This window comes from Babylonia areolata, chromosome 12 (assembly GCF_041734735.1).
Source record: "Babylonia areolata isolate BAREFJ2019XMU chromosome 12, ASM4173473v1, whole genome shotgun sequence".
NCBI classification, from domain to species: Eukaryota; Metazoa; Mollusca; class Gastropoda; order Neogastropoda; family Buccinidae; genus Babylonia; species Babylonia areolata.
This window is the reverse complement of record NC_134887.1, coordinates 30,144,707-30,212,277: the sequence shown is the minus strand read 5'-3', so window position 1 is coordinate 30,212,277 and position 67,571 is coordinate 30,144,707. Positions and strand designations below refer to the sequence as shown.

General features: G+C 41.2%; 3 protein-coding genes across 5 annotated transcripts in view; all 3 read right to left on the bottom strand.

Annotated features, from left to right (window-relative positions):
- LOC143288517 (rabphilin-3A-like) overlaps positions 1-2,195 on the bottom strand; it is an 87,400-nt gene extending 85,205 nt beyond the window's left edge. For both annotated transcript variants that reach the window (XM_076597099.1, XM_076597098.1), the window contains exon 1: positions 2,064-2,195. The gene's annotated coding sequence lies outside the window, so the exon portion shown is untranslated. The remainder of the gene's footprint in view (positions 1-2,063) is intronic.
- Positions 2,196-12,775: 10,580 nt separating this feature from the next.
- LOC143288141 (tetraspanin-13-like) lies at positions 12,776-33,948 on the bottom strand. 2 transcript variants are annotated; one of them, XM_076596436.1, is made up of 6 exons: positions 33,811-33,948; positions 32,599-32,766; positions 25,665-25,880; positions 24,187-24,354; positions 19,526-19,644; positions 12,819-12,968 (listed from the first exon to the last, which is right to left on the bottom strand). In XM_076596436.1, exons 1-5 carry the CDS (start codon positions 33,871-33,873, stop codon positions 19,573-19,575), a joined length of 687 nt encoding a protein of 228 aa, XP_076452551.1. In that variant the 5' UTR covers positions 33,874-33,948; the 3' UTR covers positions 12,819-12,968; positions 19,526-19,572. The 2 variants fall into 2 exon arrangements, with proteins under 2 accessions (XP_076452550.1, XP_076452551.1); XM_076596435.1 differs by lacking the exon at positions 19,526-19,644 and having other exon boundaries at positions 12,776-12,968.
- A 3,264-nt stretch (positions 33,949-37,212) lies between these two features.
- Positions 37,213-43,434, bottom strand: LOC143288516 (protein NCBP2AS2 homolog). The gene is made up of 4 exons (XM_076597096.1): positions 43,314-43,434; positions 42,470-42,503; positions 39,796-39,868; positions 37,213-38,313 (listed from the first exon to the last, which is right to left on the bottom strand). The coding sequence occupies exons 1-4, from the start codon at positions 43,334-43,336 to the stop codon at positions 38,150-38,152; spliced, it is 294 nt and encodes a 97-aa protein (XP_076453211.1). The 5' UTR covers positions 43,337-43,434; the 3' UTR covers positions 37,213-38,149.
- Between the last annotated feature and the right edge of the window lie 24,137 nt (positions 43,435-67,571).

Here is a 67,571-nt window from a genome sequence, read left to right as displayed (position 1 = left end):
ATCACAGCACCTTTTCCTTTTGCAGCTGAACAGCCCTTTTCACTCATGCTCTTCCTGTTCTGCAACTCACTTGTCAGTGGCTACTCAGAGCTGCCTTGTTTCATTGTGTCTCAAAACCTCACTTGTCAGTGGTTACTCTCTGCCTGGTTTCAGTATGTGTTGAGCCTCATTTTCCCTGGGAATGAAAGCTTTCCTTTCTTCCATAATCAGTGACATCATGGTATTGTTATTTGTTTTTCAGCCACTAGAGTAAGCATTTGTGAGAGGAAACGTGAGAGAGAAAGAGTCTGAGCATGCACACATGCACACATCCATGCATGCATGCATGCATGCATGTGTGTGTGTGTGTGTGTGTGTGTTCTTTCATTGGGCTTTCTTTCTCTTTGATATGCCAATAAACCAAGACAGTTTCTTGCCCAACTGTCAACAAATGGGGAAAATATCTCTCAATAGATCAATCTTCCCTACTACAGTATTAGCCATATACACAATGCTGCTGTTTGTGAAAAGCACTGTATTTTAGTCCTATGATTATGTAACTTAAAAGAACTTTATACTTTATCCACTATTTCCAAAACGGCAAAAAGCAATCAAATCAACTGAAAAACAAATACTACAAATAACAGTTAACAAAGTGAGGATGATTAATCCTAATCCTCTGTCTCTCAGCTGTTACATCTGTCACCAACCATAAACTATTGAAATCAAGTTCAAGTTCAGAACTGACCCCATCCCCACCCTACATTCCCTACCTGCAATATCCTCCATCCCTCTCTTTTTCTCACTTACTGTCACTCTCCCTCTCCCCTCTCTCTCACCCTCTCCAAGTACCCCCTCCCCTTCTTTTTCTCTCACTGGGCACAAGTTCCAGTTTATCAATAAGAGTCTGTCAAGACATAGCACTGTAATGTCTCTTGTGAAGCGCCCCTCAAAATGACAAGAACACACACAGCTATGATGCAAGACTCGATCAAAGCAAACATGTGAAGATGACGAAGAGGATGATGATGATGATGCCACTGAGAGAAAGACAATCACGATGTTGACAATGGTGATGAAGACAGTAACTTTTTTTTAAATGCAAATGAAACTTTCTTCTCCAACGTTTAGGGTACTACACACACACACACACACACACACACACACACGCACAAAATTAGATTTTTCTCTCTTTTCACAGACCCTGCTTCAGAGCATCCACACTCTAAGCACTCAATAACAACCATGCAAATGTCAAGGAATAATGGTAGCTGCAACAAGGTCGAAAATAATGTGGGGATGTACATGAGAAAGAGGAGGAAAAGGAAAGGAGAAAAACATCATATGTACCTTATGAGTGCATGTGTATGTGGGCAACACAAAGGGCAATGAATGGATTAAAGCCCACAAGTATCCACAATCATTACTATTTTTATCACGACCAGCTCCTCTTTTGAACCCTTGAAAGACTGAAGCATGCAGATCAAACTGGATTTAGGGTGATACTCTGGCTACTAGTTACTCATTCTATTCTAAATATTAAGCAACCTGACAATACATCATTTATATGGGTATACAATACATCTTTCTTTTTCTTTTTTTTCTTTTTTTTTTTTTTTTTTTTTTTTTGTTTTGTTTGTTTGTGTTTTTTTTGGTTTTGTTTTGTTTTGTTTTGCTACAAAGTATTATGCTTGTTCCACTCTTTCAATTATTATATGTGTCAACACACACACACACACACACACACACACACACTAGAGTGAAAAAAACCGGGGGGGGGGGGGGGGGGGGGCAACAAAGTGCGAAAAATCTAAACTGGTATTCACGCCACAGTCGGTTTGTAGGCATCTTCAGCCCTTCAGCCTTTTTCACGCGTAAAACTAGTACTATACATCTTGACGGTGTTGATGGGGGTTGGCGGAAAGCAAACAATCGATAGTGACATACAGAATGTACACACACCAGACCAGCCTCACGTTAACAAATTAACAATAACACACGCACGCACACAAATGTGACAGACGGACAAATAAAACTGCTCCACTTCACACGGTGAAAAAACAAACTCAATGTGTTTTACGTACCTTGAGTAAAACAGGCCTCCATAAACCATGGCTGTTAAATTCAATGTCACCAGATGTGTGAGATTGTCAGAAACACAGGCTCGTTGGCCCAGCCTCTATGTGTTGTCTGCTTTTTGCTTCCCATAATCCTTATCGGCAAGGGAGTCCATTGACAAGGGAAGTCACTTTGTGATGATGACGACGGGGGTTGATCTCTGTTCGAATCTTTTCCCAAACCGTTCGCAAAGAAAACTTGAGCACCTCAATATGACACTCCTTTGACCGGTTAAAATTAACCGTTGTGGATAAAGTATCATGCCCACCTCAGACTGAAAAAAGAAAGATTGCTCGCTGCTCTACTGTTTTAGCAACAGAGACTACTAACTTCAATCAGACACCTCTGATCATCAGCGTTTGTCGAACTGTGGTATGTTTCCTAGGCCTGACCAGCGTGTTGGGTTTGTGCTTTGATCAAGCATCTGCTCCCCACTTTCTCACTTCCACCATCACCCCTCCCCCCGGCCCATCTTGTCCCCAGTACCGTTTTTATCTTCAGCAGATGTGATGTGATGTACACGGGTCAATACGCACGCTTTCATGCCTTGAAACCGAAACTGGCGTTGGTCAAGTATTACGCAAACCCGTGTTCAGCAGCTTGAAATACATTTGTACAGAAATCCTTACTTTCAAGCATGTTACTCACACTGTTCAGAGGTTATTATCCATAGTAGAAAATATGTAATGGTATATAACTTATGTGGAGAGAACTCAAAACTTTTTTATTCAAGGATTAAGATTTTGGGCATGGCCCATTCTTCCAGCCTGTCCATGCTAATCTACATCAGTTACAACAGCACATATATATTTAATGAAAAGGGGAGAAAGAGAGAATTAAAAAAAAGAGAAAGTCCTGGAGAAAGAATATGATAAAGAACAGACACACACACACAGATTGACAGAAGGATGAGAGAGAAAGGGGAAGAGAAATGTGTCATCAGTATTGACAACTGGATGACTAAAGCCACATTGTTGTTATCATCAAATCCACCTACGACAGTTGTAATTAATACTTAAATGACAACTACCATCACCAATATCACTTATACAACAGCTATTAACACCATCATGCAGGAATGAAATGAAGAAATTCATGCATGCACACAAAATAGAGGAAAATGAAAGAAATCAAACAAGCAAACAAAACAAAGTGAATGAAAAGAAAATAGGACATAATAAGAACAAGACCAAAACAAGAACAAGGAGAAACAATAAAAACGGATCCAGTAAGTTAGATATATAAATGCCCTCATTGTTACTGCCAATGGTCGCTTCGATATCTGAGTCATTTATGGTGGGAAGGATTAAAGATATGTATGGAGATTTGACTTGAAAGTAGGTAGAGAACTGCTCGTTTGTATGTGTACAGGGAGTGAGTTCCATTGGGATGCACCTGAAAATGCAAAACTTGTTTCGAACATATCAATGCGGGTGCATGATAAAATGTACTTGTTCAAGCTGTATCGGCATGAGGCTCGGGTAAGCCAATATAGATATTGTGGTGCCAAGTTATTGTGCACTTTGTACACAAGTAAAGCTTTGTTGAATACTAACTGCTTTTGCAATGGAAAGGTGTTTAGCTTGTTTTTCAAAAGTTGACATTGAAGGATCTGGTAAAATTATTTTGGCTGCTCTCTTGTGTAGGGAATTTAGCTTTTTAAAATGAACATCTGCAGCTCAGCTCCAGACAAAGATGCGTAATTAATGTGAGAAAGACAGTGAGTATGGAAGAACATTTTATAAGCATCACTGTCTGTGTAAGGCTTGAGCTGATTAAGTAAAAAAAAAAGAAAAAAAAAAAAGACTGCAGGCAAACCTTTTGCAGACAGACATAATGTGTGATTGCCATTTCAGTTCATCATCTATTATGACTCCCAAGACATGGTGGTCGAGGACTTGTTCAATGGAGTTGTCATCAATATTCAAAGTGAGGACAAGTTGGGTTGTTTTTTTTATGCTTTTGTCTTCGTGCAAGTATCATACTCTTTTTTGGGCGATGAAGCGCCATAGAGTTGGATTTGCACCATTTAGAAACATCATTTATGCCTGTCTGAAGAAAATATTGAACAGAAGCAATGCTGACAGCATTGGAATGAAGGGAAGTGTCATTTGCAAAAAGATCACATGAGACTCTTGGGTCTGATATAGCCAAAGGAAGGTCATTGATGAATGTGCAGAATAGAAGTGGCCCAAGAACAGATCCTTGAGGAACTCCACTTTGAATTGCTTCAGTGGAAGAAGTGTTACCACTAGTATGTTGTGTTCTGTCTGTAAGGAAAGGAGAGAGAAAGGGAGGGCCAATATTTAACATAGCGAAAACATGGATGTGTGCTTTCTCTGTACATATTTTTTGGGGGTATGATTATGGATAATATTGCAACCTATATAATTTTTTTTCCTAATGTAAGTTTTCTGGCTATCCAGTTTTTCTCTCAGATTCTGTACCGATTGTGCACAACACACACACATACACACACACACACATGAGCGCATGCGCACACACACTAACACATTTATGCCAAAAAAGGTCAAATGGAATTCAAAAGATTGGTTTTATTGCACACAAAAAAATTTCCCATCAACTACAGAAATGATTATTTTTTTTGTTGTTAAAACAAATTTCTGTGTAAAATGAATGCAAAGTTGTCAATCTATGTAAAAGTATACCAAAAAAATAAAATAAAATAAATAATAATAAACCTTAAAAATTGTCTGTAATCAATGTAAGTGAGTCACGAATAAATTATATATGCACCATGATTTCATCTTCAGAGGGGAAAGTGGAAAGAGAGAAAGAGAGAGGAGTGTACACACACGTTTTGTTGAAATATTTTTTCATAGTCTATGTGTGTGTGTGTGTGTGTGTGTGTGTGTGTGAACATGCATGTATGTTTTGCTGTCATTATTTGTCATTGTCTGTGGGTCCTGCACATCAATGTTTCATGCCAATGATATCTGTAATACTTTCCTATTTCCTTTTATTTAATCACATCACATTTATTCCCTCTCTCTCCCCCTGAAACTGACAAACTGACCGTCCATGAATAAAATTATTTTCGTAACAGCTATGGGACTATAAACAATGAAACTGGCATCAAAATCTTCTGTTTATGTTCCTTTTCTTCATCAAAAAAAAAAAAAGAGAAACATAACAAACCCACTTTCAATGTCTTTAATTTTCATGTCTCATGGGGGGGGGGGGGGGGGGGCAGCCATTGTACATGGAATGTATAAGGATATGAGTACAACTCAAAACCATAAACAAAAAATGGCAACAGTAACATATTTCATGAGTAAAATGTACCCTCCATGTTCACTGAAACCACAAGCAATGTCTGGTCTAAATTAAAACAAGAAAACTAGTAAGGTCTGACTGACTGAAGCAATGTCACCATATCGATTCAGCAGAAACAAATTGTATTTCAGTGGACGTGCATGTGGTTCTGTGCTTGTGTGCATGTTTGTATTATATACACACTGTTTTTGTTGTTGTTTTTTTTAAGTCCTCTTTTCCTTGTTTTTCAGGCATGTTTCTGATAGTACTGACAGCGCATACAATCTGACTGCAAACAAAACGAAATGTGTGAGTGTGCTAACTCTGGAAAACACAATAAACCCTCCACCAACAAAACAAAGGTCTACAATAAATATTCTTTCAAAGAGAAAAAAAAAATCTTTCAATGACAAGACAGCATTCCAATCTGAAAAACTGATCACATTTATTCCCACAGTGACAGAACCAAATTTAATCAAAATAAAAACCGAAAATATACACAGCCAAAATGTAAACCATACATGTTGGAAAATCACAAATACACTGAAATGTAAACCAGACATCCTGAAAAATCAAAAGGATACTGATGAAAACAAGCTTCAAAATGATAAATCACTTGTGGTTATTAATGACACATTGTTAAAACATAACTGGTGATAATTCATTATGCTTTATTGAAACATACATCTTCATTTTTTTTTTTTTCAAAGAAGTAAACATGTACAACAATTTAGAATGGAGTACACAACTCATCCAAAAGGTGAAATGATTGTTTTCAACAAAACACAAGGTGATTCCTATTCAATGTTAATCTGTACATTTTTATAACACAAAGCATACTATTTGCGGTTAATAGTAAAAATGTACTGTCTGTAATTCAGAAACAAATTTCAACCAAAAACAGTGCATTATTAAAACAAGAAGTGTGAGCCCTCCTGACTTGAATTCAATATGTATATCAGTATCAGTCGCTCAAGGAGGCGTCACTGCATTCGGTCAAATCCATATACGCTACACCACATCTGCCAAGCAGATGCCTGACCAGCAGCGTAACCCAACGCGCTTAGTCAGGCCTCAAGAATAACAAAAAAATATAATAAATAATAATACTAATTTAAAAAATATATATACATATAAGTGGTGAAGTAATAGCCTGTCAGAAATGGCCGCCTTGCCAGAAATGTTTCAACAAAATGAATAAAACAGACTGAAGCAATTTAAACTGATAAAAATTAAAAAAATTGTCACGGCATGTTTTGCAGTCTGCAGATGGTAACAATAATGATAATAATGGTAAGATGAAGAAGAAGGGTTATAAAAATAAAAATAATTAGTACTATTACTACTAATAATACATTAAAACTAATAATGCTCTCCTCTAGTTTATTTAGAGCTCAAAGCGCCATGACATTTCAATGTGACAGAGCGCTGCAAGAACCCCACAGATTTTAATAAACTGTGTGCTGGAACTGGCAGTCTGTAGAGTAGTGTCTACGTGTATGTTTGTATATATATATATGTGTGTGTGTGGTTTTTGTATTCCTGACAAAAACAGCATCAGGGGTGTTGCAGGACTTACTGGCAAACACTTATCGTCTGCTACAGATGTGTACATGTTCTCTCTTCTTGTGAAGGGAGACAATGGACTGGTGACAGCTGACTAGTCAGTCAACCACATGATTATAATTGCTGCATACAGCAGTGCCTGTTGTTGCACGACCTCAAACATGTACAACACTGCTGTGTTCTCCAACAGCCACTTGTACCAGCTGTCCTGTCCAAAAGCAAGTATCACATCTTTTTCACTTACCCATGTTCAAAACCACTTTTATATTTATGCTTATTCAATGATGGCTGTTTGTGAGAAAAAAAATAATCAACTTACACATTTTGAACCTTCAAGCAACACCTAATAAAGGCCGTGGGGGCGGGCTGCTGCAAATGTCTCATCAATATTTATTACTCTTGTCAAGTCTACATCCTCCAGCACTTGTAGCTGATGAGAAAATGTTGTGAAATTCCTGACAGCACTATGATCTGTTCAACTGAAATTAAAGGGCTTTTCTCCCAATCATTTCCCCTGTTAGTTTCTGTACAAGTTAATGCATCTAAACATGCACGCTAACCACACAACAAAAGCACAATAGCAACATTTGCACCTCACTACAAATAACAAAACAGCTGCTCACAAACAGCTCAGATTGTAATGAAATAAAAACCCAGCAAATCAAGATATAAATGCAGCAATACAGTGTATGATACAGACATGAACTACACACTAAAACCATGTACCAAGGTGACAGTGAGAGCAACATTTTACCTGGCAGCAAGTTGAAAATAAAGGATGACAATCTTGAAAAAACACTAAAAGGAAACAGTGACTTCAGAGAAAGTCATATGAGCAAACAGTAGGTATCATTGTTAGCTAACACATGCTTCAAAGGAAAGTAAATGCCAGAAGATTATTTCTAGCTGATATATACATGTTTTAAATGAAAACAACTCTCAGATGATTATTATTACCTGATGCATACATGCTTTAAAGAAAAAAAAAGTGTCAGAAGAGCAAATACTGAATATTACAATGAACTGATACACACTTTAAGGGGGTGCGTCTATATGCAGCACAATAAATTACTGGTAATGCAAGTTTAATGTAAGTTACCACAACTTTGTCAGTCTTTCTTTGTCTCTCAACTGTGCAATCACAATACAAGCGAGAGGGTGAGGGGGGGAGAGAGAGAGAGAGACTTGAGACTTGAAGAGATTAAAAGCCTCCACTGAGGGAAAGAAACATGAGCACAGACAGGAGGAGAGAGAGACAGAGCACAGGAGAAAACAATAAGGCTGCTGTCCACACGCTGCCCAAAAGACAACGGACTGACTACAAGCAAAATGTCATGCCTCTACAAAAAACTCCTTTTCCTTTCACTTGTATGCTGTCCATTTGCGTTTACTTTTCTTTTTGTGATATTTCTCTTCACTGAGTTATAATGGACATCGCCCTCCTTCTCCTTTTTTCAACCCAATAAACACTCTTCAGAAACAAAGATGTACCAATTTATGAGTGAGAAAGCCTGTTTTCCTGTTGCTTTTCTTTGTTCTATGTTACTACCAACATCACAACACTGAAAGTTTGTGACACTGTCAGATTCGTTCAGTCAAGGTTTGCTTGTTTCCAGAGTATTTTTGAGTGGCACAAGATCTCTAACTTTGTCTGTACCTAACAAATGAGTGCATCTTGCTTTTCGTGAATTCTGTTTTTAATTCTGGGAGTGTGCCTTATATACCTCAGTGCCCTGTAGACCAAAAATTACAGGAGTCAATAAAATTGTCTGCATGTCAAATCAGTCTAAGGTTCTTGTTCAATGACACATTGTGAAACAATTACCGGTAATGAAGTCTTGCCTGTGACAGATGTTATAAAACTGATAAATCATGAGGAAATTCTCAAGAGCTATCAATGTTCTTGTCATATTTACATATGATAAAAACTATTTTAGCCAGGCCACACTCCTAACAGGACACTACAGCTTATTTCACAAAGAAAAAAGTTCAATGAGGGTAACGTTTTATTCTTTTGCCAAATACAAATGCAAGTTCTTTTTTAAGAAGCGTCCTTGTTAAAGTATACATAAAGTACATGCAGTACATGACAAAAAAGAACTTTTAGCAAAGAACCAGAACAGGAAATATAAAAAAAGCAAAGAACTATAATAGGAACTATCTCCTGACAACACATGTTTTTACATGAGTGTTTTAACTGACAGACCTGACCAATTTAATATGCATGATTTCAAAAAGGAATATTTCTGTCTTTTATTACAGTACTTGCCACAACTAATGAAAATCTTTCTTCTCCTTAGTCTGAAGTTTGCTGATTTGTTTACATGTTTGTAAGCCTGTATGTATATGCACACAAACACACATATATATTTATATCTTTGTTTTCCACTCACTTTCAACGGTCAATGGATTTTAACTGTTTTGCTGTTTTAAAAATCCACAGAGTTTATTCTATGAGTGGACAATGACTAGAACAAAATGCTAATGAAGACCATGCAGGTCTGACATAGGTGAGTATTACTCTGTTCCTGTCTTTTAATGCTTAAGATATATTCTTCAAAACCAAAACCCCTTGGATGGCAATTCTTTTCTATGTGGATTGTCTCAGCTGACTTTCCTTTTAAGCAAAAAAAAATGGTAAAGGCAGCGACACTGTTGTCTGGCACTGGCTGTCACATGGCTCCTGTGACGTTCTCTGTGATGTCTTCATTACACTCACATTCCATGTTCACAGCCAAAGTTAAGTTATGTGTTATCCAGGCAGTGAAAACTTCTGACTTTTTCCTCTGAATCATGGGAAGCCTTTTTGAGAAATTTCATTCCTTCCGTATCTATACAGCTCAAAACCAGTACCAATATAATTCCTCTCCTGCCTAGACAATTTTTCATGATAAAATAATAACAATAAAGATAAAAAGAAGTATCATCTAACACAAATGATATTCAAAACGACAGTAATAATAAAGGGAACAATTACCTATATATACATGGTTCAGTAATCCTTCATGTCTTCTTGAAAATCCACCCAAACTGATACAAGGAATGGAATGGCTTGATTTTCGACAATGAAAAAAAAAAGGACACAAAAAACATGAATAAATATAACCTGAGTCCAACCTGTAATATGAATACTGGTATGTCATGGACAATGATGATGAAAGCTTCACCCACACTATGTTCCAACAGTGCAAAGCAGTCCTGTACCATAGCCTCTTTTTCTTTAAACCACCTGATAAACCAAGTCATAAACAAAGCTCATGCGTGAGTGAGTGTGTGTGTGTGTGTGTGTGTGTGTGTGTGTGTGTGTGTGTGTGTGTGTGCATGCGCGCGTGTGCTGTTTGCCCCGACTAAAACTGAAAGGATTCACCAGTTGTCCATGTTGCTCTCTAAAGAAAATGTTAACAGCACATTAGTTACAGTACAACAAAGCAGATGAGTGTTCAAGAGTTTTCAAAACTTCATGCTCACTTCACTGGATAGACACAGCCCCATAGCATGCAGCCCTAACATTTAAAGGTGAAATTGTCTCATCTGTTGACAAACACTGCAAAATACAATAAATGATATTGTCTCGCCTGCTGACAAAAACTGTAAAATATAACAACTGAAATTGTCTACTCTCGTGACAAAGACTGTGAAATATGATAAATGAAATTGCCTCGTCTTAGTCTTACAAAGACTGAAAAAATATAATCAAGGATGTTGTCTCATCTGGTGACAAAGACAAAAATATAACAACAGCAAAATTACTAATCCAGCCAAAACCATCCCCAAACTTGGACTCGGTTCACAGATACTCAAAGAGATTCTTGATGAAATGAGGTGCTTTTCTTTCTTTCTTTTTTTTTTTAAAATTTATTTATTTATTTATTTATTTATTTTACTATACCTGCTGTGTGGGTGGGACCATAACAGCACAGGTAAGGTTCATTCACAACTGAATCAATGCAAGGCTGCACACCACATCCTTTTTTGTTCCCTATACTTCTTTTGTAAACAGTGTCTCAGCACTCTGTAGATCCCTTTCTCCAGCCGAGGTCACATCATTACCAACTGTAAAAGGAAGGTAAGCTGAGGATGTTTTGTTTTCATTTATTTCCCCACAACTGATGTGCACACTTTTAGACTCACATATAAATTACTGAAGATTTCAGAACTGAAATGCGAAGAGAAATCTGGCACTACTGTGACCCCAAGCACAGGCTATGCTCACTAGAATCAATAAATTCAGAATATAAAATAGAACAGCTATTATCAACAGAAGACAAACCCAAGACCCCGTCAGACACAGTAGCAATTTACAGCATGTAACCAAACTGTTGCTGACACAACTGGATCCGCTAAATCAGTTCTATCAAACCCATGCCTAAAACTCCTCCACAAGCCTGACTTAAATACATACAGTATTCCATATGCTTCTCCACAAACAGAACGTTCAGCTGCTGACACATTTTAAAAAGAAATATTCCAGTAACTCATACCTTTTGAACTTTTTGAGATCAAGACAACTTTTGGCAATGGAATTTCGTTTTTCTTTTTCTTGCCATCATATCAAACACTGAGGGCTATGCTCATTATAACTTGCCTTTTACTCATTTTCAGAAATCATACAAAACTGACAATTTACTGTTTCCAGAAACCAAAGACATACAATTTACAATGCCAAATTTGCATGCATCTGCAATGTAACCATCCTATGTCATCACCCAAATCCTTGATCATTTTTTTTCTGACAGCACATAAATGTATAACTTGGACTAATCTGAATCGTGAATAAATTTTTTTTAAAAATAAATTATATTTTTTTAAAAGCTGATTACATGGAGCTCTGTATCACAGGCTGAGCAATTCAGCAAAGCCTCCTTTTGATGCCCCATCCCCACCTGGTCCCATAATCCACGCTTCCCCTGCTACATGTCTACCTGTGGTCACCTGTCTCACTACACCCCCCACCCCACCCTTCCCCTCCTACATGTCTACCTGTGGTCACCTGTCTCACTACACCCCCCACCCCACCCCCACACTTCCCCTGCTACATGTCTACCTGTGGTCACCTGTCTCACTACACCCCCCACACCCCCCCACACTTCCCCTGCTACATGTCTACCTGTGGTCACCTGTCTCACTACACCCCCCACCCCACCCCAACACTTCCCCTGCTACATGTCTACCTGTGGTCACCTGTCTCACTACACCCCCCACCCCACCCCCACACTTCCCCTGCTACATGTCTACCTGTGGTCACCTGTCTCACTACACCCCCCCACCCCAACACTTCCCCTGCTACATGTCTACCTGTGGTCACCTGTCTCACTACACCCCCCACCCCCACACTTCCCCTGCTACATGTCTACCTGTGTTCACCTGTCTCACTACACCCCCCACCCCAACACTTCCCCTGCTACATGTCTACCTGTGGTCACCTGTCTCACTACACCCCCCACCCCAACACTTCCCCTGCTACATGTCTACCTGTGTTCACCTGTCTCACTACATAGCCCACCCCCACCCCAACACTTCCCCTTCTACACGTCTACCTGTGGTCACCTGTCTCACTACACCCCCCACCCCAACACTTCCCCTGCTACATGTCTACCTGTGTTCACCTGTGTCACTACACCCCCCACCCTCACCCCAACACTTCCCCTGCTACATGTCTACCTGTGGTCACCTGTCTCACTACACCCCCCCACACCCCACCCCAACACTTCCCCTGCTACATGTCCACCTGTGGTCACCTGTCTCACTACACCCCCCACCCCCACCCCAACACTTCCCCTGCTACATGTCTACCTGTGGTCACCTGTCTCACTACACCCCCCCACCCCCACCCCAACACTTCCCCTGCTACATGTCCACCTGTGGTCACCTGTCTCACTACACCCCCCCACCCCCACTGCTCCGCAGAGTGCCCTTGTCCTACAGTAATGGCGCTAACTAACGTCTGACTGCTGTTATAAAAAGGCGTTGGGGTTGGCCAGGGGGTCTTTCTGGTTCCTGTAGCGCATCGCCAGCCACACCCCAATGATCTGCAACACACACATGCACACGCACACACACACACACACACACACACACACACACACAGCACACACACACACATGCACACACACACACACCGCATGAGTAACACTATCAAAAAAATCAACACTGATTTGAAACACCCAGACTTTATGGGACTCTTCTATCTTTTGTGACTGAAAGCCCAACCAACCAATCAAGGCCCTATCAGAGATGAAATACTGTAAACATCAGTCCTGTAGAACCTGAAAAAAACCCCAAAACAAAGAAAAAACACCCCCAAAGTGAACAAAAATAACAACAATAAACTATATATATATATATATATATATATATATATATATATATATATATATATATATATAAAGGCATAAGTAGCAGTCACATTCATGCACATAAACCCAGGACAAGCCTCTGACATTAACCATTCTGTCAATTTTTCATCAGTGGATAAAAAAAAAGCACAAAACAAAACACACTATCCTGAACTTAAACATAGTAAATCATACAAATGTAATAAACAAAATTATATATGAAAAAAACAGGCACACAAAAACAAAACATCACCAACAGGCACCTCACAATTGCAAGGCGCAAAACAGAAAACAACATAGTGAGGGTGCTGAATCATCAGGTCCAGAAAAAGACAAGATACAAAAAATTTTTTTAAATAAATAAATAAAATCCTTAGCTTTCTGGGAAAAACAAACAAACAAACAAAAACAAAAAAATAGTGAGAGGACCAGCAAGGCAGAAAATAAAAAAATAAAAAAATAAAATAAAAAAGAAAGAAAGAAAAGGGAAAAGTCAGAAACAAAAGACTGCGATAGAAAAGAGAAAATTTCCAGCACAAAATTTCCAGAAGGTAGGGATACTATTTACTCTGACGACACCCTGGACATTCCCATGGGAAGACACAGGCACAAGCACGCCACATGTGCGTATACTACTGCTACAGCAAGAACAACAAGGATTCAATAGAGGAACAAGCATGCCAGTTGGGTGATGTTATTAGCAACACCAACAACGATCTGAAACAAACAGTTTGCCATACATGTGAACTTTGCTGTCAGCAACATCAACAACAATGTAGTTATGCAACAATGAAATCATAAACAAACGAACAAAAAAAAAAAAACCCAAACAAATGCTTTGATGACAATGACAATGCTGATGACAATTATTCTGAACTACAGTTACATATTTGTTATCAACGACATGTATTACCCGTATTATCCAGTGCTAAAGTCTCACACTGTCACAGACATTCACTACACATGTTCAGCCATTGCTAAAGTCTCACACAGTCACAGACATTCAAAACACATGTCTAACCATTGCTACAGTCTCACACTGTCACATACATTCGCTACACATGTCCAACCATTGCTACATGTCTGACACCATCACAGACATTCACTACACATGTCCAACCATTGCTACAGTCTCACACTGTCACAGACATTCACTACACATGTCCAACCATTGCTACAGTCTCACACTGTCACAGACATTCACTACACATGTCCAACCATTGCTACAGTCTGACACCATCACAGACATTCACTACATATGTCCAACCATTGCTACAGTCTCACACTGTCACAGACATTCACTACACACGTCCAACCATTGCTTACAGTCTCACACTGTCACAGTCGCACACATTCACTGCACATGTCCAACCATTGCTACAGTCTGACACCATCACATTCACTACACATGTCCAACCATTGCTACAGTCTCGCACTGTCACAGACATTCACTACACATGTCCAACCATTGCTACAGTCTGACACCATCACAGACATTCACTACACATGTCCAACGATTGCTACAGTCCTACACTGTCACAGACATTCACTACACATGTCCAACCATTGCTACAGTCTCACACTGTCACAGACATTCACTACACATGTCCAACCATTGCTACAGTCTCACACTGTCACAGACATTCACTACACATGTCCAACCATTGCTACAGTCCTACACTGTCACAGACATTCACTACACATGTCCAACCATTGCTACAGTCCTACACTGTCACAGACATTCACTACACATGTCCAACCATTGCTACAGTCCGACACCATCACAGACATTCACTACACATGTCCAACCATTGCTACAGTCTCACACAGTCACAGACATTCACTACACATGTCCAGCCATTGCTACAGTCTCACACAGTCACAGGCATTCACTACACATGTTCAACCATTGCTACGGTCTGACACTGTCACATACATTCGCTACACATGTCTAACCATTGCTACAGTCTCACACAGTCACAGACATTCACTACACATGTTCAGCCATTGCTACAGTCTCACACAGTCACAGACATTCACTACACATGTCTAACCATTGCTACAGTCTCACACTGTCACATACATTCGCTACACATGTCCAACCATTGCTACAAGTCTGACACCATCACAGACATTCACTACACATGTCCAACCATTGCTACAGTTTCGCACTGTCACAATCACTACACATGTCCAACCATTGCTACAGTCTCACACTGTCACAGACATTCACTACACATGTCCAACCATTGCTACAGTCCTACACTGTCACAGATATTCACTACACATGTCCAACCATTGCTACAGTCCTACACTGTCACAGACATTCACTACACATGTCCAACCATTGCTACAGTCTGACACAATCACAAACATTCACTACACATGTCCAACCATTGCTACAGTCTCACACCCTCACAGACATTCACTACACATGTCCAACCATTGCTACAGTCTCAAACAGTCACAGACATTCACTACACATGTTCAACCATTGCTACATTCTGACACCATCACAGACATTCACTACACATGTCCAACCACTTCTACAGTCTCGCACTGTCACAGACATTCACTACACATGTCCAACCATTGCTACAGTCTCACACAGTCACAGACATTCACTACACATGTTCAATCATTGCTACATTCTGACACCATCACATACATTCGCTACACATGTCCAACCACTTCTACAGTCTCACACAGTCACAGACATTCACTACACATGTCCAGCCATTGCTACAGTCTCACACAGTCACAGCCATTCACTACAAATGTCTAACCATTGCTACAGTCTCACACTGTCACATACATTCGCTACACATGTCCAACCATTGCTACAAGTCTGACACCATCAAAGACATTCACTACACATGTCCAACCATTGCTACAGTTTTGCACTGTCACAATCACTACACATGTCCAACCATTGCTACAGTCTCACACTGTCACAGACATTCACTGCACATGTCCAACCATTGCTACAGTCTCACATTGTCACATACATTCACTACACATGCCCAACCATTGCTGTAGTCTCACACTGTCACAGACATTCACTACGTATGTCCAACCACTGCTACTGTCTCACACTGTCACAGACATTCACTACACACGTCCAAGCATTGCTACAGTCTCACACTGTCATACACAGTCACAGACATTCACTACATATGTCCAACTATTGCTACAGTTTCACACCGTCACAGACATTCACTACGTATGTCCAACAATTGCAAGAATCTTAGCACCACACAAGTACACTGACTGTTGCACTTAGCACCACACAAGTGCGTTGTTGCATTTCGCACCACACAAGTACTTTGACTACAGCACTTAACACCACACAAGTACACTGACTGTTGCACTTAACACCACACAAGTACACTAACTGTTGCACTTCACATCACATAAGTACACTGATTGTTGCACTTAGCACCACACAAGTACACTGATTGTTGCACTTAGCACCACACAAGTACACTGACTGTTGCACTTAACACCACACAAGTACGCTGACTGTTGCACTTCGCATCACACATGTACACTGACAGGAAATGTGGACGAGCAGGGGTAAAATAATGGACTGAAGAAGAAGGAAAAAAGTGCCAAGGAAATACAGTCATTGCAGTACAATAGGGCATGGACTGGAAATCAGGAAAACAGACCCATCACCAAACATTAATAATTTTTTGTCCAACATTTATCTTAATTACGGAAAGAAAAAAGAAGATATCGAGCATAAACATCTTTTGACATAATGAAAAAACTATCACACCGAAAAATTAACCCTTTCGCTGCCAGGAAAATAAGATTGAAGTTAAGTCTATTTGCCAGGGTTTTTTCCAAAAAAAACAACAACAAAAACAGGTGTATGTTTTCAAAAAAATTCTGTGCTCTTTGTTATTGGAGAAAGACCCATCAAAGTATATATTTTCTGAAAGATAAATGAATAAAGAATACAAAACACATGATGTTTTCCCATTTTATATATTTTCAGTGACGTGCTGTTGTTTTGAAGTCAGTGTTTTGTTTTTTGTTACATTTTCAACTCGTTCAATACAAACATTAGTCAGGTAATTTGCACTAAATATATTTTCTGGACAAATGGATAATACCTGCACACACAAATTATACCAGAACAACCACAATAAAAAAAAAGAAAAAGAGACAGATGCACAATGCATTGTGACTTCTCTAAGTGGTAATATGGATGTGGGGCCACACCCCCTCGGTCTCCACCCCCACCCCCCTTCACCCCTCTCACACACGGTCATTTCATCCAGTTCTCATCAGATTGCGTTGGCTGAGTGCCAAGAAAATCACTCACACTGTGTCCTGCTAAAGATTCGGTCACATTCTGTCGGCTGCTACAACTGTAAAGTCGGCATCACTCACTGATAGTCGTATCATGGCCAGTCTCTTCATTGCTCCCTCGATTTTCTATCAAATCGTCCAATAGAAGTTCATCACTGTCTTCTTTGAATTTACACTAAAATTCTTTCTGAGCATCAGCTGAAGAAAGCAATCTTGGCTGATTTCATGGAACCACGATCGCATGTCTTGAGCATGAGGTTTGACATTTTGTTGAGCGAGCCAGGAGAGGAACCAGGCAAACAATGCAGCAGTAATCCAACCAAAACGTTCAAATAATGGACTGCCTCATGACGTAGATGGGGTTTCTAGCTGTGAATAGAATCGAAAAAGATTTCCCAAGCTAAAGCTACCAGTATTTTTGTCAATGAACTCAATGCAAACCAGGGAAAAGTCAGAATATTTTGATGATGAGTTATCTCGTCATTGTGGCAGCAAAGCGTACATCCTGGCGCTGACGACTTATCTCATCATATAGGCAGCCTAGGGGTTACTTAACAATAAATGTTACTTAATAATGGAACACCACAGCATCCTGTTGTGTGTTTTTTTTTGTTGTTTTTTCAAACTCACTTAAATGGAACAATATTAGTGCTCTTTAAAACAGCACTGCTGTGTTGCTGAGGCATTCAGGCCAAACACAGTAAAACAAAAAAAACAAGCACCACCTAGCTTAAAATTACTTCCCTTCACTCAGCACACATGGAAAAATTAATTTCCTTCTTTCAACAAAGCTAAGTCATCACGACTACAATCTTACATAAAAATAGTGACTTTTATACATTTTGTACGCACATTACATTAGTCATAACATTAGGCTGTGTTTATAAAAGAAAACAAAAAATCAAAACAATTTCTCACATCTTATTTCTGCATGATCTGCAATTAAAGTGGCTATTTTTCCCAATAATCATAACAAACGCATATATATTACCAACAATAAAAGAATGAAAAGAACAGAAAGAAAAAGAATAGGATCACAAAGAAAATGGCAGTAACACTGCAGCAATATGAAACAGCAAGCTTTTTCAACAATAACAAAAAAAGGTTACATGCTTTGCGGTGCATTCAAACATTCTTGTGGACAGCCTTTCATATAAATATGTACAGTGAAAAAACAACAACGTTTACACAAGAAAAGAAAGTGTTGGAATAAGATTTGAACATGTTTCTGTCAATAACTCCTTAATTTTTCTGTCCAGGCGTTTTATTGTGGACAGAAAGAATGCAAATATTCATATTTACACACGGTATGTGAGTAAGCGCGCTTCTGTGCGACTCACTGTGAGTGTGAGTGAATATTGTGCAAACATTAGTGATGTGTGTGTGTGTACATGCACACATGTGTGTATATGTTGCATGTGTGTATGTGAGTGTGTGTGTGTATCAATTTGTCTCTGTCTCTCTTTTTTTTTTTTTTTTTTTTTTTTTTTTTTACCTCTGACACAAGACAGAAAATTATGTGTGTCCGCATGCATGTGAATTTGTGTGCATGAGCATTACACTGCCAATACTTATGTCCTCATGTGAGAGAATGACAACAACAACAAACAAACAAAAAAAAAAATATATATATATATATAAATAATCACAGCCATTATTCAAAACGATGAGTTCTGTTTCCTGCAATATGAAAGCAAGGCAAAAGTGCAACATGCAAGTCTGTTGGGGAGAGGGGAATGGAAGTAACGTGGACTGAAGAACTGAACCCAAACCCCACAAAAACTCTGCATCCAACAAAACACTGAAGCTGATAATCAGCAACACAGGAAGGTACGGTACAACACGCTCATTCACACACACACACCCATCCCCCACTGAGTGCCACCGACCCAGCATACAGAGTGGGAGCAAAGGAAGAGAGACTGAGCTACCTCTTGGCCACCATCACGGCCACAGATGGCCAGAGACATATAGCCAGTTAAAGAAAGGACGCTTTAATGCTGGGATCTTTCTGGTTTCGGTAACGGATCGTCACCCAGACGCCCAACACCTGAAATTGAGGGCCGGGTTAGAAAAAAAGGTGTTGAAATAACAAACAGCAAGGTGAAAATCTTCACACTACTTCATTTCTGGCTTCTGAACTATGGATACAAACAGCGGTGTCTACTGAGCTATGACATTCTGTATTAAGTAATGAGTTTAAAAATAAAAATGAAGGAAAAATAAAAACAATCAGAAAACACAAGAACATGTTTTCTGACTCTGCCCAGCACAAGACATGACACAAACAGTTCTCACACAAGATCAAATAAAGTCATGTCTGGAAACGGGTTCACAATACATAAAGCCATACAGCTATGATTTTGACAGAAAGAAGCCAGGTGTGAATATAAAACACGCTTTCATGTCGTCACTAAAATGAATATATATATATATATATATATATATATATATATATATATAAATGTCTCTATCTATCTATCTATATCTATATAAATTTATGGTCAAGTTCATTCAATAATGCACTATCTATCTACATATACATACATACATACATACATACATATATATATATATATATATATATATATATATATATATATATATATATATATATATATATATAGTTTATGGTCAAGTTCAATCAATAATTCACACCAGGAAGTATTCATAAACAATCAAAGTTTGACAGCCTCCAGGTACAGTCAAAGCAGCAATACAAAGCATAATGGACAATAGTGGCAATACATGTATACAAGCGTTTACAAACATAATGGACAATGACAATACATGTTACAAGCCATGTTCACATAACATATTGGACAACAGTGGCAATACATGTATACAAGCCATGTTTACAAAACATAATGGACAACAATGACAATACATGTATACAAGCCATGTTCACAAAACATAATGGACAACAATGACAATACATGTTACAAGCCATGTTCACAAAACATAATGGACAACAGTGACAATACATGTTACAAGCCATGTTCACAAAACATAATGGACAACAGTGACAATACACATTACAAGCCACGTTCACAAAACGCAATAGACAATAATGACAATACATGTTACAAGCCATGTTCACAAAACATAATGGACAACAGTGACAATACATGTTACAAGCCATGTTCACAAAACATAATGGACAACAATGACAATACATGTTACAAGCCATGTTCACAAAACATAATGGACAACAATGACAATACATGTTAAAACCCATGTTTACAAAACATAATGGACAACAATGACAATACACATTACAAGCCACGTTCACAAAACACAATAGACAATAATGACAATACATGTATACAAGCCATGTTCACAAAACATAATGGACAACAGTGACAATACATGTTACAAGCCATGTTCACAAAACATAATGGACAACAATGACAATACATGTTAAAAGCCATGTTTACAAAACATAATGGACAACAATGACAATACATGTATACAAGCCATGTTTACAAAACATAATGGACAACAATGACAATACATGTTACAAGCCATGTTTACAAAACATAATGGACAACAGTGACAATACATGTTACAAGCCATTTTCACAAAACATAATGGACAACAATGACAATACATGTTACAAGCCATGTTCACAAAACATAATGGACAACATTGACAATACATGTTACAAGCCATGTTCACAAAACATAATGGACAACAATGACAATACATGTTAAAAGCCATGTTTACAAAACATAATGGACAACAATGACAATACACATTACAAGCCACGTTCACAAAACACAATAGACAATAATGACAATACATGTATACAAGCCATGTTCACAAAACATAATGGACAACAGTGACAATACATGTTACAAGCCATGTTCACAAAACATAATGGACAACAATGACAATACATGTTAAAAGCCATGTTTACAAAACATAATGGACAACAATGACAATACATGTATACAAGCCATGTTTACAAAACATAATGGACAACAATGACAATACATGTTACAAGCCATGTTTACAAAACATAATGGACAACAGTGACAATACATGTTACAAGCCATTTTCACAAAACATAATGGACAACAATGACAATACATGTTACAAGCCATGTTCACAAAACATAATGGACAACATTGACAATACATGTTACAAGCCATGTTCACAAAACATAATGGACAACAATGACAATACATGTTACAAGCCATGTTCACAAAACATAATGGACAACAGTGACAACACATACAAGGCATATTTTCCATCTTCAAGCATACTGTAAATATCAGCCATCTCCTACAGTTAGCATGTGTGAAGACATCTCTGTAACTTACAAAAAAGTTCTAATGTTTGATGATTAAAATTATACGAGACTTCAATTCCATCTCTGTCAAACCACACTCATTAAATATAATCACCTGACCCAGTTGACGCAATCATAAGTTTGAAACCCATTTGGTGGAATTACAAAAAACTAATGCCATCATGATCACGCTTGTGGTGACAACAAAGCGATGGATGCTTTCTAGCACGTAACTTACAACAATAACTACATGGGCACTTCAGAAAAAGATTTCTTATAATATATTCAAAATGTAACCTGACAGCAACCTGTTTCAACATCGCTGTTTGAGCTCTGTATTTAATAATAGACACGTATGTAGAAGGAGATTTCATAATCAATTACAATCAGCAACATTAATACAACTCGGTAACAGTAATATGACTACAACTGCAAATCTGATTATAAAAGCTAAAAACAAAAAATCAAATCCTTGAAAATCATCATTAGTTGTATTCTTGCTACAACCAGTATTACTGCAACTGTAAACCACCTTGTGAACACTCACCCATACTGCACCAATTTAACCCTAAAGTTGGGAGCATGTGTTTACTAGGTTCTTCACCCTTTGCAGGAGCCCATTCCCTTGCTTACTTTCACCATACAGCACTGGCTGAGCTGGGAGTGAGAACAACACGACTACATAACTCACTCCGGACGAACGGCCTCAATCAAAGCCCTACTGTTTACAGCCGTTTCAGACGAAGGAGCCTGAGCGGGGCTTTAGAGATTAGACAGTTTTGAATTTTTGGAGTGGCACCTCATTTCCATAATGACGTCATAAGCTAAGAATATCTCAATTGACCTTTCCACTTTCTACTCTCCATTGCAACCAATAAATGGAGATTGCATAGCTGTGCTTGCCAGCAGGAGAGTTGTTTTTGCGGTGACTGGTTCATGTTAACAGTACGTGCCAACAATGGCATCTGGCCCAGTTTCTTCTCAGTCACAAGGCAGACAACAGAATTACACGAAGGGGCCCTACTGAGGCAATACAACGTTCTGAATTCAATCTGTTTCAAACTGTGTGCTTTCCTAAATTTGTTTACATGTCATCAGTGTGTGCAAATTTCAAACAAAAAATATGGATACTTTCATCTTCTCACTGTATGATAGCATAAGAAGTGAGGAAGATCTATATTTTGTCCCCTACTAACTTGTTATGTTACGAATCAGTCTGGAAGTTTTCAGTTCATAAATTCCAACGTGTTTTTTGGCGATTTTATTTCTTACCCACAGAAATGGGTGGTCTGTGGGGAGGGTCAGGGGAGCTAACTGGCAGTGCTAAGTGAGCTAATACTGTGTCACAGAGTACCTTCATACTCTCACTTTGCCTTTGATTTAAACAAAATTTTATTCAGTAAATATGTCACCCATGTACAGATAGACAGCGGAGCAACAACAAGCTAACAGCTTATATTGTGCTCCGGAATGTGATTAAATACATTTGTTTCGTTTGACGGCTGGTGGACGCTACACAATTGCAATTATGTTGAAATACACATTTTCCAACTGCATATCACTTTGCCTTTGAATGACACATTTCCATGTCAGGCAGGCATTCTATTCTTTGTCTCCAAATCTAAATCTGTGATGCTTCATAAAGCAACAAGATCAAAAACAGCAACTGAACTATCACTGATTCCTCATAATTTTCTTCTTCTGTTTTTGTCCCCCCCCCAACCCCCCCCCCACCCCACCCCCCTTCCCCCCCAAATCAGGTCATGGGCTTTTTACAAGGTGTTTCGATTGTGAGTGCAGTGTTACACCAAAGTGGAGGTGGGCATATACTGGATACTGAGCGTTGTTTACATGGTACTTGACAGTACTACTAGTACTACTTCTACTCAGTACTATTGACTTGTGTTGCAAAAAAATAAAAACAAAAATCAAACCTAAACAACAACCTATGTAGGAAGATCTGGCACCAGGTCAGAACTGGCTAATGCCTTTGAATAATAATAACCATCGTTGTAATCATATTGTGTATTCATAATACACTCTACCTCCTCACCACACAGGCATAGAACACTAACAATTAAGAATAAATGGTTACAAAATTTAACACCACAGGGCACCATAAATTAAATTGAGACTTTCAAGCAAAATAAATGGAATGTGTCAATGACAACACACACGCACACACACACACTCACACACACATGCACACACACACACACACACACACACACACCTACACACACACACACACACACCAACACCTACACATCTGACAAGCAGTTCACATCAGTGACCCACCTCTGTGAAGCTGAAGAAGAGCCCCACGCCCCCAGTGGCGGTGAAAGCGTTGTAGATGATGGGCCGCATCTTATTCAGACAGTTGTCGCAGGGGCAATCATCCAGCTCTGTCGTGTTGCCCTTCGGCTTGCAGCAGTGAGCGTCCGAGCTTTCACAGCACTGGGCCACCTGGAAAAGGGAGGAGGCCAGCTTTCAACAGACTGCTGGGGTGTTCTGTGGTTACATGACTTATCGAAGCATGTCACATGATCTATGCTCTCGAAGTTGACTGGCTCTCTGAAATTTCCAATGACAAAGGCGATCGAGAGAGGGATAATGTGCGAAACAGCGGGCTTCATTTTTTAAATTTTTTGCTCTTTTTTGTGTTTGTATACGATGGCACTTCATCGACCAGAGTTTGGTTGTAGCAATGGAGGCTATCAACTGAAGAAATGGAGGACAGCACATGTTTGCTGCTTTGTCTATGTCGATCGCCTTTGCCAATGCTCGAATTTTGAGAAAAAGTTAGCTGCGCATGCGCAAGATCTAAGATGGCCACAGAACTCTCCAGAGGTCTATTATAGCTAGTTCGAAATGCCTTTTCAACACTCACCTCACAAACTGTCTTTACGAATCAAGACATCTCAATTTACATTCAGCTCAAAATCCCTTATGAACACTGATCTCACACTGTGCAATTACGCATTATGACATATGAAGATATCAATTACGTTCATCACAAAACCCATTATCAACGCTGATCTCAGCCAGTGCAACTACATATCAAGACATCATGATATGATGATATCAATTACATTCAGGACAAAATCCATCGCTAACATTGATCTCATCCAGTGAAACTACATGTCAAGACATGATGGTATCAATTACATTCAGAACAAAAAGCCCTTATTAACATTTATCTTATACAATGTAATTTTGTATCATGATATGTCAGTTATATTCAGTACAAAATCCATAATGAACAATCATCCCATAAAGTATAATTACGTATCGCCGTAGCTGCTTTCGTTTTCTCTGCATAGGCGGATAGTAGTTTGCACAGGACAGGAATGTCAGACCCCTGCTGGAGTCTGCACTAGTTCGGTCACAGTTAAGTATGTGTAATTAAACAAATCATTTACGTCCAGTACAAAATCCATTAAAAACATTATCATTCCATACAGTGTTATCACGTATTGCAGACAGGCTCATGAAAAAAAATTGAAAGGTATGAAAAAGACAAACCAAAAATGTTTGCAGGCACAATGATTGGACTGATTTGATTTGTTTAAGTGTAGTCATCATTGGTGATAACAAACTTAAAAGTTTTTGCTTCAATTCAAAGGAAGGGGGGTGGTGGTGGTGGGGTGGGGATGGGGCGGAGGGGAGTTAGTGCGAGGGTAAGAGCTCTCCTTCCAATCCCCTCTCCCCCCCCCCCCGCCCCCCCCCAACACACACCCTAACTGCCAAAATGTTAACAACAAGACACGGCTCACCTCACAACTGGGGTGCCCCAGGGATTCATTGGCGCCCAGCTTGTGGTCCTTGAAGCCGCAGCAGTTGAACTGTCGCTGAACGTCCTGGCGCGTGGGGTTGCTGGCCAGCCTCCAGCCCTCCTCAGCCAGGGCGTCCTTCTGCTCTCCGTTGACAGCCAGACAGGCGCAGGCCAGGGCGAACTGCAGCAGGAACAGCAGGAACAGGATGATCATGTACTGGGCCGCAGTCAGGGAGAAATACTGCGCCATGCTGTGGCAGTCATTCGTACCAAGAACTCCGGAGACTTCTCCTTCTTCTTTCGTGGGCTGTGTCTCTTCATGTTCATTTTGTATTACACAAGAGGACTTTTATGTGTATGACTATTTTCACCACCACCCCTCCCCCCCCCCCACCCCCTGCCATATAGACAGCCACATATGTGTATGACTATTTTCACCCCACCATGCATTACACGACTATTTTCATCCCACCATACGTTACACAAGAGAACTTTTATGTGTATGACTATTTTTACTCTCGCGATGTAGACAGCCATATCTATGTGTATGACTATTTTTACCCCCGCCATGCACACAGCCATAATATGTGTATGACTATTTTTACCCCAACCATGCAGACAGCCATATATATATGTATGACTATTTTTACCCCCACCATGCACACAGCCATAATATGTGTATGACTATTTTTACCCCAACCATGCAGACAGCCATAAATATGTGTATGACTATTTTTACCCCCGCCATGCAGACAGCCATATCTATGTGTATGACTATTTTTACCCCAACCATGCAGACAACCATATATATGTGTATGACTATTTTTACCCCTGCCATGCAGACAGTCATATCTATGTGTATGACTATTTTTACCCCAACCATGCAGACAGCCATATATATGTGTATGACTATTTTTACCCCCGCCATGCAGACAGCCATATCTATGTGTATGACTATTTTTACCCCTGCCATGCAGCCAGCCATATCTATGTGTCTGACTATTTTTACCCGCACCATGCAGACAGCCATATATATGTGTATGACTATTTTTACCCCCACCATGCAGACAGCCATATATATGTGTATGACTATTTTTACCCCCACCATGCACACAGCCATATATATGTGTATGACTATTTTTACCCCAACCATGCAGACAGCCATATATATGTGTATGACTATTTTTACCCGCACCATGCAGACAGCCATATATATGTGTACAACTATTTTTACCCCAACCATGCAGACAGCCATATATATGTGTATGACTATTTTTACCCCCACCATGCACACAGCCATATCTATGTGTATGACTATTTTTACCCCAACCATGCAGACAACCATAATATATGTATGACTATTTTTACCCCAACCATGCACACAGCCATATATATGTGTATGACTATTTTTACCCGCACCATGCAGACAGCCATACATATGTGTATGACTATTTTTACCCGCACCATGCAGACAGCCATATATATGTGTATGACTATTTTTACCCCCACCATGCACACAGCCATATATATGTGTATGACTATTTTTACCCCAACCATGCAGACAACCATAATATATGTATGACTATTTTTACCCCAACCATGCACACAGCCATATATATATGTGTATGACTATTTTTACCCGCACCATGCAGACAGCCATATATATGTGTATGACTATTTTTACCCCCACCATGCAGACAGCCATATATATGTGTATGACTATTTTTACCCCCACCATGCACACAGCCATATATATATGTGTATGACTATTTTTACCCCAACCATGCAGACAAGCATAATATGTGTGTGACTATTTTTATCCCAACCATGCAGACAGCCATATCTATGTGTATGACTATTTTTTATTTTTTACTCTTGCCATGCAGACAACCATATGTATGTGTATGACTATTTTTACCCCTGCCTTGCACACAGCCAAAATATGTATATACCTATTTTTACCCCCACCATGTAGACAGTCATATATGTGTATAACTCAGATTGAAATCCAATGCCTGAACTACACGGCTGTTGTGCCTGCTGAGGATGGAGACAGATGGATGCTTGGCTGTTTGTTCATTTGTCACTGTTCATGGTTGATATGAAATCAAAATAATGATATATCTCCCATTGCGTATAACGATACACTAGCCTGTTCTTCATGGTTTCTTCATGCACCGAAGCAGCGATCAAATGCAGTCACAAGTGCACCATGTTCCACTGACTGTGCTTGCATCAATGTTCACCTTTTCAAAGGGCCTGAGAGTCACAAGCCACATCAAAAGAACGTCAATCGAATAAACTAATAAGTGATTGAGCACCAGTATTTACTTTTCTCTCTACAATAAAATATGTATTTGTTGATGGTTGTGTTTTTAGCTTATTTCAAACTATAAAACTAAAAAAAAAAAAAAACCAGTTAGCAAGAAGGTTGAGACAAGAACGATGCTTGAGAGTTTCTTTATTGGTCGCAGTTCACGGTTGACACGACAATCATATGCGACACATGTTCTGGCCGTGCTCCATAGTTTTGTTCCCAAGTGTGCTCCCTACCTCTTTGTGCCCTGTCCACCTTGTTTTGTTTTGTTCCCAAGTGTGCTCCCTACCTCTTTGTGCCCTGTCCTCCTTACTTGTTTTGTTTTGTTCCCAAGTGTGCTCCCTACCTCTTTGTGCCCTGTCCTCCTTACTTGTTTTGTTTTGTTTTGTTCCCAAGTGTGCTCCCTACCTCTTTGTGCCCTGTCCTCCTTACTTGTTTTGTTTTGTTCCCAAGTGTGTTCCCTACCTCTTTGTGCCCTGTCCTCCTTACTTGTTTTGTTTTGTTCCCAAGTGTGATCCCTACCTCTTTGTGCCCTGTCCTCCTTACTTGTTTTGTTTTGTTTTGTTCCCAAGTGCGCTCCCTACCTCTTTGTGCCCTGTCCTCCTACTTGTTTTGTTTTGTTTTGTTCCCAAGTGTGCTCCCTACCTCTTTGTGCCCTGTCCTCCTTACTTGTTTTGTTTTGTTTTGTTCCCAAGTGCGCTCCATACCTCTTTGTGCCCTGTCCTCCTTACTTGTTTTGTTTTGTTCCCAAGTGTGCTCCCTACCTCTCTGTGCCCTGTCCTCCTTACTTGTTTTCTTTTGTTCCCAAGTGTGCTCCCTACCTCTCTGTGCCCTGTCCTCCTTACTTGTTTTGTTTTGTTCCCAAGTGTGCTCCCTACCTCTTTGTGCCCTGTCCTCCTTACTTGTTTTGTTTTGTTTTGTTCCCAAGTGTGCTCCCTACCTCTTTGTGCCCTGTCCTCCTTACTTGTTTTGTTTTGTTTTGTTCCCAAGTGTGCTCCCTACCTCTTTGTGCCCTGTCCTCCTTGTTTTGTTTTGTTCCCAAGTGTGCTCCCTACCTCTCTGTGCCCTGTCCTCCTTACTTGTTTTGTTTTGTTTTGTTCCCAAGTGCGCTCCCTACCTCTTTGTGCCCTGTCCTCCTTACTTGTTTTGTTCCCAAGTGTGCTCCCTACCTCTTTGTGCCCTGTCCTCCTTACTTGTTTTGTTCCCAAGTGCGCTCCCTACCTCTTTGTGCCCTGTCCTCCTTACTTGTTTTGTTCCCAAGTGTGCTCCCTACCTCTTTGTGCCCTGTCCTCCTTGTTTTGTTTTGTTCCCAAGTGTGCTCCCTACCTCTTTGTGCCCTGTCCTCCTTGTTTTGTTTTGTTACCAAGTGTGCTCCCTAACTCTTTGTGCCCTGTCCTCCTTACTTGTTTTGTTTTGTTTTGTTACCAAGTGTGCTCCCTACCTCTTTGTGCCCTGTCGTCCTTGTTTTGTTTTGTTCCCAAGTGTGCTCCCTACCTCTCTGTGCCCTGTCCTCCTTACTTGTTTTGTTTTGTTTTGTTCCCAAGTGCGCTCCCTACCTCTCTGTGCCCTGTCCTTACTTGTTTTGTTTTGTTCCCAAGTGTGCTCCCTACCTCTTTGTGCCCTGTCCTCCTTACTTGTTTTGTTTTGTTTTGTTCCCAAGTGTGCTCCCTACCTCTTTGTGCCCTGTCCTCCTTACTTGTTTTGTTTTGTTCCCAAGTGTGCTCCCTACCTCTCTGTGCCCTGTCCTTACTTGTTTTGTTTTGTTCCCAAGTGCGCTCCCTACCTCTTTGTGCCCTGTCCTCCTTACTTGTTTTGTTTTGTTTTGTTCCCAAGCGCGCTCCCTACCTCTCTGTGCCCTGTCCTCCTTGTTTTGTTTTGTTCCCAAGTGCGCTCCCTACCTCTTTGTGCCCTGTCCTCCTTGTTTTGTTTTGTTCCCAAGTGCGCTCCCTACCTCTCTGTGCCCTGTCCTCCTTACTTGTTTTGTTTTGTTTTGTTCCCAAGTGCGCTCCCTACCTCTCTGTGCCCTGTCCTCCTTACTTGTTTTGTTTTGTTCCCAAGTGTGCTCCCTACCTCTTTGTGCCCTGTCCTCCTTACTTGTTTTGTTTTGTTTTGTTCCCAAGTGCGCTCCCTACCTCTTTGTGCCCTGTCCTCCTTACTTGTTTTGTTTTGTTCCCAAGTGTGCTCCCTACCTCTTTGTGCCCTGTCCTCCTTACTTGTTTTGTTTTGTTTTGTTCCCATGTGTGCTCCCTACCTCTTTGTGCCCTGTCCTCCTTACTTGTTTTGTTTTGTTTTGTTCCCAAGTGCGCTCCCTACCTCTTTGTGCCCTGTCCTCCTTACTTGTTTTGTTTTGTTCCCAAGTGTGCTCCCTACCTCTCTGTGCCCTGTCCTCCTTACTTGTTTTGTTTTGTTCCCAAGTGTGCTCCCTACCTCTTTGTGCCCTGTCCTCCTTACTTGTTTTGTTTTGTTTTGTTCCCAAGTGCGCTCCCTACCTCTTTGTGCCCTGTCCTCCTTACTTGTTTTGTTTTGTTCCCAAGTGCGCTCCCTACCTCTTTGTGCCCTGTCCTCCTTACTTGTTTTGTTTTGTTCCCAAGTGTGCTCCCTACCTCTTTGTGCCCTGTCCTCCTTACTTGTTTTGTTTTGTTCCCAAGTGTGCTCCCTACCTCTTTGTGCCCTGTCCTCCTTGTTTTGTTTTGTTCCCAAGTGTGCTCCCTACCTCTTTGTGCCCTGTCCTCCTTGTTTTGTTTTGTTCCCAAGTGTGCTCCCTACTTCTTTGTGCCCTGTCCTCCTTACTTGTTTTGTTTTGTTTTGTTCCCAAGTGTGCTCCCTACCTCTTTGTGCCCTGTCCTCCTTGCTTTTTTTGTTTTGTTTTGTTTTTGTGTTAACCCCTTGACTTCTGCTGAAATCTCCTCCTTGCATTTTTGTGTGTGTTTGTTTGTTTGTTTGTTTTGTGTTTTGTTTTCGTGTTTTGCTTTAACCCCTTGACTTCTGCTGAAATGTCCTCCTTGAATCTTTTTTATTTTTTTATTGTTGTTTTGGTTTTTTGGGTTTTTTGTTGTTGTTGTTTTGTTTTGTTTTGTTTTGCTTCAACCCCTTGACTTCTCATGACAAGTATATACTCCTCACTAAGAAGAAAGGTGGATAAGATTGTTAAATTTTTGGGTGTGTGTGTTTTTTCTTTCTTTCTTTTTCTTTTTTTTAAATAATAAAATTATATAAAATATAGTCCTCTGTCTCTGAGAAGAAAGATGGAAAAGTATTTTAAAATCTTAAAAACAAAACAAAAAAACAACAAGAAATACTCCGTGTTTCACTTACATAAATGGAACACAAAAGAAGATAATGAATTCCCATTACACTGCCACCCAATAAACTACAAAATCCACAGAAACATTCTACATAAGTGCTGACCAGTAATATTCTGGCTGACTCGATCAGAGAAAAATGAAAAGAAAAAAGAAAAGAAGAAAGTTTTCAATTTTTAGATCATTTATAAATTCAGATACTGAATTCATTTTTAACACATATATATGTCAAAAGTCTGTCATGAAAGTTTTTTTTGTTTTTTTCAGACATTCTGTTTTCTTCTTCCTCTTTCACCTCTACTTTGCAGTTTGCTGAGGGTTGGGGAAGGGGGAGACTATCAGAGGGCTGATGTTATAAATAAATTTTAAAAAAAAGGATAAAAAAATTACTTTTAAAAAAGAGTATACAAAAAAAGATTCTAAGTACAACTATCCCTTCTGCTGACATCACTCTTTGTATTAAAATTTAAATTATTCATGTTCCTTATTGAATTGCTGATGGCCAAACTGACATGTGGCACACTATTAATCCACCATCTGCATATCTTATTTCTAAATCTCAGGTGTCTTGAATAAATCAAGCTGGCCAATACACAATCACCTTTCATAGAACACCGGCATGTACATATGTAATCTATCCTAGAAAATCAAAATTTCAAAATGAAAAAAAAAAGAGAAGCTGCTGTCAAAATCATTCATCAAATAATAAAGATTAATCATCAAATGATAAAGTGTGAAATTGTGTGTGTGTGTGTGTGTGTGCATGTATGTGTGCGTGCAAGTGTGTATGCACATTAATGAATCAATAAGTGTGTGTGCATGAGGTGTGGGGGTTGTGTGACTGTGAGAAACTGCATGTGTGTGCCCATCTGTAAGATAAAGCCTCAACATTTTCTTAAATACTGAATATCACAAAATGTATGTTGAACTTTTATTGATTCTATAACTGTATGTTGTTGTGTTGCACTTGTATCCTTGGTTTCTAATTGATTAATGGACAAATTAAACACACCTCCTAAACTTTATAGCAGCTTAATCAAACAGACTACTTCAGGCAAACTTGTAACAAGATCACATCACACAAGTTGAAAGCATCTTTTTCATAACACAACAGTGACGAATGTGTCAAATAATGTAAAGCTGATGTTTTAATTGGGTTTGGTTTGTTATGACTCTGTTGTGCGTGTTTTTGTTATAAATGTTGTGTGCCAAAGTTTACTGTCATGCTTGTGATCAGTAAGCTTCACAGACTTCACCATGCTTAATTTCTCTTGCTATGATAATACAGTTATTCTGATTCTAATGTGAAAGGATACAAAAAAGAGAAGAACTTGGTGGTGTTTGGCGGCCCCCAACAGTCCCACCAGGGCAATAATGAAGAGGAACACACCACAGGCAATTAAACTTCCCACTAATGTCAGACTTGTCACCACAGCAGCTGCTCGACCGTAGGCGGCCACGCCAATTAAGATGAAGGACACCAACTGAAACAAACCATTACATACATGATACATGTATGTTTAGATTTTTTGTAACTCACTGTGACAGCTTCTGTTTTGCTATGAAAGGCATGTGTACAAAGTGATACATAAATTACATGCAATGATGAGGTAACAAAAAATGAAGAGAAACACACCACTGGCGATCAAACACCCAACTAACAAGAGTAACTAATGTCAACTCAAAGTTCTGGCAGACCAGGACCCAAGACATACAAGATCTCATAATGCTTTTGATACTCATAACACACATTGACACAATGAACATATTGTATGTCATGTGCATGTCTCTGCATAGGTACTAGTATAGAGATGAATCTCTGTGTGCTTATGACAGACAAAGTTGATAACTTATGCATATATTACAATTACTGAATTAGACTCAAAGATCAATCTACAGATCAATAACAAAGACAAATGAGTCTTTTAATCTAATCATGAATGGGGGACTCTGAAAGTGATGAAACAAACGAGTCAATTAATCGATTCATGAATGAAGGACTGTGAAAGTGATGAAGCAACCTGTAGACCAGAATGCTAAACCCAGGACATACAACATGCTTTTGTGTTGCTTGTGGCATAAAAATTGATCAATAACACACTGACACAAACTTTTTAAAATATATTTCTAATATTTATTCACATTCACACATGGCAAAATACTGGAAAGAAAGAGGTCGGGAACTTGAGGAAGATAACGAAACAAACATGATGATACGTAGGTGAAAAAAAAGGTCTTATTTCATTTGATGCCATTTCAGTAACTTAATATGGCCAAACTCCTAAAATTATTGAGAAGAGTTCAAGGTAATGTAATAAAACAGTCAACGTCATGGTCATGAGCAACGATGAGTCAGTGATAAAAAAAGAAAAGAAAAAAATGGAGGGGCAACGTTTGTGCGTTTGTCATGAGATTAAGAATCTATCAGTATCGCTACAGTTTAGTGACTGCACGATGAATGGAAAATATGGACAAAGAACGACAGTGATCTGTCACAATGTACACAATTCAAGACATAAATTACTTACGATGTAGAGTATGTTTAGCACTATCAGTGCGTTTTTGGAACAACTGAAGCCACCACACACCATTTTCGAGGTCTAGCTATTTCTCAACTAAATGATATGTGTACTCAACCACTATTTTGATCGAGCCAGCAGCGACAGTCGGCAACACTCCAGAATTGGTAATAAGGTCACAAGCAGCCAAGAATTACCGTTCTTGGGTTGACAGAGGAAGTGAACAGTATGACGATGAATATATATTTATATAAACTATCACCCTCGTCATTATATTATTATGACGATGACTATAAGTTGCGGTATCTATACAGATGCTGTCACAATGCAACAGCTGATCATTACCCTTGTCAGTTACCAATGAATGATCTTGATCACGGGTCATGTTAGGTTGTAACTGTGTTTTAACTGTGATTTTATGTTTTGTAATTATATCGTCATCATCATCAAAACCATATAACTGCTGCCACCATCGTTATCAGTTATTATTATTGTTAGAAAAACCAATCATTATCATTATTACAGCTCATTAGCTTAGTTGGATCGCACATGTCTGTATGCATTTGCGTACTTGCCTGAATTGATTATTGAAACTACAATGAAACAAAAAGAAGATAATATTTTCCTTTGCGTTGTGTTGCGTTGCTATGTGTTGCATTGTATGTTTTGTTATCATCACCATATATTAATCAGGATACAAAAAAAAATTGTACCTATTACAAGTTAATTCCAACAACCGTTGATTATATCTCACCGGGTGAACAATAGTTTGGACACTAGCACTGTATTATGCACCTCACGTATATATAATTATTTCTCAGATTACATCAAATGGTTTACAGTTGTGTCAGCAAAACAAAACGAAAGTTTAGTGATGTCAGCAACTATCTATTACGCATATCTCCCTGATGGATACTATCATGCCAGGTCACAGGTTATTCCATTGTACCTTCTCTAATTTCTTTTTGAGGCTTTGCTGCCTGGAACTTTGGCGTTTTTTTGTTTGGTTGGTTGGTGTTGGATCACAGATGACATCAAACTGAGCTGCCAAACAGAACTGAGCCGAGGCAGTCAGAGAGAAGGTGGCGATCTATGCACCAAATTTTCACCCTGCAACACTCTTTTCTTAAATATCCAAGAAAATGCCAAAAATGAATGCACACTATTACATACATGCACAACAGGCCGCTGTCTGTCAACACAGTTGTTGAAGGATTTCTGGAGTTCCGCCATATCATTTGTATTTCGCTCTGGTATTTAGAAAACTCCACAGTATAGGTCCCTGCAGTTCTGGAGTTTCGACCAGATTGTTCATCAGTCAGCTCAGGTTGTTCTTTTACTGTCAGGGATTTGTGGATCACGAATCCCCTGCAAGTGTGGTGTGGTCATCAGTACTCACCAGGGAAAAAATCACTGGAAACAATGCTTATTTGTGTGGCCTGGTGGTTTTCCTGGTTGGATACGCCATAACCATGCTGAACATTATATCTGCTGGGCTTGATGTACTGCAATGCAGTTTATTTAAGTTCGGAGTGTTTGTTTAGAACACCTTGGCAACTGGCATTTAGGATATGTAGGTTAATTAGCTTAGCACCTGAGCCAAAAGCAGGACAGCTTCTATCTATGTCACTGTTATCATGTACGTTGGCAGCAACTGGCATAGTACCGACGGGCATCGCTGGATGTATTGTGACATATAGATTGGTTACGTAGTTTAGATTGGTGGATGGGTGGTGAGCTACTGTTAGCAGAGTTGTGGCATGGACTGCTGGTAAGTCTGGGGAGAGTATGTTTGTGGAAAAGGATCCCAGAGTGCTTTCTGCTTGTGTAAAACTGTTGTAGCATGACAATTCGAAGCTGTTGAAGGTGAAGGTACCACCATGACATTTGGGGTACAGCCACTGAATGATGGATCTGCCAGGTGGAATATATTCATGCGAGTCCTCACAGACTCGTGTGGTAGAACCAGACGGCACAGTTTTTGTTGTCACAACATATGACCATTCATTGCCATGCAACTTTTTTTTTTCTTTTTTTACTCCAAGGAAACAACAACAAAAACAAAATATCCCAAACTCCAAACCAATTTTGTTATTGTATTACATTACTTTTTCATCAGAACAGATTTTTTTCCTGTGTGAAATGTGAGTTGCTTTCCTGTGGGTAGAAAATGTCGCCATAGTGCACAGTGCAGTGCCTTTTCTTTGTTTCCCCCTCTGTCTGCAAGTGTATATATTTTACTATCAAAGTGGATTTTTCAAGAGAATTTTGCCAGGGACAACCCATCTGTTGCTGTGGGTTCTTCATATATCAGACCGGAAATTAATTGTGCATCCACAGGTTCATCATTCAACACACACTATCTCTCAGCGCAAGCCAAACTTTAAAGTCCCTTTAATAAGGGCAAGGGCAAAGGCAGTATTTTTATTCCAATGTACAAAATGGACAAGCTCAACTCTGAATAGAAGAGCCAATGAAGCTGAAGACTGTGGTGCTGTAAAATGTAGCCATAGCCTTTTAACAAGTAGTGTTGTAGATTTGTCAGCATCAGTCAGAACGGAAAAAGGATGGGTGACCTGTATTAATTTGTTCCCTTTCTTAAAATTTACACAAGAAAGAAAATGTCCTTGGGTGCTTGAGTAGGTAATAATGTAGAAGATAGTATGCATGTTTACGGTTTTGATTGAAACAGTAAGCTTACAATTGGAGTTGATTTAATGTGAGGAAGCACTAATGTCTGGACTGTCAACAAAATATCACTCTGCCGTCATCCTTTTTCACTTTACCTTGGTTCTCACATTTTTTTATGTGCTGCTGATCCAAGCCTTCTTGCTAAATGAAATGTGCTACATGCATTGCATATACCGGTATGTATGACACTGACAATTATAAATCAAACTTTTGCTAGCTGAATTGGAAAATAGTCATACTCCGGGGATAATCATGCTGATGAGACACTGCTTTAGGTGAATTAGTTTGTGTGTTTTTGCAAATTTGTCAGCAACTGGACAGTAACGTTTTCTTGTTTATATATAAATTCAGAATTTTTAATAAAACATTTGCTTAATTTGCATTTGGTTTGTTCTTGGTCTGCCTCTCACTGTCTCTCTCTATCTGAATTCCATTTCTGTTTATTTGAATACATGTACAGATTATTCTGTCAGCTTCTGTTTGTTCATTTCTGTTTCACTTTGTGTCTCCACTTCTTTCTCTCTCATGACTTGTGTAACTAGTGTATCCCTTTTTATCCTCATGCTGACACATACATGAACGCCCATACACAGGTGAATACAGATATGCACATGCCCTCCCCAAGCAAATAATTATACATTTGCATACACATCACACACACATATACATCCAGTTGACCACAAGCACTCACACACTTACAGACACAAAATACAGATAATACACATTAAAAAAATTATGCTTTATTAACTAAAAAAACACCCCAAAAACAACAATGAATGGATGCCTCACTGAAGAGTACCTGCTATTATTATGGACTATCACAATTAGATAAATTACCAAAGTCTTCAATTTACTGCTCATTTGCAAATAAGATAAGTAATCTAAAAAAACCAAAAAAACGTATACGTCTTTTTTTTTATCACATGATAAATGTCAGTATTATCAATAATCAAACTAAGAATAATTAGGCACATTAATTGAAATTGTTTGCATTACATCTTACGACCAAGAGTCATTCATACAATGTATACCCAACACATGTACACATGAGTTGCTTATTTGTGAATTACAACTCATGTCATTTTTACTATTTCAGAAAGACCACCACCAAACTCCCATTCAAACAGACTGACAGAGAGGTTGAGAAGGAGAGAGAAAACCTTAACATTTAAACTTAATAATACCAGAGAGGAAAGGAGAGAGAAATACTAATATTTAACTCTTTCACTGCCAAAGGCGAATTTAGTTGACCAGACAGTTCACCACCATTGGCAACTTTTGTCCACATCTAGGGGTCATGTTAAATGGACCGTTTTTCGCATTGTAACAAAGCGTTACAGCTGCAGCCAACTTTGCTGAGCGATAAAAATTGACTAACCTTTCCCCCTTGATCGAGTTTGAAGTGAACAGGTCACTGTGTCGTTTTGACATGAACCACCTGGTGTGACTGAGAGCATCGAGTCTAAAACATTTGGCACTGGGGATGGGTATTTCACACAGAAATGTGGCAGTGAAAAAGTTAAATGATACCAGAAAGACAAAAATAGATGAGAGTGAAAGGGAAAAGTGGGAAAGAAATACTTGGCTCTCAAATTCAACACCACACATGAAACACACTCTTGAATATCATCATTATCTTCATGGTGTGAACTGTAATTTATCTGTGTTTTTTCATCTTTTCATCCAGCTCCTCCAAGCCTTTGCCGAGCTCCGTGCGAAATGTGCTGGCAAACCTGGAGGCTTTCTGTTGGGTGATGGAGGCTCCATCCTTTATCTGGTGACTCAGGTCAGACTTTTTGAGTTTCTCCAGCCCATCCTCACCTGTAACCATCAAAAAAGGAAATTTTCTATCTAAAATTATGTTTAAATAACATACTTACCGTGACCCAACTAGTGCAGACTCCGGCAGGGGTCTGACATTCCTGTCCTGTGCAAACTACTATCTGCCTATGCGGAGAAAATGAAAGCAACTACGACCGATAACCTCCCGGAAGTAGGTAACCTCCCCTTTGTCTCGCTGGCTAGCGCGCTTTTTTTCCGGCAGCCATCATGACTCCTGTTCCTGTGCTCTTCATACGGCTAAGTTTTTTTTCGTATTTTCTGTCTGTCTGTTGATTCTCTGGCATTCTTGTTTTTTGTCAAATTATGTCTCCAACCAGGTCACATAATTATGTAGCTCAACTGGGCGATCGCGCTAAAATTAAGGCGCGATCGCAATCGATTCGCTGACACAAGAAAATACTTTCCAGATTTTATATTCCCATGAAATAAGGAAATTTTTCTAGCAAGCATGTAATTGTAAAGACACAAAATACAAGCACGAAGACATGAAACATGTAGGCTGTCGGCTGTTGGGTCCAATACCAAGCACACATATTTATAGTACCTAGTTCTTTTCCTCTGTGAAACATGTAGGCTGTCAGCTGTTGGGTCCAATACCTAGCACACACACATTTACAGTACCTAGTTCTTTTCCTATGTGAAACATGTGGGTTATCAGCAGTCAAATCCAACACCTAGCACACACAGTTTTAATACCTAGTTCTTTTCCTCTATGAAACACGTAGGCTGTCAGCTGTTGGGTCCAATACCTAGCACACACACATTTACAGTACCTAGTTCTTTTCCTCTGTGAAACATGTGGGCTGTCAGCAGTCAAATCCAACACCTAGCACACACAGTTTTAGTACCTAGTTCTTTTCCTCTATGAAACACGTAGGCTGTCAGCTGTTGGGTCCAATACCTAGCACACACACATTTACAGTACCTAGTTCTTTTCCTCTGTGAAAAATGTAGGCTGTCAGCTGTTGGGTCCAATACCTAGTACACACACATTTTACAGTATCTGGTTCTTTTCCTCTGTGAAACATGTAGGCTGTCAGCTGTTGGGTCCAATACCTAGCACACACATTTACAGTACCTAGTTCTTTTCCTCTGTGAAACATGTGGGCTGTCAGCAGTCAAATCCAACACCTAGCACACACAGTTTTAGTACCTAGCTCTCTTCCTCTATGAAACACGTAGGCTGTCAGCTGTTGGGTCCAATACCTAGCACACACACATTTACAGTACCTAGTTCTTTTCCTCTATGAAACACGTAGGCTGTCAGCTGTTGGGTCCAATACCTAGCACACACACATTTACAGTACCTAGTTCTTTTCCTCTATGAAACACGTAGGCTGTCAGCTGTTGGGTCCAATACCTAGCACACACACATTTCTAGTACCTAGTTCTTTTCCTCTATGAAACATGTAGGCTGTCAGCTGTTGGGTCCAATGCCTAGCACACACACATTTACAGTACCTAGTTCTTTTCCTCTGTGAAACATGTAAGCGGTCAGCTGTGCCGCTCGTCTGACTGGATAACTCTCTGCCACCTGTCACAAGACAATGTAATAAAAATTATAACAATAATTCATCATAATTAATTTTTATACAGTGTTTCATATAATACAAACAGAAGCAAGCTCTAAGCAAGTCACAAATCCAGTGCTTAAAATGAGTAGACAAAGCACACAAGATAAAGAAGAAGCATAGAAAGAGTCATAAAACCGTAATCATTAATATTATAAAAGAACAATTTACTAAACCCACAAAGTAACTGAAGAAACATAAAAGAATCATAAAAAACACAATCAAAATTAATATTGTAAAAGAGCAATTTACAAAACCCACAATCAAAATTAATATTATAAAAGAGCAATTTACAAAACCCACAAAGTAACTAACATATCCTCCATGCAACAACTGTTACACCCGATCACACATGCACAAAAACCTTGGTCAACAGCTAAGATATGAGCTATCACATTAAAAAATTTATACATGCAGAAAGGAGCACAGTTATAATTCTCATACAACCGAATCTAAAAAAAAAAAAAAAAAAAAAAAAAAGGTTAAAAAAAGAGAGAAAAAAGTACAGGATACAAGAGTTAAAAGTGGCAATCACTCTACAGTTTGAACACTTCCGCCGCTATTGACAGCCCCTCCAATTGACCATCACACAAACTCACACTGCCATAAACCTGAGACAAAGCATGTCAGTTAGCAACTAACTAAACACATTACATGCCACATTTTACCTGGGTAAATTTTTTTTTTCTTTTTTAACTTTTTTTTTTCCATCTATAAATGTATAGTGTGTGTGTAAGTGTGTGTGTGTTAGTGTTAGTGTTTGTTTTAGTGTGTGTGTCAAAAGTCAAAGTCGAAATTTTTATTTCAAGATGGTAATTGAATAAGCAATGACTACTTTTGAAAAAAAAAAAAAAAAAGAAAAGAAAAAAAGAAAAAAAGGAGAGGTGGGGAGATACATAGAACAAAACCAGATTATTGTGTGTGTGTGTGTGTGTTCGTGTGTTCAGAGTAAAATGTTCTTTAGTTCCCTCTCAAAAACTATAAAGAAAAAGGAATTGTTGGGTTTGAAAAAAAACAAAAAAAACCTCACACATTTTCCCAATCTGAATCATATATTGTTAATAAATCTGTCATTTCCTTTCGGATGCCGGGATTCGGTCACCCCAAACTGATGATTTTAATGTAATGTTTGTTTCTAGTTTAATTTTCTGTTTAATAAAGTTCCCTATGTTTCAGAACAAAGAGCATGAAACCTATGGAACTTTACTGAACAGAAAATTAAAATAGGAGGAAGAAAGAGGAAAGAAAGAAAACCTAACACCAAACAACAGTAACAAATGTCCTGTTTGTTCTTCTTCTTCTTCTTCTGCATTCGTGGGCTGCAACTCCCACGTTCACTCGTATATACACCAGTGGGAATTTACGTGTACAACCGTTTTTATCCCGCCATGTAGACAGCCATACTCCAGTCCACTTTCGGGGGTGTGCATGCTGGGTATGTTTTTGTTTCCATAATCCATTGAACGCTGACATGGATTACAGGATCTTTAACGTGCGTATTTGATCTTCTGCTTGCGTATACACACAAAGGGGGTTCAGGCACAGCAGGTCTGCACATATGTTGACCTGGGAGATCGGAAAAATCTCCACACTTTACCCACCAGGCGCCGTCACCAAGATTTGAACCCCGGACCCTCAGATTGAAAGTCCAACGCTTTAATCACTCGGCTATTACGCCCGTCCTGTTTGACTGTGCAGCAAATCTTGAAATGGTCAAATATACATTCAAAGCACTCTGAGAAAAGTTATCAAAGAACACTTTTAAACTCTGGTATTAATATATTTGTGTTAGTCAGGGATAGTCTTCACATAAGCATTTAACTTTATAGCAGAATTTATTAACAAAATCTGTCAGCTGTATCATGTACAATAAGGTATGAAACTGTCTTTGATTATTATTGGCATGTGTGTGTGCATGTCCGTGTGCCTGTGCGCAAACATGCATATATACATATACTTCGTGTGTGTGTGTGTGTGTGTGCGTGTGCATGTCCGTGTGCATGTCTGTGTGTCTGTGTGAGTGTTTATGCTGCAAAATGTCAAAGACAACAAATTAAACTGCTAAAGTGTGGTTGTTGTTTTTTTTAAATAAAGAAAAAAATATTTTGCAATAAAATATACACATAATAAAAGAAAACCCAAAGAAAGAATTGTATGATCAATATCTCAACAGTTCGAATGATTCATTTGTATCACATCAGTGACACATTAAAGCACACCAGAGAAAAACAAATGCCAAGAAGATAAGCCCCTCCTTACAAATAAGTGCACAGAAATTTACAGCTGCAGCTGATATTGACAAGCATAGGTGTGGCTGTGCATGAAGGACTCAGAATGAGTGGCATGGAAGTAATGCTACTAAAACGACGTTGATGATGAAGAAAAGAAAAAAGGAGGGGGAGGTGTGGGATGTGGGGGTAAATATATATGAAAAGCTCATTTTAATTTAAACAAGAACTGTATATATATATATAGTTACTTTTACTACCTACTCTTATGCATTACAAGTTTTCTAATACCTCTTTTACTATACTTAACTCAATCAAAATTGTTATGTAACCCACCTTTTGGATAAGCTGCTCATTGTTCAAAAGATACCTGCAAAATTGCAAATTATTTAATGATTATGTCAGTTTCAATCTTCTGACACAGAGACACATTTATAGAAGTTATATATGGAGAGCTTTTTAATTCTAAAAGAACAAAATCAAATACTCACGATGATAAGATAATAACAAGAAGAACAGTAAAATGATAATAGCCCTTTATTCATTTCTCCATGTTCACTCATCAGACAGATTCTGAATTCACAATACCCCAAATTGCCAAGTCAGTGCACACACACACACACACACACACACACACACACACAGAGAGAGAGAGAGAGAGAGAGAGAGAGAGAGAGAGAGAGAGAGAGAGAGAGAACAAGTACCCTTTCAAACATTAGCATTCATTCTCATGTAAAGTAAACTATGTATGCCATCATGACTTACTTACACATCAAATTTTACCAACATTCATCACTTTAACTTTTTATGCACATGCGCATGACATAGTACACACAAGCGGACAAACACCATACCACACACACACGTACACACCACACACACACACACACACACACAGTATACACACATACACACGTCGTGAAGTACATTTAATCACACACACACACACACACACTTGTAAACGCGCACACAAACAAACACACTGTTAGTGACTGACACTGTCAATGTGCGAGTCGTGTGCCATAAACCTCATCCATTTAGATCAACGAAAAACGAAAGGAAAATTACATCAGGCATCAAATGTCAAAAGGTACAGATGAAATGAAAAAGGGAAAAGAAAAGCTTTTAAATGTCATGTATGGAAAACATAACCTGTCCATACCATTAACACCCCACTAACCTTAAAACAGCACGCAAAGGCATTGTGTTCTTGTGCTGTGGTTGTCACCTTCGTTGAGAATGTAGCATGTTTGTGCAATGAAGAGGAACAGCCCAGAGAACCCGCGAGAGTAACTTCCCATAAGGCTATATCTTTTTATCTGATCCGGGCAAAGAAGAAAGAAAGAAACAGGTTACCCATCCGAAGCACATGCACAAATAATCCTCATTTACAGCCTTAGCGACAAGATAGATTAATGTTCGTGCATGCAAGCATCCATTTGTGTGTGTGTGTGTGTGTGTGTGTGTGTGTTCAGTTCAGAACAGTTACTCTGTCAAAGAGGCATCACTGTGTTCTTCTTTCCTTCGGTGCCCACGATCTTGAGGATGGTCATTCCGGCACATAAAGGGGGGGGGGGCGAGGGGGGTGTTGTGGACACAGTCCATTTGTCAGTTCGGATCACTTCACTATTCTCATTGTCCGCAAACATAGCTGTAATCCGTTACCGCAAGGGCCACATGGTGTCAGGAAACTGTCACTGTTGGGCGGAGGCTCGCGACACAAAAGCGTCGACTGTTGCTGTCTCTACTGTCTCACTGCCGGGGAAGATGGTTCCAGTCCCTAACAGTCCTGGGTAGGAATGAGCCACCTCTGTACTGAGTTCTGGTGTTGATGAGGCAGAACTGCTGGTTGTGGGTACGGCGCTGTCGTGGTAGAGTGGGACAAGCTTGCTCCGGATAACTGGGCACTGGATTAGTCCATGATGGATTTTATAGAGGAACGGAACCCCAGGCGTGTGGTTCTTCTACGCTGCTCAAGAGATGGCCAGCCCAGTTGATCGATCAATCGGCTCACACTTGACCTGTTGTGGTAGCAGTTGATCACGAAACGTGCGGCACGGCTCTGAACGGCCTCCAACTTGTCTATGCTTTTCTGTGTGTATGGATCCCACTGATACTGATGATGTATATTCAAGAAAAGGTCTCACGACTGAATGCCTTGTAGACTTGTTTGACTGAACAATATTCAGCCAGAAATACGCTACACCACATCTGCTAAGCAGATGGCTGACCAGCAGCGAAATTCAGGCCATGAGGGAAACACGATAAAAAGAAACTGAGCAAAAATGATAAGATAAAAAAGTAATATATATATAAATGATTAGTTAATGAATCAGTTGATGAACTAAAATAGTAGGTAAGAACAAAAGCAAAAAATAGAATGAAATAAACAGAAAAAATAAATAACAAATAATAAAACAGCGAAAAATAATGAGACAAATATTATCACTGAATAACAACAACTGTTACAGAAATGACCACCTGCCTGTCTATGTCTCTGGTTACCACAGGCCACGTATAATATTATACACAACTAATACAGACGATACATGACACTTATTTTTCCCTTAGTTTCTAAACCAAAATCTTACTTCCACAGCATACGGCATGGAGATCAGTGCAGAGAAGACCAAGCTGATGACCAACAACACCAAGGGCATCAGCTCAGACAAAAATTAGTGGCCAGAAACTAGAGACCGTGCAGAGCTTCAAGTACTTAGGGTCAATAGTGACTGATGAAGGATCCGAGGCAAAGCAAGAAATACTGTCCAGGATCGGGCGCAATAGCCGAGTGGTTTAAGCGTTGGACTTTCAATCTGAGGGTCCCGGGTTCGAATCTCGGTAACGGGGCCTGGTAGTTAACGGGTGTCCGGAGATTTTTCCGATCTCCCAGGTCAACATAATATGTGCAGACCTGCTATAGTGCCTGATCCCCCTTAGTGTTCATACGCACACAGAAGATCAAATACGCACGTTAAAGATCCTGTAACCCATGTGGCAGTGTTCGGTGGGTTATCAGTGAAGACACGAAAATATCCAGCATGCATGAACCACGACAGAGTCATCGGCAAATCGATGTTCAGTGGTCGTGTAACGGAAAGAAAGAAAGAAAAACAAAAAAGAAAGATCGCCCAAACAACTGTGGCGACAACTAATCTGAAGACCGTATGGAATGACAAGACCATTGTACTCAGCTCCAAGTTCAGCCTGCTGCGTCCCTTGGTCATGTCAATCTTCCTGTGCGCACGTGAAATGTGGACCCTCATGGCATAATCAGTAGAAAAGAGGATACAGACCACAGAAATGAGATGATTTCGAAGACTCTTAACCACATAACCAACTGACGAGGAAGTGAGGAACAGAATCAAGCAAGCCGTCGGGCCCTATGAAGATCTCACCACTGTGAAAAAACGCGGAAAATTGAAGTGGTACGGGCACAACACAAGATCAACAGGACTTGCAAAGACTGACAATCCTGCAGGGCACTGTACAAGGAGGGAGAAGGAGAGGCAGACAGAAAAAGAGATGAGAAGACAGCATCCCAGAATGGACAGGTCTGAGGCTGAGCGAGGCCCTTTGGGAAGCAGAAAACAGAGAAGGATGAAGGAAGGTGGTTGACAGGTTGTCTGTGGTGCCCCAACGGTCATCCAGACTAAGGGACAAGTGAAGTGAAGTGAAGATCTTGCCTCCAAAGCAGTGTTTGTTGTCATCTCTTTGCTGTTGTTGAGTAGTTCTCTCTCTCTCTCTCTCTCTCTCTCTCTCTCTCTCTCTCTCTGTGTGTGTGTGTGTGTGTGTGTGTGTGTGTGTGTGTGTCGGATCCAAGTGGAGTATGCAGGAGGAGACCATTATCAGTAACATGATACTCACTCTGGAATACTCTGTTTGAACTTTGCCCTGTATTTTCTCGTTGGATCACACACAGCACTCATAACAACATAAAAACAAATGCGTTTTGTAAATACTTGACATGTAGGTATATGACATAATCAGAACTAGTCATTATTATACTGCAACGCACTGAGCAAAGACATTCATTACTAATCATGGTGCAAATAGTTGTATGATCTCCACTGCAGCAGGGTTGTATGGCTCCCTCACTGCAGCTGGGTTGTATGACTCCCTCACTGCAGCAGGGTTGGATGGGTCCCTCACTGCAGCAGGGTTGTATGGGTCCCTCACTGCAGGAGGGTTGTATGGGTCCCTCACTGCAGCAGAGTTGTATGGGTCCCTCACTGCAGCAGGGTTGGATGGGTCCCTCACTGCAGCAGGGTTGGATGGGTCCCTCACTGCAGCAGGGTTGTATGACTCCCTCACTGCAGCAGGGTTGGATGGGTCCCTCACTGCAGCAGGGTTGTATGGGTCCCTCACTGCAACAGGGTTGGATGGGTCCCTCACTGCAGCTGGGTTGTATGACTCCCTCACTGCAGCAGGGTTGTATGACTCCCTCACTGCAGCAGGGTTGTATGGGTTCCTCACTGCAGCAGGGTTGTATGACTCCCTCACTGCAGGAGGGTTGTATGGGTCCCTCACTGCAGCAGGGTTGTATGGGTCCCTCACTGCAGCAGGGTTGTATGACTCCCTCACTGCAGCAGGGTTGGATGGGTCCCTCACTGCAGCAGGGTTGGATGGGTCCCTCACTGCAGCAGGGTTGTATGGGTCCCTCACTGCAGGAGGGTTGTATGGGTCCCTCACTGCAGCAGGGTTGTATGGGTCCCTCACTGCAGCTGGGTTGTATGGCTCCCTCACTGCAGCAGGGTTGTATGGCTCCCTCACTGCAGTAGGATTGTATGGCTCCACAACTGCAGTAGGGTTGTATGGCTCCCTCACTGCAGCAGGGTTGTATGGCTCCCTCACTGCAGTAGGGTTGTATGGCTCCCTCACTGCAGCAGGGTTGTACTGATGACTCCCTCCAGGTCGGCAGTGTTGCCAAGACGTGTGGTGTGTCGTCAGGCTGTTGATACTTGGTGATGTACGTACCTGGAGTCTCAACAGATGAAAATGCTCCCGGTGAACCCCCGCGTGACACCCCGACCTTGAACACACTTTTGGTGTGTTGTGCCACGGTTGTTGGGCAAGTCCGGAGCATCTGTGGTCGGAAGAAGTGTTCGTCTTCGGGTCAGAAACTACGTGTTCAACGGGACCTGTCTGGGACACTTTTTGTGTCAGCAGCATCATTTTTCACGAGCAATAACACTAACAACCAACAACACTATACACAAACAATAGCACCAACAATGGCCTAGAGGAAACGCGTCCGCATAGGAAGCTAGGGAATCCGATACTACTGGTTCGAATCACGGCTCAGCCGCCGATCTTTTCTCTCCTCCACTAGACCTTGAATGGTGGTCTGGACGCTAGTCATTCGGATTACACGATAACTATCTGGTTGGTACATGGACTCGGTCTTGCTGAGGCTGATGGTGAGTCCAAAGCGCCTGCAGGAGGTTGAGAACCTGTCCATAATGAACTGCATTTCCTCATGGGTGTGTGCAGCAAGCACGCAGTCATCAGCGAAGAGGAACTCTCTCAACAGTGCCTCAAACACCCTGGACCTGGCGTGGAGTCGCCGCAAGTTGAAAAGTTTGCCATCTATGCGAAACTGAATATAGATGCCCCGGTCACAGTCTTGCAAGGCGTCAATCAGCATGGCAGAGAAGAGAATGGAGAACTGTGTGAGTGCCAGGACGCAGCCCTGCTTCACTCCATTTACCACATGGAACGGATCCGACATGTCAGTATTTTCCTGTACTCTCGCCTGCATGCCGTCGTGGAATGACGCAATCAGCTAAATAAGGCTGTCTGGGCAGCCAAACTTTAGGAGGATCTTCCACAGACCACGGCGGTTCACCGTGTCGAAGGCCTTAGTCAGGTCTATAAAGACCATGTGGAGCTCCTTGTTCTATTCACGGCACTTCTCTTGCATCTGGCGTACGGCAAACACCATGTCACATGTTTCCCTGCCTGAGCGGAAGCCACACTGTGCTTCAGGGATGACTGTGTTGGGGACATGGTCGACCAGTCTGTTCAGTATGATGCGGGCGAAGATCTTGCCGGCGATGCAGAGGAGAGAGATTCCACGGTGGTTATCGCAGGACGTTTTGTCTCCCTTCCGTTTGTAAATGTGGACAATTGAAGCATCCTTGAAATCCTGGGGGACCTCCCACTTCTCCCAGATAGACTGGAACAGGGCGGTCAGCTTGTCTGTCAGCACCTCGCCTCAATACTTGTAGATGTCAGTCTGGATTCCATCCGCTCCTGGTGCTTTTCCTGACGTTGTCAGCTTCAGGGTCTTTTGGGTCTCGGCCTTGGTGGGAGGGGCAGCTAGCGGGTCATTGACTGGTAGCTGTGGGAGGGCTGCAATTACCTTGTCAGATACGGACGAGTCCCTGTTGAGGAGGGTGCTGAAGTGCTCTGCCCAGCGGGCAAGGATGTCTTTCTTGTCTGTCAGGAGGGTGGTCTGGTCCAAGGCTCGGACAGGGGTTGATCCTATGACTTTCGGCCCATACACAGCTCGGAGACCATCATGGAAGGTCTTCATATCGTGAGCATCAGCAGCAGACTGAAGCTCTTCGGACTTTCTCTCCCACCAGGTGTTCTTCATCTCACGCAGCCTCTTCTGTATGAGTTGCTTGATTTGCAAGAACTGGTTCTTCTTCCTCTGGCAGTCTGTATTGGAAATGTGATCCTGATGCCGTATATGCAGTGTGTTCAGGAGCTTGGAGATTCCAGAGTCGTTCTCGTCAAACCAGTCTTTGTGGCTCCTCTGCACAAAGCCGAGTGTGTCAGCTGCTGCTGTGTACACAGTATCTCTAAAGGTGCTCCATACCTCTTCTACATCAGTCGATGTAGGAGTTTCTTGGAGAGCTGCTTGGATTTGCTGCTGCAGCACGTCCTTGGTGATAGGGAGGTGGTAGATGTTCAGCTTCCTAGGGGGTTTCTGCCTGGCTGGTTGGAGCTTGCGTGCAAATCTGATGTTCATCTTGCTGCATACCAGGCGATAGTCCGACCAACAGACTGTTCCTCTCATGCAGCGTGTAATGGAAACATCACCTCTGTCCCTCTGCCGGACAATCACATAGTCCAGCATGTGCCATTGCTTGGAGCGGGGATGCATCCATGTGTTCTTGTACTTGTCCGCTTGTTGGAAGAGGGTGTTGGTGATGGTCAGTCCATGCTGCGCGCAGAGCGAGAGCAAAAGCAGTCCGTTGGAGTTGCACTTGCCAGTGCCGTGTTGTCCTTGGACTTTTGGCCACGAGGAGAAGTCCACGCCGACGCGAGCATTGAAATTCCCAAGGATGATCAGCCTGTCCTTTCTGTCTACCGCTGAAATGGTGTGGCTGAGCTCCTCGTAGAAAGCTTCTTTGATGTCATCAAGGTTGGTCATCGTCGGGGCATGGCAGCTGATGACTGTGAAGAAGCGATCCTCGGACAGCTTCAGACGCAGGGTCATCAGCCTATCGTTTATCCCACGTGGAAGGCTGTCAAGCTGTCGTGCAAGTTTGGTTCGTATGGCAAAGCCCACGCCTGAGGTTCTTGGGGTGCCATCTGGCTTCCCAATGCAGTAGAAGGTGTAGCCCCCTCCAACTTCCTTCAGCTGGGTTTCACCGGCAAACCTGGTTTCGCTCAGGGCTGCTATGTCCACCTGGTAGCGATCAAGCATTCTAGCAATGAGCGCTGTGCGCCTTTCTGGTCTATCGTCTCTGTCTAAAAGGGTGCGAACATTCCAGGCGCCCAGAGTAAGGGCATGACTCCTGGTTCTTTTCTTCTGTTGTTTTCGACTGCTAGTGTTGGATGTCCAAGTAGGTGCGGTTTCCTACTAGGTACTAGGTGAGGCAGGCTTTGTTTGGGGATCCTTTGATCTCCCCTTCCCCGTGTGGGGAGAGCAGTGCTGTCTCTAAAAATGGTTGCTCTGACAGTGTGGGAGGATATGGGCGCCGCATCTGCCCCAGTCTACGGCGGACGACCATCATCCCACAGCCGCCTGCATGCAGAGTCGTGACTAGGAACTGCCAGCAGCATCCTCTGCCTGTCTCCGTTACCACTTCTCCATCGCCTCAGGGCTTGGGAAAGCTGGGTGTTGAAGGGCTAGCTCGTCGTTCCGACATTAGCCTGGTTGCCTGACCAACACAGGTGACTTTTTTTTTTAGTGAAGAGGAGTTGTGCAGTTCCTTCCCCACTCTCTTGCCTACCGACGCTCACAGTCCAACAGGTGCAGATACTGCCACGTGTAGGATGGCCTCGGCAGGTGCAGGTTTTTTCTTCGGAGTTCCGTCTCCAAGGAGGACTTCCAGCCAAGGATAAGAGTTCCCCCTGCCCTTTGGTCATCCTCTTCCGCCTTCACAGCCGTTGAGAAAGGTTTCCTCCTCCGCCTGGTCCGTCGTTGGGAGTCTTCACATGTGGCAGGTAGTACTGGGTTACATGGTACCAGTAGCAAGGGCTATGCCCCTGACCTGACTCCAGAGAAAAGTATATACCACCTAATTGCTATCGACAACCATGCCTTTTTAAACTAAGTTTATTATTGTCATCCACGCGACATGATGATGTATGGAAACTGTCATTATTTTTGCACAAAGCGTTTAAATTTAGAGAAATTGTAACTTCTTAATTAAAATACTGTACTTCAGTGCAGCGTTTCTGTAATTGTGTGCTTCGATATGTGGTTGATATAATGTATGTTTGTTTGATATGATACATGTTGTTCATTTACCCCTTCATGAGGGGCCTAGGCCAATAAATGAATAGATAATCTGAATCTGAATCTCTCTCTCTCTCTCTCTCAGCATAAATTATGTTTTATTTCCTGCATGGAGAAGCCGTGCTTTGAACACTTGAATTAACCTTTCTTCTTGTTGCTGACTTCGCCTTTGTGTGTTCACGGTCCACGTGTAGAGAAGCGGGTTGAGAGCAGAGTTGAAAGGCAACATGAATACAACCATGATGTCACGGGTATTATCGAAACCAGCAACACCAAGTGAAGTCATCATCGTCACCAGTCCGAATGCCAGCCAGCAAATTGCATCTGTGACAGCCACTTTTCTCATGACATGCACTGAAGAATAGTCTGATCTCTGTGAGGCACTAAGTGATATTCTGTACCGTGGTGTTCGCCTGTAGATGACAGCTTGACCAGCTATAATAATCACACACAAAATAAAGTTGACTGCCACAATAACGGTGAACCACCTGAAGCTATCTCTAGAATGATAGCGATCAAATAAGGCCAGACGACAGAGACCAGACTGACTCTGTAGGCCCCAGTGAGATAGTCCAGGAAGAAATGGAATTGTTGCCAACAAAATCCCAACAATCCACACACAGCCTGTTGCCGGTAAACATTTACTGAATCTCCTTCCACCATCAGGGAAACAAAATACAGTGATTTGATACAAAGTAATTAACAATATAATCAGTTCTGACACCGTACTGGCCAGAAAGAAAAGGAATCCAGCAAGCTTGCAGCTTGTGTCATTAGTCCATGCTTTTTCAATGTGGATGTATTTTCCGTGAAATATATGGTCTGATGTAACAATAAAGCTGATATGACTTCCCATACACATGTCAGATAACTGCAGGTGGACAACAATCCTGAAGGAACTGCTTCCAATCACTTTTTTCACTGCAGGTGAAGTTATCAAACATACTAAATTGCCCATCGTGGCAGAGACGCCAATCAGCCAAAAGAAAATTCTGTACAGTTGAGTTGGTAGCAGTGCTGTACACGAAGGGAGTACAGTGTGTGGTGCCAAACATTTGATTTTATCAGAGTGCTTGGGAAATAAATCCATACAGCAAAATCTGTAGTTGGATGAAAAGACGCGATGTAATTGATGAGATTTTGAAAACAGATCCAAGGGGAAATCAGCGACTCTATTTCCACTTATATCGAGAATTTTGAGGCGTGGCATATTTTTAAAAGTTAGTGGTCCAATGGTTTCAACAGCACAGTGTGACACGTTCAAAAACTGCAAGTAAGGCAAATATGCCATGGAGAAATCATTGTAAAGGATATTGAGATACGTTTTTGATACATCCACTCGTGTGAGGGCATGATGAACGTGCTTCGTTGCTTCACTACTCGTTGTGCTGAGAGGGTTGTGTTGTAAGTGTAGAACTCTTAAATTTGGCAGCTCCAGAAAAGCTGTCACATCCACAGTTCTTAGGTTGTTATTGGAAAGATCAAAATATCTTAGGTTTGCTAGTCTAATAAGTGAAATATTATGAAGGGAACACTGAGATAGCATCAAACGAACGATATTCGTATTTTTATTGAAATAATGCAGTGACATGTTTGAAGCTGTTGCGTCCACGTATCTCAACTGAAGATACTGATCTGAAGGAAATGGTTTGTTACACAGGAAAGCGTGACCTTGGCACTTACAACCGTCAGGGCAGATTCTGTCACACAGCAGTTCATCATCCCGCTGTGGACAATGACCCAAGCTATCACACAGGTGATCTCCGTGTACACAAATTCTGGAACTTCGACATCGGTAGAAACCAGGACACGTTGCTGTCTCACAGTCTTGTTCGTCTTCTCCATTAATACAGTCAGAAAATCCGTTACACCGGGTGTAGACAGGCAGACAATACAACCTCTCAGATATGCAGCGATAATGACTGTGAGGACAAGAGTCGTTAGCTGTCATCACCTGTTGAGTGAAGAAACCTGTCCAATCCAGATTCACATAAAGCTGTTGCTTCATGTCTACATCTTTGACATCAGCCAGGTAGCTGCTGTCATCAGGACACCCAACCTCATCAGAATCGTCTAGACAATCTGAGTATTGGTTGCAATGTTGACTAAGTGATACACACTGGCTGTTAGAACACAGAAAACCAGTACACAAAGGATGTTCACAAAATGACTCATCAGCATTATCTGGACAGTCCCGTCTGAAGTCACACACAAACGTGTGATGCACTTCTGTCATACCATCCTCACATGTAAATATGGTGTATGCGTGTGTCATTTTCCTTCCAAAGACAAACATGTCAGCATGCTGTGCATCAGTGGTGTTCATGGGTGTGCAAAACAGTGTGTTCGTTGTTTTCATACAAGGACTCCTGGAATCATGTGACACGAACTCATGTGTAATGTAACTGTCAGAGGAAACTGACAGAGCTTGTTTTGTTTGTATAAAGATTGTTTCTGGTGAACGTAAGTGAGCCACTGACACTGGTGAGGAAGAGGCATCTTGTGATAGTGATGTCAATTCACAAGGTATTATATATACTCTATTTGCTAATTCGGAGATAAAGGACAGCATCATGCGTTGAAGAACAGCTCGGCGATAATATTTTGAAGGCAGATACGCAGCTCCCAAGTGAGTCATGCTGTACACCAAGGTGTTGTCAGACCATTTATTGAACTTGCTATATACATAGGGCAAATCACCCCAACCACTCCTCAAACCTATAACTGTGTAAAAATAAAACAATTGTTTAAAGAAATGTTGAAAATCTATCTGTTCTTTTCTAGATTTTACTGACGCTAATCTTCCACTTACACACTCATATTCGGAAAGCAGAGTTAAAGATAGCTTAAACTTGAGGACTAACTTGAAACACTTGTTTCGTGAAGCTACCATTCCCTGGCAGCCAGGACTGCTGAAGGGACAGTGTTCTGTTTCATCCCTTCCATCTTCACACTCTGTCTTCATATTACAGTGTAGATGACGTTGAAATCTATAATAGTAATTTACAGAGCAGTTGAAAAGGCCGTTTGTCATCTCTATGGGTTGCTCATTTACAGGCAAGACAGACACAAACATTGTCAGTCCTGTATTTGCGTCGTATCGATATGCAAGTTGGATTTTTAGGAACGATGTGTAAATGATCTTAGCTGATCGTTGATAATGGCACACACGTTCAACTGGGCGAGTTGCATTTGGATTTGAATACAACTGTATCCAGAATCGCTGCCGATAGAGACATGGATAAAGCTTCGGTAGTTGTTGAATGCTTATCATAATCCACCCGGAGGGTACTTTCCATTCGACACTGAAAACCAAGACATTGATTATATCGGGTATTACTACGTATGGAGTTATTATATATGCGCAATATTCAAGTATATATTCAACAATAAACTCGTGACTGTTAACTGTTTCTAATGAAAGTTTTCCCATTGGACTGTTGACGTTCATTATCTCCATACTGTTTGTAAGCGACTCAACATACATGTGCTCAGGAGTATGAACATTGCATGACAAAGAATAACTTCCTATAAAATCCATGAGTATTGTAGTATGTCGATCTTTAGAAGAATCACACCAGTACTCTAGCCTCTCTACAAGAGCACGTACATACATACCCTGTGGTGCCTTCGCATGCAGCTTACAGAAAGTGTTAGAATGATCACACACACCATACACCACTCCCTGATGTTCTGTATGTGGTGGAAGATTCTTGCCACAGTCTGACACATTCACCTGCAACATTGTGATGTTTGTGTTGTTTTGGTTGAGGATGTACTCTACACCTGGACACATGTTACTGATGTTTAGTGGACCAGCACTCCACTGGTGTGTGGTTATGTCAGCGCACACAAACAGCAGGCAGTGTGTCAATCCGCACAGCACCGAGATCCATATGGATAAGACGTGTAAAGTGCCCGCTCCCGTAAGGTTTGAAGCCGACACTGCGTTCATTGTAGCTTGTGGTTAGTTTCTGGACCATTCAGTGACATAAAACAGGTCTGGAGCCAAGGCACTTCACATATCTAAGTCACTCTTTACATATGTCACGACTCCAGTCAATTCCTTGAATTATTTTACTGGGGCGAACTCGGCGATATCATGCCATGTAATAACTTATGTCATTGCTGGAGTTAACAGATTCACAAACATTTAACAGCCGGAAACAGAAGGGAGAGCAGGAAAACAAATAATCAAACAAACAAACAAAATCCACATCCGATTAAAAACAAGTATGCACAAGGCGCGATCAAGAAAGGAGTGGGAGAATGTCACAGGCAAAACCCGCTAATGCTCACAAAAACCCGGAGATGTGCAAGCACTCACAGAACATTAAAGAACGCAACTCATGTCCATCATCTGGAAAAACATACATAGAAAAGAAAAACCAATGGTCTGTCCCTGTGTCCTTTTCCTGTAATTTTTCCAGTTAGTCTTTTGTCTTTCTGAATTTTTATTCGGCCAATGGAGAAAGCCACGTTTAAAACACTAAAAAAAGCAACAAAACAAAAACAACCAAAAACAAACAAACAAAAAGGAGACCAAAAAAACCGAAAAAAAAAAGTGCTTCGTGACTTGCATGCAACTGAGGCCACACACAAAAAAAGAAGAAGAAAAACAGACAAGAAAAAAAAGAATAAACAGCCAGCGGGCTTGCCCATTACAACTGGACTCATGTCACGACATTCAAATAAATTAGATTAAATTAAATTAATGGATCCACTCACCGCCACAACTGATGGCGACAGCCTGTGAAGGCAATTCATGTGAATAACCATTAGATTAGCAAACCAAGACTAGACAAGACAACACAAGACAAGACAAAACAATATCACTTCAGGATATCATTTGTGTCTATCCATACACATGATTATATCAACAGTTTAACAGAAATGCAAAGCACACGAACATATATAGGTATAAAACACGTATTTAAACAAAATGTTCAGCTGTAAAAAGAATGCATTTGAAATTGATGTTTGGACACACACACACACACACACACACACACACACACAGAGAGAGATTCGAATGCAAGATCACATTCACATAGAGTGCTATTGTTTTGGTGAAGATGAATAACATAAACAACAATGAATAATATAACATAAACAATCATAATCATTGATACAGTTACACACAGCCACATAAACGTCTACACCATCACCACCACCACCATCCCCCCACACCACACCACAACACACTGCATCACCCACAACGCATACACACTCACACACAATTATGAGAGAGAGAACAATAAACAATGAACAATGATCGACTTTAATGCCATCAGCAATGAACTTCCTATTTGGGGAGAGAGAGAGAGAGAGAGAGAGAGAGAGAGAGAGAGAGAGAGACGCACGCACACACACACACACACACACACACACACACACACACACACACACACACCGTGCACGTGCACACACGTACACACACACACACACACACACACATACACGCACACCTGCCCCCCATCCCCACCCCCCACCCACCCACTTACCCACTGAAACTAAGCATATCGTTGCTTATAAACATGTAAGTTCAGAAAGGGTACAGGTGTGTTTATTGGTTTGATTTAAACAAACTGGAGTGATGCACTTGTCCTGTGGTTAGAAATATTGAATGAATGAATAATATTGATATTTATATTGCGCATATCCTCTGTCATTTCCACAACAGGCTGTCAACCTTGGTAGACCCGACTGCCGGCTGTCATATGGTGCTCATCATTCGTTTCCTGTGTCGTTCAATCAGATTTTAGGCAAGCGCACATGTACAATCAGACAGACATGTCATATTTTACGTGACCGTTTTTATATTTAGCCCGCCATGCAGGCAGCCATACTCCGTTTTCGGGGGAATGCATGCTGGGTATGTTCTTGTTTCTATAACCCACCGGCCGCTGACATGGATTTCAGGATCTCCAATGTGCGATTTGATCTTCTGCGTGTGTATACACACAAAGGGGGTTCAGGCACTAGCAAGTCTGCACATACGTTGACCTGGGAGATCGGAAAAATCTCCACCCTTTACCCACCAGGGGCCGTTACCGAGATTCAAACCCAGGACCTTCAGATTGAAAGTCCAACGCTTTAACCATTCGGCTATTGCGCCCGTGTGTCTGTGTGTCTGATGTGTGCTTAAAAAGGAACGGACCTTAACATTGGCTGGTATTCGACTTTGTTAAGCTTGGATGAAGAGAGAGATTATATATAATGATAAATTATCGTAATATATATATTGCATTATACAGCAGCTTTTAAGTGATATTTTAGTAAAGCAATGCCTTACTAAGTGAATTATCAGAAATATATTTCAACTTATATGACTGGAAAATTAGCCAGGCAGCAGGATCATTAACCCTCTGAAGTCTGTTGAGAAATTGTTTTGGTGATCCACTGAGACACACAAAACGTTAAGTTAAAATCAGGGTTAAGAAAAAGAAGACGCAGTTCAAAAGATATGATAGTTTCACCGAAACATAATCATATGGCAGGCAGAGCTCAGTCTAGAATTTTTAGATAGAAGGTACGGGATTTATAGAAAGTGTATTTACTGGAAGTCGAAAGAATCATAATCAGTATGCTGGGTTGTCTTTGGACCAAGGTGCTAAGGGAAAGATAACTTCGATAGAAACCTGCGAGTGGCGGACTTTTGGTTTTGGTTTTTGTTGTTTGTTTTTGGTGTGAAACTTACAACAGACACGAATTTTTTAGTGCCATAAACTTTGAGTTCAAACTATTTGAGATCAGTATCAGATTTATCTGACAAGTTGAACAACTGGGCTGGTTCTGTCATTGGAGACGTTCACTTCCTTTCATACAATCAGCTCAGCTGGGTTTCGCTTCTTCACTCAACAGTTAACTGAACTGTACATGGATGGCAGCCCTGTCAAAGTATTCAGACTGAGTCACTCATTCCAGCATATTCTGTGTCTGTTTAGACATTTGTACTTTGTATATGGCCGTAATTTTGTGTGTGAATGTTTCAAGATGGACAGCAGTTTCGTTTCGTGGTGGTGGTGTGCTCATCCGTTCGTCAGAATGGCCAGCCTGCTAGTTTTCTTCTCACCAGGACTGTTCATTTTGAACTTGAACTGGCAGCCATTCACTGTTCCATCCTTGCAAGAGCGAAAATGAAGCGTTTTTGATCGAGTGATGCCTTCATCTACTGCGCGCGCGTGTGTGTACTGGTCAGTGTGTTGAATAGGAGGAATCAGGTCGGTGGTGTGTACAGAGATAGCGTGTTGTGGCGAAGCTGTCTGACGCTACTGCCGCATTTACCTTTAAACATATTGTGATGTTTCAGCCTTAAATGAATACACAACAATCACAGTTCTTTGTTATGATTTATTCCCACCAAACGACTCTCGCCACCTCTCGTAAGTCTTCAAGGGCAGTAACCCTACACCCTCCCTTTTAAGGTGTTATTTAACATAAAAGAAAATAAAAGTGTCATTAAGCAGAACAAAATTCGTCTTTTTAAATGAACGATAAATGTCACTTTAACTTGTTCAAGGGAAAAATCTGTTGCAATTTTATAAATCAAACGAAAGAGAAAAGAAAAAAAGAATCATTATTATATATATGATTGGTTTTTGTTGTTGTTGTTTTTGACTCACTTGTGTAAACAAAGTGAGTCTATGGTGTTTTGTTGGGGTTTTTTCTGCCCCATCATCTGCACCGTTTCAGTGGCATTACTGCCACGCCGCTCATTTAGATTCCCCCATACACGACAACACCCGGGTTCGTCCGTCACAGTTCCAGCGTCGGCAGTCCGCAGGGAACCATCAATATTAGGTCGCCAGGAGGCCACATACCAGAGGAGACCCTGCACTGCTGCTGAGTCACTTCGGTGGTGTTCAGTGGTGCCTGTTCTGATTTAACGTACTTAGGACACCACCGACTAAGCCCCCTACTTACGACAATAATGGCTTAATCGCGGAGCCAGACTGAGTGAGCGTCCCTCCCAGAGTGGAGACCGCCACCACGTCCCTCAAACAACAGTCCCCCATGAATCTGCCGACACTGAAGACATTGACATGACTCACCCCAAACACGGAAGTGGAGGGGTATCGTAACTGAGGTTACCATGAGAGCAAGGCATGAAAGGCCACAGACTTTGAGACTGTTTTGTTTAGATTGATGATAATGAAGGAGGAGGAGGATAACGATGATGAATACGATGTTGCTATGGAGGTCCATTTTGGTTTGGGACTGCGTGACAAGGCTGTACTCTACACTTCCTGTCATAATGAAATCCCGGCGTTAATCAGGTCCGAGAGATACAGACACTTGCAGTGTTGGTCAGGTAATTAGAACAACACACCCAAAGACGCATCCTTGAAGTGGATGACACTCGACTGCATGGTCCCAGTCTCCCAATTTAAGCCCACAGCACAATCAACTCTGGGTAGGAGCTGGTCGCGGGCCGAAAAACCCACCTCCACTGGGATTCGAACCCGCGTCCTCCCAGCCGTCAGTCCGCGACGCTAACCACTTCGCCACGGCGGCTGGTTCAAGTGAGTCTGTTTTAACCCGGTATTCGGTTGTCTGTGTGTGTGTGTGGTAAACTTTAACATTGCCATTTTCTCTGCAAATACTTTGTCAGTTGACACCAAATTTGGCATAAAAATAGGAAAAATTCAGTTTTTCCAGTCATCTTGTTTAAAACAATATTGCACCTCTGGGATGGACACAAAAAATTTTTTTTAAAAGAAGCCAGATTATATGCAAAATGCATTTACTGTTATATTTATATTTTTTTTAATTCTCTAAACTCGGCACTTTGATCTGATATTCTGACACAGTATCAAGAGCAGTCATTTTTATCATTTTTTTTTTTGTTCAAACAGGAACTCCTTTTGCTGAGCATGGAAGTTTTATTTCTGGTGCATGTCTTTGGTGCAGATAGTAAAAAAGGGAAATTAATCTGTAATTAATGCTAAGAGGTTAATTTGCTTTAAACTGATCTTTCTCATCTTAAACATTATATTTTGAAATTATACTCAGTACATAAAAAGCTTGTGTGTTTTACTCTCAGTGTACACAGGCTTTCACTATGTTCATTCGCCAAAGTGGTCTTTTTCGGAAAATACTAAAATCAATACTACGAGTGGACTTTATAGATCTATTGGCTGAGCCGGAAGGTCATGGGCAAAAATCAATTGTGTACACATATTTATACATGCGCCGGCAAAGCGCGTGCTCATATTCCGGACGCCATTTTGTTTCAAGTTGTTGACCTGCCCGTTCAATCCTATATTCAATCGACAATACATGATAACATGTCATGGAAAGTTGGAAAAGGAGACCGTTAAATATTTATTCAGAGAAAGATTTGTGAACGCCTCATCACTTACTGGATTATGCCCCAAACTGTCATAAAAACATCAATAAATCAGTCGGAATTTACAGTTAAAAATAATAAACCATGAGAGTTAATACCCTTGAGGAAACGTAAAAATTTCCAGTCTTGACTTTTCTCCAAATTAAGTCATTTTCACTTCATACGACGTTTAGAAGTATTTGTCCTTGGCTCTACATGTTATTAGTTTAACAAAATACTTAATTTTCATATCAACTTTAAAACTATAAAACTAGAATGAACATAAAAGAGAAATTGAATCGACCGTGTCGTACATTGCCGGCGGGTGTAACTAAACTTGTACATCTATCTAGATCCAGAGAAAACGGCTAAATGTTGCAGTGAGTCTTGAAGGGTCCAACAAAGTGCATATGAATTCTTGACCATGGTTTTTCAGACCACTCCCATGGATGAAGTGAAGCTTTCTCGGGCATATGACGAACTTTCGGACAGGTTTCACACATTCTGACAGTGGCTTCTATGTGACTATCAAGTCCTGGCCACCACATGTAGGAGCAGGCAAGGCACTTCATCTTGCAGAAACCTGGATGACAAGAGTGAAGTTCTTCCAGCATCGCCGTCCTACAAGCTGGAGGTACAACAACCCTGTTCCTTAAAAGAAGACAACCACTTTGAACACACAGTTCTGTTTCATGGGTCCTGTACAATTTCAGTTCTGACTGCTGTTTTCTCGGAATTTCAGATGGCCAGCCAACTAAAGTGTATTTCTTGACATGTGATAGAGCAGGGTCACGATCAGTCTCTGCTTGGATGTCAGTTGAAGTGACTGGAGTCGTTGAAAGATCATCCATCAGGAAGATGTACTCTTCCGGAGTCTCAGGCTCAGACACTGGTAGTTGGTATGGGCAACCTGCTGAGAGCATCAGGATGTGACATGGTGGCTCCTGACTTGTAGCAGATTGTGTATACAAATATGCTGACAGTTGCAATGCCCATCTTTGAATTCTGGTAGAGACCTCTGTTGGAATGGGTTTATGTTCATTGAACAATGTCATCAAGGGCTTGTGATAAGTGTATAACCAAAAATGGTGGCTAAGGAGATAGTCACGAAACGTCTTCACCCCGAAAGCGACTGCAAGAGCTTCTCTCTCGATGTTGGAGCAATCCCGTTCAGCTTTGTTTAGTGATCTGGAAGCGTAGGCAATGGGGCTTTCTGAGCCATCAGGAAATTTGTGGGCTAGAACTGCTCCTAGGCCCACTGTGGAAGCATCACAGTATAAGGTTACATCCATGTCTGGATTGAAGTGAACCAGAAGGTTGGCTGACAAAAGCATTTCCATCACCTTCTTGGTCCTGTTGAATTCCCCATCTGAAAACAATACTTTTGCGAAGAAGATTGTTCAGTGGAGATAACACTGTAGACAACCGAAGCAAGAACTTCCCATAGAAGTTAATGAGACCAAGGAATGACTTTAACTCAGTTGTGTTTTCGGGAGTCTGGACATCCTGAACAGCCTTCACTTTCTCAGGTGTGGGCTGGACTCCTTTGGCGTTGATCCGGTGGCCTAGGCATGTGACTTCTGGTAGCTTGAATTCACATTTCTTCTTCTTCGACCGGAAACCTTCAGCTTCAAGTCTGCGAAATACTTCCCGCAGGTGGAGAGTGTGGTCTTCAACTGTGCTGCCAGTGACCAGGATATCATCTTGAAACACTGCAACCATTGGAATGTCCTGCAACAAGCTGTCCATTGTTTGCTGAAGATGGCTGGTGCAGCTGAGACTTCAAAGGGCAAACGCGTGTATCTTGATGAGGTTGACTAAGGCTCCAGTGTCAATTTCAAAGACCACAGGTGTGTCTTCATCCTGTTAGTGACTGTATATGGCTTATTTCCTCTCTTATCAGTGTACATCACCACTTCTATCTCCTCATGATTTTCTTAAATGAATTTTTGGGCAGACGATCCAGTTTTGTTCCTTGAACGACAGACAGTTGCTAAGTGTCCAACGTTCTTGCAGTGATAACAGGTGTAGTTCTTGAAAGGACAGCTTGCAGCGAAATGCACCTTACCACAGTGGTAACACTTGGTGTTCTGGGTTTGCTCATTACTGGTTTTGCTAGGTGTTTTTGAGATTGATGTTTTTCTTTGGACTGTGTTCACAGCGGGTGCAGATGGTAGTTCAGCAGAGCACTCTTGGTGAAGAGCTGCAGAGTGGCTTGCAGCTGTTTCCATAGCATGGGTGATTTTCACTGCCTTTGGAAAGGTTAGATTTTTCTCAGATAACAGTTTCTTCTGAGTTGCGGCATCATAAATGCCACATACAAATCTAGCTCTAAGTGCATATTGCAAAAACTATCCAAAGTCACACCCGAATGCTATAGTCTCAGTTCTGCTGCAATGTCGTTCACAGTTTCCACCTCATTCTGCTTTCTGTTGTGAAACTTGAACCTTTCACCAATGATAAATGCTCCTGTGGGTTGGGCACTGATAGAATAGAACCACTGCCCTGCCATGCATTCTTATTCATATTCTTATTCTTATCAAGTAATGTTTAATGTTGTATGTATGTGTGTGTACTGATTGTCTGGTTGTGCTTTGCTGCACCTAATGCAATTTACCTTGTGAGATGATTAAGTTATTCTTATCTTAATTATAATCAGTGTGCAATATAGTATGTCATGTTCACAATCGTATTCAAAATAATGTTTATTTTATTTCATTTTATCTTATTTATTTATTTGTTAATATTTCCTGCAATGTGTGGAATGAAAGTACGAAACAATGTATGTGATATTTTTACATCTGTGTCTTCGTTATAATCCTAATAACTGTTGTTGTTTTTACAGTGACGGTTTCCATGTTGTTTACTTGTCTATGTTGTGATAATGCACCTGACCAAATTTCTCTAATTGGAGATAATAAAGTTATTCTTATCTTATCTTATCTTATGTCTTAAGAGGCGACTAAGGCATGACCACCTCACCCGGAGGATAAAGGGGTTTGCATAGGGTTAACTACCCTATCTGTAAAAAAGACCAGTTACAGAAGCATCGATGACAAAGAACCAAAACATTCACCTGGGCAAGGAAGGGTCTCCGTCCCAGAGACTTACGACGCGGTGCAGTGAAAGCCGAAAGGAAGCTGCAAGGCTGACACCCCTTCTGACACCCAGGACAACAACGCGAGTAGCCACATGGAACATCAGGACGATGTATGAAACAGGAAGAACCATCCAAGTAGCAAGAGAGATGAAAAACTACAAGATCGGAGTGCTAGGATTGAGTGAGACAAGGTGGCCACAGTCAGGACAGATGAGACTTTCATCTGGAGAGCAACTGTTGTATTCAGGACACACAGAGGATGGAACTCCCCACACTGAGGGTGTGGCCCTGATGCTGGCATCAGAAGCACAGGGGGCACTCATCAGCTAGGAACCTGTCAACTCCCGCATCATCACAGCCAAGTTTACCACCAAGAAGAATGACATCAGGCTGAACATCATCCAGTGCTATGCTCCCACCAATGATGCAGAAGAAGAGAAGAAAGATGACTTGTACCAACAACTACAGACAGTGACAGACAGAAGAGGAGCCAAAGACATAACCATACTGATGGGAGATTTCAACGCCAAGATCGGAAGGGACAGCACCAGCTACGAGGACACCATGGGGACACACGGACTGGGACAGATGAATGAGAGTGGTGAACGCTTTGCAGACCTGTGCGCCCTGAGTCAGCTGGTGATAGGAGGAAGTATCTTCCCACACAAGCGCATCTACAAGGCCACATGGAGATCCCCGAACCACGTCATGGAGAACCAGATCGACCACATCTGCATCAGCTGCACGTTCAGGAGATCATGGCAGGATGTACGAGTGATGAGAGAAGCCAATGTGTCATCAGACCACCACTTTCTTACGACGACAGTGAGACTTAGCCTCATGAGATTCACCAACGCCAACAACACACGGACAAGGTACAATGTTGGACTGCTCAGAAACAAGGACACACAAGCAACATTCCAGATCAGCCTTTCCAACAGGTTCCAGCCACTACAAGAGCTGATAGAAGACGGTGATATGGACATCGAGACACAGTGGGAACACAGCAAGAAGCTCTGGCACGACACATGTGAAGAGGTCTTTGGCAAGAAGAAGAATCAGCACAAGGAATGGATCTCTGCCGACACCATCCACAAGCTGGAAACAAGGAAAGAGAAGAGAACTTTGCTGAACATGAGCCGAACAAGAGCAACTAAGGAAAAGGCACAGGAAGAGTACACAGCAGCGGACAGAGATGTAAATAGGAGCATCAAGAAGGACAAGAGGGACAACATCGATGACCTGGCCAGTCAAGCAGAGGCAGCAGCTGGACAGGGGAGCCTGAAGGACCTGTACCTGGTGACCAAGAAGCTGACGGGCAAGTTCCAGCAGACTGACAAGCCAGTGAAGGATAAGAACGGGAACCCACTGACAACAACCGAGGAACAGCTGAAACGATGGGCAGAACACTTCAGGGAGCTGCTGAACCGCCCCGCCCCTGACGCACCACCAGACATCCCACCCGCAGAGACAGAACTGCCCATCAGCTGCGACAAACCCTCAAAGGCAGAGATCAAGAAGGCCATCATGACTCTGAGAAATGGGAAGGCTGCAGGGCCGGACGAGATACCAGCAGAAGCAATCAAAGCAGACATTGAACAGCTGCCAACATGCTATACAGCCTCTTCAGCAAGATCCGGGAGAAGGAAGAGGTACCGGCCCTGTGGAAAGAAGGAATCATCATCAAGCTGCCAAAGAAAGGAGACCTCAGGGACTGCAGCAACTACCAAGAGATCATGCTTCTGTCAACGCCAGGCAATGTTCTCAACAGGGTTCTACTGGAAAGGATGAAAGAGGCCGTCGACCCCAAGCTCCGATACCAGCAGGCAGGCATCTGGCGGAACAAATCCTGTGCCGACCAGATCGCCAACCTGCGCATCATTGTGGAGCAGTCTGTGGAGTGGAACTCCCCCTCTACCTCTACATCAACTTCATAGATTATGAGAAGGCCTTCGACAGTGCGGACAGATCTTGGACTTGTGGGATGACACGTAGAACGCCAGGTACACACAACAAAACAGCAGAAAACAAAAAGGTCGGCAAAAAGATTAGGTAAAGTATAAAGAAAGCTAAAGAAGACTACATCGATCCTTCCATACGTCGAAGAGTAGTACAATGAAACAGAAGACTGTCTGAACAATAACAACAGTAGAAAAGCATTCCAAACTGTGAAAGATGTGACAAAGCAAAGGCACTTCTGAGTCAGCATGATACAATACAACAAAGGAAAATGCAACACACACACACACGCACACACAGACACAGCCCCTCCTCCCCCCTCCCTCCCCCCCCCCCCCCCAACTAATTCAGCCCCCCGGGCCTCTCCCCCAGACCTCCCCCCGCAACCCCCAGCGCCCACTGCTTTTGTTGTTTGTTGTTATTGTTGTTGTTGTTGTTGGAGGGGTTCAAATGAAATGGTTAACAAGCAGCCAGTGAATTGTTTGCAAGTACTTTGAAAACACTGCTGGAAAGTTCAGCCCTGACTCTCAGAAGAGATCTTGGACTTGTGGGACGACTGAAGAGACACACAGAACGCCAAGCAAAACAAAATCTCTCCCCAAATGCATAAACTCCGGAGAAAGATTTTCACCAGTATTTCACACCACCCTTGAAAGCTGCACACTGGAAATCTTGTATATGCAAGTTCGGAAAAAACAACCACCCCACAATACATTTGTCTGGCAAACACAGATATTTGTTAACAGTAGTGCAGTTGTCTGATGTTACTCATGCGTTTTATGCAAATGTGCACGTACTTCGGTTCGCTCGCACGCACAGGTTCGTGCGTTCGCATGTACGTGCACGTGTGCGTACTCTCACGCATGTTTCTGGTCTTTTCCCATTCGTACAAACCTTGTACGGCAAAGCATTGATACGGATTTATGGTATATGCAGACACATGCATAGACTGAAAGACACACGTAGTAGTAGCCAGTACCCTTCTGTTTGAATTGCAGAAACTCTCATTTCTCTTTTCAGTTTTTACTGCCACGGTAGTTCTTTTCTCACAGGTTGTCTCACAGGTTCGTCCAAAGCGAATTCAAAAGAATGCTGTCCGTCTGACTCGCACTTACAGCTGGTCACATTTCTCCTCACCTCCATACTTTGCACTGGTTTCTCTCTGAGGCGCGAATCAGATACCAAGTTATAATACGAGGTTGCATGTCTCTACTTCTCTGCGTTCCACTCCTTGTACCTGTCTATCTTTCTGACGTTATCAGAGCTTACACTCCCTGTATCTACCTATCTTTCTGACCTTATCAGAGCTTACACTCCCTGTACCTACCTATCTTCCTACCTAATCAGAGCTTACACTCCCTGTACCTGTCTATCTTTCTGACCTTATCAGAGCTTACACTCCCTGTACCTACCTATCTTTCTGACCTTATCAGAGCTTACACTCCCTGTACCTATCTATCTTTCTGACCTTATCAGAGCTTACACTCCCTGTGCCTATCTTTCTGACCTTATCAGAGCTTACACTCCCTGTACCTATCTATCTTTCTGACCTTATCAGAGCTTACACTCCCTGTACCTGCCTATGTTTCTGACCTTATCAGAGCTTACACTCTCTGTACCTACCTATCTTTCTGACCTCATCAGAGCTTACACTCCCTCCAAGAACTCTCCGCTCTTCCTATGACAATACAATACAATACGTCTTTATTCATCCATATCGAGATTAAATTGTGCATCCACAGGCTCGTCACTCACCCTTCGCAATATCTCAGCCAACAGACAAGTCCAACACACTCGCAACATGACAAATGTTCGACAAAAGATAAAACAGCAATACAAAAAGCAAAATACACACAAGCAAGTAATACAACACAGCAGGCACATTTCCCTCACACACACACCCAAGTCCCCTTACCCTCCACACACACACACACACACACACACACACACACACACACACACACTTTGCAAAATATCGCGAAACACAATATCAGAACAAGAAATGCTTCTATTAAATTATTATGAATTATTATATGGCATGTTCAGTATTTAGATAAATGCAATAAATGCAACATACGGTAAAAGAAATAGGTTAGAAAGTAATTGGTACATTAAGATAAAGATTCCTGAATAAGAAACCCTCTCATAAATCAAGCATTGTAACTCATAAACATATATTGTGTTGCACACATGACAGTCAAATTAAAGTACTGAACAAACATGCATAAACATCAACTCATGACTCGCAACAGACAATAAAAACATTTGAAAAGATATACTACATGTACACCAGATTTATTTGAACACACACACTCACACACACATTTTGAGAAGAAGAAGAAGAAGAAGA

Coding starts and splice junctions, on each gene's coding strand:
- LOC143288141 (XM_076596435.1), bottom strand. CDS start 33,873: ATGGTGTGTGGTGGCTTCAGTTGTTCCAAAAACGCACTGATAGTGCTA. Junction 32,767..33,810: donor TGCTAAACATACTCTACATC/GTAAGTAATTTA, acceptor GGTTTGTTTCAG/TTGGTGTCCTTCATCTTAAT. Junction 25,881..32,598: donor ACCAAGTTCTTCTCTTTTTT/GTATCCTTTCAC, acceptor ACTGCGGCCCAG/TACATGATCATCCTGTTCCT.
- LOC143288516 (XM_076597096.1), bottom strand. CDS start 43,336: ATGCCTTTGCGTGCTGTTTTAAG. Junction 42,504..43,313: donor CCTTTGCGTGCTGTTTTAAG/GTTAGTGGGGTG, acceptor GCAATTTTGCAG/GTATCTTTTGAACAATGAGC. Junction 38,314..39,795: donor TCACAGAGGAAAAGAACTAG/GTACTGTAAATG, acceptor TGATGGTTACAG/GTGAGGATGGGCTGGAGAAA.